Source organism: Sciurus vulgaris (assembly GCF_902686455.1).
Source record: "Sciurus vulgaris genome assembly, chromosome: 3".
NCBI classification, from domain to species: domain Eukaryota; kingdom Metazoa; phylum Chordata; class Mammalia; order Rodentia; family Sciuridae; genus Sciurus; species Sciurus vulgaris.
Window position 1 is genome coordinate 13,485,943 of NC_136463.1, and position 59,281 is coordinate 13,545,223.

The window sequence follows — 59,281 nt, forward strand, 5'->3', positions numbered from 1 at the left end:
GCTGCCAATAAAGGGGAGATGAAGGAAAGCCAGTTAAGCTCGAGTAGAGCAAAAGATAGAAATAAAGGTATTAAGAAAGAGCTGTGGAGGAAGTGGGCAACGGCTGGGGGCTGGAATAATTGAATCTCATATAGTTGGATATTGGCTTTAGCCAATAATAAGCCATCAGAAATGTGACCATAGAGAAGGACCCATCCTCACTCCACCCAGAGTCCAGGTCCTCTCAGCCCCTTCCAGGGGATCTGGAGGAACTGGCAAGAGTAGAAGCCACCTGGGTTGGGAAGCGGGGTGACCAGAGCCTGGTCATGAATGTGTCTCCCAGCTCTGAGCACATCTGGGGCTTCTGGAAATCTGACATGAACACTCTCACTCCCACACTCATTCCTCTACCTTCATCGAGAGGTAGAAGCACAAACATGCACATGGAGGAAGTAGTGACAGCAGAAAGAGAAGAGAAGAGGAGAGGAAAGGAGAGGAGAGGAGAGACTCTCACGTATTACAGAGTCCCTAAGGCGAGGCAGGGTGTCCTGGGTTGGGTAAACGCGGTGGCTGGAGACGCGGCTTTCCTTCCGTCCTCCTGGGGAACCCTTGCCTCGGCTTCCTGAGCTCTAATAATGTGAATGAACCCTGGGAGAGGAAGAGAGTGCGCGAGGGAGGGGAAGGGAAGGGGCACAGGGACTGGAGCTGAGGGGAGGGAAAAGACGGGCTGGGGGAGACCGAGCGCAGAGGAGCGCCAAGCCGGGCGGGGCCCGGGCGCGAGGGGCGGTGCCGAGGGGCGTGGGGCGCGGGGCGCGGGCCGGGAGCGCGGCGGCAGGCGGAGGCGCGGAGGCGCGGAGGGCGCGGGGCGGAGGCGCGGGCCGAGCGGGGAGGGCGGGCCGAGAGGGAGGAGCCCCCGGCCACCGCCGCCGCCGCCAGCCCGCCCGGCGGCCCGCGCAGTCCGCACTCGCCGCGGCGCCTCGGAGTTTGAGCCCCGCGCGGCCGGAGCGCAGGCACGCCCGGGGCGCGGGGTCGGAGCGCGCAGCGCGGCGCCGCCCCCCGGCCCTCGGCCCCCTAGCCCGGGCGCCCCCGGAGCGGCGCGCGGAGGGAGGAGGGCGGGCGGGCGCGGCGGGCCGGGCCGGCGGGCGGCGGACTATGAGGCGCCCACCATGGTGCGATGCGACCGCGGGCTGCAGATGCTGCTGACCACGGCCGGAGCCTTCGCCGCCTTCTCACTCATGGCCATCGCCATCGGCACCGACTACTGGCTCTACTCCAGCGCGCACATCTGCAACGGCACCAACCTGACCATGGACGACGGGCCCCCGCCCCGCCGCGCTCGCGGCGACCTCACCCACTCGGGACTGTGGCGGGTGTGTTGCATCGAAGGTAAGGACCCCTCCCCCCAGTGCGCACACACACAGCGGACACACACACGCTGCCTGGGGCACCGGCCGAGGGAGGGGGTGGGCGCGGCGCCCGCTCCGCGCGAGACACAAAGGAACCAGAGCGGGTGGGTGGGTCCCCTCGCGGCCAGCTGTGCACCAGCCCAGGTCCTTCCCGGTTGGGGACCTCCCCAATACACCGATCCCACAAACTCTCCACTCGCACGCGCACACCCCCTCGCACACAGACACAATGAAACACACCGAAACTCGCGCGCGCGCGCAACCCAAGACCCGAGTGATCCCCAGGGGCCGCGCCGGCGCCCCCGGGGGAGGTGAAGGCTGGCGTGGGGGCGGGAGGAGACTAGGGTTGGGGGGAGCGGACGCAGGAGGAGGGGGATAGGTTGCTTGGCAACCGGTGTCTGTGCGATTGCTATGGGAACTGGCCATCCTGGGGCGGGGCCGGCTGGGGGCGGGGAGCGCTGGGGCCGCCAGGCTTTCGCTCCTGGCCCCCGCGGGTCGTGGGGGGAGGTGGAGTGGGGGCTGGGCCCCGAGCGGGTCTTGGGGAACCAGGTTGACCCTGGCTGACGGCCACTTCCTTTTACACCTGCCCATCCCTCCATGCGCGGTGGGGAGGTGGGGGGAGCCGACATCGAGTGTCTCTCAACTGAGGCAGCGAGCCCTGGTGGCAGCCCCTAGGCAGAGTGACTGCGGGAGACCTCCGTGGGAGGGACATTGGCGTGCGCAGGGCCATCCACGGACTTGAGAGGGGCGTGGCCGCCCGGTTGGGGCGGGACGCTGTGACCCCCAAATGCTCCACGCAGTGGAATAGTAGGTGTGGTGAGATTGGAATGCATCTGGGGGCCGGGATTGGGTCCTCCCGGGACTGTGGGGACAGCTGCCCCCACGGGAGGGACCGACTGGATGCCTTGGATGACAAAGGGCGCCTACCGGGCATCCTTAAGCCCAATTGCGGAACTTGAACTAACAGGTGGCAGTGGAGGGGCTGTCTGGTCCGGGCCAGGTTGGTCTTGGCTGCTTGGTCTTGGCTCTCAGATTGGAGATGGGAGGGGGGGAGTTGGTAGAGCGTAGCTTTGCTATTTCAAAGAACAATTGGACAGAGTTTCTTTTTGTCACCCTTCCCCGTGTGTTCAGGCCGCCCCTCCGGTTTTTTGGAAGTTCTTCCATCCTCACCACCCTTCCCGCAGCTTCATCCCCTGCCACTAGTTCAGCATGTGGGGATGTGGCAGAGGCTGGCAGAGAGCATTTTCCCAGCCGCATTTAGAGTCATCTGAAAGGAGGCTCTGTAAAGCTGTGGCTGCTTGGAGAAGTGGAACTTGCTCCTTTTGTCCCCTCCAGATCATGCCTGTTCTCCTCTGAATCCTGCCCACCTCTGCCCCTCCACACACATCTAAAAAATGGGGCTGCTCTGCCCTTTGCAGTTTGACACTTAATGCCAGGGCTACGAGGAGGCTTCAATTAGCAGAATGTGCCGTTAACAGTTCGGAAACAGCCACACAAAGGAGCCACTGGGCCCACGATCACACCCTCCTCTTTTCTTTTGAAAAACATCATTTTGGGTGTGCAGTTGCTCAGATCAGAACACCTACTCCTCTCATCTGGAGAATGTACCCACGTCACTACCTGCCACAGCACCTGAGTTGGATACAGAGCAGGGGCTGCAGTGCCCCCGTGTTCTATCTCATAGGCTCCACTCTGCGTGGTACAGTAAGTCATGTGGCCCGTCACCCCCCTTCCAAGAAATGGGTGGACTTGGGGCCTTCTAGTTTCCCAGTGGAAACTGGAACTAACTCTTCCACCCCAGCACGCCAGGCCTGCACAGGGACTCCAATGCCTTCTTTATTAATTCCTCATCCTAATTAGGATTGATGCTGCACTTAGCATCTTGCCAGCTGCCTCGAGCCGTTTGCACTCGCTGTTCATCAAGACAGCCCAGAGCTGATCTGGGCAGCTGGCTCCGCTGGCAGAGGGAGCCATCTGGGGGACTTCATGGAAAGAACTGGGATGCCTCTGTCATTTCCCCAAAGCTCGGGGCTCTGAGGGCCAATCGGGCTATACAGCCCAGGGACAGAACATCCTCTTGGGACCCAGGGCTAGGAGAGCTGGTTCAGGATTCCTTGATGTGGCTCGAATCATCATGACAATCCCATAAGTGGGTGGGAACTGCCAGCTTATCTCATAAAAACACATCCTGGAAGCCGAGAGCTCCCAGAGCTGCTGACACCACCTACGATGCCTGCCAGCAAGTGGCCAGGGCCGAAACCTAGACAGCACATTAACCCCAGGTCACTTGCTGAGGGCCTGGAGAGAGGTACCTCCATGCTGGCTTTAGTGTGTGAAACGCATTATTTCCACCTGTTCTCTTGCAAAATTCCCCCAAAGCATTACATCCAAACCAAAAAGGGGCTTGGAGGAGGAAAGATCAAACATCTGAGCTGAAACTGAGGAAATACTGCAGCGAGCCACTCATGAAGCTCTGGGTGCAGCCGCAGAACTCTGATGGGTCTGCTGGCAACTCGCGGAACAGCTGGTTCAGTTTCCCGGTTGTTTCTCATAAATGATCTGGCTGGATTAGGAAAGCCCAGCCCTCTGTGTGCTCAAGGTGTCCATGCAATCTGGCAAGGATAATTGCTGCGCCTAGCATCACCAGGGCTGCCCTTGTCTCAGCCTCGCTGTGCCCCCAAAGCAGCTAACTTCCCCTCCTCATGTGCCTCTCTGGTGGACCCGTGTCAGAATACTCAGTGTGCAGAGCTTGTGCATTGTCCCACCAGACAGGCTCACAACAGCCCAGAGAAGAAAGGGTGCTGTCTTTACTCCCACCTGCAAACCAAGGAACAAGCCCAGGGAGGTTCAGGACTTGGCCAGCGGCAGCCAGACCAGATTTGAGGCTCTGTCTCACTACAAAGCTCTTCCCACCATGTCATCCTGCCCTTTCACAAACAGCTTCTGGGTTGCCATTAAAAATAGAACTAAGTATTTGACTACCCAGTGGAGCCCTGCTCTGAGGTTGGGCTGCCAGCAGCAAGAAGCATTTGGAAGCAAGAAGGAACAACTGATACACAAATTGCAAAATTCAGACTTCCCTTCCTTCTCCTTCCTTCACTCTCTATGGTTGTCTCTCTTTCTCTCAGTCTCTTGGTGCCTGTCTCTGTCTCTCTGTCTCTGACCTTCTCTCTCTCTTCCCACCCCGCCACCTCCACTGTGTTCTGGACTAGCCTGTCCCCACCGTAGTCAGTCATCTGCTCACACCCTCCCTGAGATCCTTACCTCACTCTTTGTATCTTTGGTGACCCCCAGCCCAGGCCAGGGACGTAGGGAAGGGGGACTAAATTTTCTTCCAATCATAGGTGTCACCAGCCAACATTAACTCCCTCTCAAATACATTTTGGCATGGGGTGGGGTATAGAATGTGAACAGACATGACGGAGTGTGTGCAGGACAGGAGACCTGGTATAACCATGGAGGGAGCAGGACACTCTGCCCAGGAGCAGCAGCTCCTGCCAAGGCCCCCAGTGGCACCTTGAACTCCCAGGCATTCAGCAGAGCTGCAAGGCCAGGGCCTGTGTGGAGCCCAGTGTCTGTGCTCCCAGGAGAGCCCTGAGCCCAGAACACACGGTCCTGGCAAAGCTGAGCCTCGGGAGCACCCATCCCCTCCACGTCCTCCAGGTCCCCCTGAGGCTGCATCCAGCATGCTGTTAGAGCCTTTGCAAGACAGCCTAGACTTCAGGGGTGGCCCCTGTGCCTACTTTGTGCCAGCCCTGGGCTGAGCACTAGTGGGAGCAAGTCCTGTAACCTGATGATGTTCTTCCTCGCCTGGGCAGCATCCCTCACACCATTGTCCCCAACCTGTGTTCACACCACGGCCATCACTTACTGAAGACCTTCATATGACTCACATGGTGGCATGCGATGGCCAGCAGCACTTCTGGGTCAGTATTTGTCATCGGGCTTTCAGAGGTGGAAAAGACGAGACTCAAGATGGTGCAGCTCCTGAGTACCAGGCACGCCTTCCGCCCCCGGATCCCGGCTGAGGGTGGAGCACAGCTCAGGATGGAGGGATGAGCTGGCTGTCCATGGCCAGGGGCTATCCTCCTGTAGACCACCCAGGTCAGGGAAGGAGCAGGGAAGGGGGTTGTTTTAATCAGCTCTGGCTGACCACAGAATATGATGGACTGGGCCCTTTAAAGGACAGGCAGTCCCTTCTCACAGTTTCGGAGGCTGAGAAACCAAGATGGAGAGGCCAGCTGTTGGGGTTCTGGTGAGGTGGCCTGCAGGTGGCCAGCTGCTCACAAAATAGGGAGCAGGCTGCTGAGTCTATATTTCTCAGAGCACTCAGTCCAGTGTGAGGACCCTTTCCTCATGTTCTCAGCTAACCCTCATCACCTCCCAAAGTTCCCATCTCCACTTATCCTTGTTCACATTGAGAATTAGGGCTTCAGTATATGAATTCAGAAAGCACATAACAACTAGACCATAATAGGCCTTCCGTTCTGTCCCTGCTACATAGCTGCACCCTGGAGGTCCCTTGTTACATCTGTCTTTCATTAATTCCTTGCTCTGTCTCTCTTTTTTTTTTTTTTTTTTTTTTTTGGGGGGGGGGGCAGTGCTGGGGAGTGAACCCAGGACCTCGGGCTTGCGAGGCAAGTACTTTACCAACTGAGCTATATCCCCAGCCCTTGCTCTGTCTCTTTAACCTCCTCTGTTCTTTACGCCTTTCTTCTTGGGAGGGAACACCAACTCCTTTTCACTGGAATTAGCTGATTTAGTGAAGACGATCTGGGGATCTTGGTGGAGCCCAGCCTGAGGACTAGCTTAATGGTCCTATCACAGCTGGCTTTGGAGAAGAGGGTTTCAGAAAGGCTCAGTAGGAAATCCAGCAGGGCTGGAAAATAAATCTTCTGTGTCAGTCTCCCCAGACTGAAAACTTCTAGGACATAGTCACATAGGTACCAAGTAGAAGGAGCCTCAGGTGGCTGGACCCAGAATGTCAGAGGTGAGGGAGGCAAGGGACCAACCTCAGTGGTGAAGTGTTGGGGAGAAAGCCTGGTGGACTCTGTCTCCTTATCTGAAAATGGAGTTTGGTGTATCTGGAACATTCATCCTACCTCAGACTTCCTGCCACACAAGGCCCAGAGGGCTGCACCCCTAGCTTCCAGGTTTAGCCTAGTTTCATGTGGGGTCTCTCCAAGGGCTGGTGCAAGGGGAGGCTTCTCCAGCTGAGAAGCCTGGGGGAGTTCAGTGCTTCTCACACTCTCCTGCAACACCTCCGTGGGGTACGAGGCACCTGGCTGCCAGGCATACTTCTGTTCCTTCATTCATTCTGCACATGCTCACTGAACACCTGGGTCATGGCTGAGGGCAGGGCTAAGTCCTGATGGTGACAGCATGGCTGATTTGTGTTCTGGTTAGAGCAGAGCAGGGGTGTTCTCAGGAGGCTGGGGAGGACTGAGGTCTGTGGAAGCCACAACCTGAACCACAAAAGGGACGCAGAAGATGACCTTCCAGGGGAAGGAAAAGACCAGCAGGCTCCCTGAGGCAGGACAGCCCACTCAGGGTGGCCAATAGGCATGAGGTGGGAGGGGCGGGCCAGGGAGGCTCAGGCCAAGGTCAGGCACTGCCTTATTTCCCAAGGGGCCACTGCTACTGGAGGGCTGGGCCAGGGGTGTAGAGGGATCTGCTCTCTGTTTTCAGAAAGCCCTCCAGCTGCCTGTGGAGAAGGGAGACTCCAGAAGGCAGGAGGCCTTCAAAAGACCGGTCTGTACCTTGTGGCGGTGGACCAGAATAGAGACCTGGGGCCAAGAGGCAGCAGCAGAGATGGGAGAGATAGAGGGCGGGTGGAGAGAAGAGGTGACTACCCAGACCTGGGGCACCTGCAGCTGGCCGGCTGGGGGCACCACATCCAAATGGGGAAGATGGAAGGGTAATTGTAGGGAAGAGAGTCGAGGACGTGCCCCGGGGGCTCCCAGGAGTTTGACAGTACCACCCTGCACCTGCACAGCGAACGGCAGTGCCGGAAAGTTCCATGGAGCACAACTCAGGAGCCCCTGAAAACTCAACAGGCCCAAGGCAGAGTCGTGGTCAGCTGCCCCTCTCAGCAGGGCGGGCTTTCTCAAGCTGGGCACTGCTCTTTCTGGGCCCTCATTCTTTGCTGGGGTAGAGCAGGGGCTGTCCTGTGGCTTTCTCCAACTTTGACCGCCAAACAGCTTTTCCAGTGTTGCTGCATATCCCCCAAGAGGCAAAACCGTCCCTGTGGAGACCACCGGTCTAGGGAAAGCATCCTTTCGGTGGGCAGGGGCAGGGGCGGCGGGGGCAGCCTGACTGCTGGTAGCTGTGGGCACACGGCTCCTTTCTTCCCTTCAAGGAAGCGCCTGCTAGTGGATGACCTGGTGCCTGAGCTAAGTACCCGGCTCCATTCCTTTATTCATAGCAACACTTACCTGCCGGTCACTCCCCACTGAGGGTCCACCTGGGCTGAGACTGCTGGTGGGCCCAGTCCTCACACTGCACATTCAGGAACTCAAGACTGATGAGGCAGAGTGACTTACCCAAGGTCACATGGCAGTCGTGAAGGTCATTAACAAGGGAACTGAAGTGGGGGGATGGGTGCTGCTGGGGCTCTGTCCCCAGCACAACCTCGCTGTGGCAGGTACTGGGCAAAAGGTTGGCCGTGCAGCAGCCACAATGGCATGGAGTAGCCACAGTAGGTGCAGAAGGACCCAGGCAACCTCTTCGGCCGGGTCCCTGCTGCAGGTCCTCAGTCACCTCCATCACAGGTGACCTTTGTGCCCTCCACACAGCAGGGGGCTCCTCCAACAAGGACCATCTCCTAGGCAGGGCTGGCTCTCCTGGGGATAGCTTCAAAAAGGGAACAGTTTCTATCTCCAGGGCAAAGCAGGTAGGGCCTGCCTAGATTTGTCCCCAAATCCCCACGATTCTTGCTTTTCACCACCCAAGCCCCATGGCATAGGAGGCTCTTTCTTTTGGTATAGAGATTGAGCCCAGAGGCACCTTATCACTGAGCCACATCCCCAGCCCTTTTTGTTTTCAGTTTTTATTTTGAGACAAGTTCTCACTGAGTTGCTGAGGCTGGCTTTGAACTTACCATCCTCTTGCCTCAGCCTCCTGAGTCGCTGGGATTACAGGTGTGCACCACCGTGCCCAGCTGGAGACCCTCTCTTCTGAACAGAACATGGTATCAGGCAGAGGACATTTTTTTTTTCCTAGTGTGTCGATATCTTCCTATGAAAAACTTTTCGAAGCTGTGAAAATTACTTCACACGATTTTACTCTGTTGAGTTCTTCCTCCTCCAACCAATAAAGAAAGGACGAGATAAATAATAAGAGGCGAGGGACTGGGATGGATGTAAATTGAAAGGAGGAAAATCACATAATGGCTAAGTTCAGTTAGCGCTTGCCTTGCCTGCCCCTGGTGGTGGGGGCTGCTGGAGATAGACCAGTGTGCCTCTGAGCTTCCTGGGGGCCAGGACAAAGAGAAGAACAAAGTTTCCCAGGTTGCATGTAATAAGGGGAGATATTTTGTAAAAGAAGCCCAGTTCTTTCTGATCCAGAGTCTTAGAAGAAATCTACTCCATGTCTCTTTATACAGGGGGCTTTCTGTCACATTACTGTGGACTCTGGTGGAGGCCAGAGGTCAGATTTGGAGGTCAGATGCCTTAAGTTCAAGTCCCAGTTGTGCCAGGTCGCCGTGTGGCTTTGGGCGGTCAGCTCACCTCTGTTGAGTTGTTCACACATCTGGAAAATGGGATAATGAGTAGAGACTGGGAAAGCAGCCAGTGCACACCTACAGAGAGGTGCTCCCCGCACAGAGTGCTTGTTAGGACGCGTCTGGGTGGAAACGAAACTGTCCCTGGCCCCTGCATTCCGTGAGGCTTTTGGGTGTGAGCCATATGCGTCTGACGGAATGGAGCCAGGTGAGGGACTTGGCTGCCACCCTCTAGCACCCCCAGGGGACCCCCACAATGCCAAGCTGACAGTACTGCCCGTTAAGACACCAGGCTCTTGGCTGGCTCTTGGACAGCACAAGATGACCTTATGCCTAACTTTGCTGGCCACTGGTGTCTCCACTTCCCTGGAGCCAGACTAGGGTCAGGGGAGCTGCCACATTGGGATCTGGGAGGTGGAGATGTGCTTGGACCAAAAGAGTCCTCCCCTAAAACATCGGGACCATTCTGTCCTGATGTCTACCCCCTGTCTGGACGTCTCCATCCTTCAAGCTGGCATCCTCTGTAAAGCCAACACTACCCGAAATTTCCTTGGGCTTCTCCAGCATGTTCCTGTGTGTCGCCAAGCCACAGATGGCTTTACTGTGCATGGGCTCCTAAGGGCTTGGGGTCTTACCTGCCGCTGCTGGTGCCCCTCCCCCACGCATCTCACACACGTGCACACCTCTCCACGGGCTGCAGACTCACAGCAAGCTCTCTACGGTTGCCACATCCAGTCCCTCGGTGGACACGCTTAGCTAATGCTATTTATTGGTCCCTGCTCCAACCCCCACCAATGCCTCATCTCTGAAATAGCGTGGAAAGGCCGAGGGGGATTTCTTGACTCAGCTCAGCCTCAGAGTCCAAATATGGTCAGTCTCAGGATGGGGTTGTGGCTCCGTGGTAGAGCGCCTGAATAGCACACGTGAGGCATTGGATTCAAGCTTCAGCACCACGTAAAAATAAATACATAAAATAATGGTAGGGCATCCATCTACACTTAAATTTTTTTAAAAATGATCAGTCTCCCTGGCTCACTGCCACCAACCCTGTCACCTCCTGGCCTTGGGGACAGGGGCAGGGTCTCACCCTTTCCTGCCCCCATGAGTTCATATGGAACCAGCAGCAGCACACAGCTAACACTAAGTCACAGGGACCTGGGTTTGAGTCCCAACTGTCCTTTGTCAGTGATGTGTCTCTAGACAAATTGCCTAACCTCTCTGAACTCCAGTTCCTTTATTTATAATAGGGGCCACATAGAATCAAGCCCCGAGGTCGCAATGAAGGTAGGTGAGCAAACACGCGTCAGTACCCCTCCTCTTGCCTGGCACCTCGTAGATATTGGAAACATCATTGCTTCTCCCCATTTCCATGCTTCCTTGGAAGTTTTCCCTGAAGAAATAAGGTATGCAGACTTCCCTGCCACCCGAGCTGGGCCCCTCCCCCGTCAGCTTCCTGGCCTCCGGGGTCTGCAGATGGAAGAACGGAGCCCCCCACCCCTGCCCCAGGGGAGACCGCGGCACTATTTCATGACCTTGCAGAGGCAGAGCCACCCTGAATGGCTCCCTTGAACCATAAAATCAGCGACTGACGCCTTTGATTAGGAGCTGAAAGGGTCTGGTACCAAAGTAGTGCCCAGGCAGAGGTGGCGGGCACCCGGGCACATTCTCCAGGTCACGTTTGTTGTTGAGGTGAGTTTGCCAAGCGCCCCGGCCTGACCTGAGGAGGAAGAGCTGGGAGCCTCCAGGAACCTCAGGGGCAGGAGCTGAGTGGGGCTCTGATGCCCAGAAACAGAAAGCACCTATGAGGGTATTGGCCCAACCCGCTCGCCCACCAGCACCCGCCCAGCCGCTGCCACCTGCCAGGAGGGGAGCCACGCTCTGCTCAGGCTCAGCTCAGCCACAGGGCTCTGACTGTGAACTCCCCAGTGCCAGGGATGGGTGAAGATAAAGGGTGACAGGGTTTGAGGGAGGCAGGGAGGTCTGTGGCCCTGTCCCAAGGCTGCCTCTAGCCATCTGGACAATCTTTGTCTTGTCCCTCCATCTCCTAGAGCCTTCTAGCCTTTCTCAGCTGGCTCCCTAATTGGGAAACATCCTTTCCTGGATCCTTCCTCCACCCACCCCTTTTCCTTCCCTCCTTCCTACCTCTGACCCTCCCTCTAACCTCCCTTCCCTCCTCCCTCCTTCCTCCCTCCCTCCCTCCCTCTGCCCTTCCTCTGTCTCTAGCCCCACCCCCTGTCCATTGCCCGCCCCCTGAGGCCGCAGTTGTGTGAATATTCAAGGAGTAGGCACTTGGGAAAGCTCTGTGAAAAGCAAAGTGGCTTTGCTCCGGCAGAAGCACAGCGGAGGGGACAGTGAATAAGATGGTTTTCTTGGCACACTGCTGGCCTGGTGTTTCTCTCTGACACCTTGGCAAGGAGCAGGCTTGCAAGTGGGAGCATCACACGTGGGACAAGCTGCGGCTGGGGCACCCCCTTCCTCTCCCAGCTGCTCTGTCTTCAGTCCTCCATCCAGCAAGCTCTAGGTGTCTGTCTGCCTTGTGCCCAGCACAGTGCTGGCCGCTGCAGAGACAAAGTCCCTTCCCTGCCGTCGCCCCAGTCCTGGGGGCTCCCTGGCAGAACACACCCGCAGCTTCTCTGTGCCAGTCTCCACTTGCTCCCGCTCTGGCCCCTCTGCCTGGATGCGCAGTGCCCTGACCCGTCTCCCTGCTCACAGCCACAGGATCTCAGGGAAACATCAGCCAGACCATGTCATTCCCCAGCTCAACACCCTTCAAGAAGACCCCACCCCAAGGGTGAAAAATTCAGACCCGGTACACTGCCTGATCTCCCAAGCCCCCTTGACTCCATGAGTCCCGCTCAGACCCCCAACCTCTCCTACCAGGAGCTTCACTGTGCGGAGGGGCAATAAACGCAGTGCCATCTGAATTCTGTCTGTGGGACGTTTAGTGGTACCAGAGCCAGCAGGGCAGTCAGAGAGACCTGGGTTGAATCCCACTCTATCCTGTGTTAGCTCTGTGACCTCGGACGGATTCCTCGGCTTCTCTGGACATTAGTTTTCCTATTGGCAAAATGGGGATGTGATGACAGACACCCCCCACCTCAGAGAGTTGTCACGAAGCTGGAATGAGATTGTGCCTGGAAAGCCCTGCAGATGGTCCCTGACACATGGCAGAGCTGTCACTTGGAGAGCCTGCTGTGCTGAAGGGGCAGTTATTAGTTTGGCAAGGCCAGGGAACCAGGGATCAGCAGAAGATGATGCTGGGGAAAGAGCTGGCCTGGGCCCCAAAAGACCTGCCCTGCCAAGCTTGGAGGTGGCTTGATCCTAACCGCAGCGGGCAGCCATCGAGAGTTTAGCAGAGATTCCTCCCATGGAGCAGATGGGTTGGGTCCAAGAGATCCTCCCGGAGGATGCTGAGGTTATCCCCGGATAGAAGTAGTGATGATCTGAGCCAAGATGGCCTGCGGGAGGCCAGTACTGTTGGATGTCCAAGAAGAACTGATGGATTGCAAAGACATCAGGAGATTCGGCTGACTGGTAGAACATGGGAGGGGGAGCGTTGGGATCCAGGAAGGAGTCCGGAGCTCGGCCTGGGAAATGGGCCATGCAGCCATTTTCCAAGACAGGAAGCCAGCGGGGACTGGTCCAGCGCTTGGGCAGACTTGAATGTGCCAGGCTGGGGGACCTCCCTTCTGTACGCAGCTGAGGCAGCACTGACCCCGGAATGTGGATGTGGGAGTCACCTGCTGGGTAGATGGAAGCAACTCCCTCTTCTGATGAGATGCCAGGTTGGAAATGCGAACCCCAGTGCTTCAGGTTCCCTGAGGGGACACATGGCACAGTAGCAGCCTTATTTTCTGAACTAAAACTTTGGATAGAAACTAGATGATGTTGTAGGTATAAAGTGGCAATACAGGAAATGCTATTGGGACTCTGGAATGTTGGCGTTCAGACTTGAGGGCAAGGGGAGGGATGGGGGGCAGATCCAGGAAATTAGAAATCAAGACCACCCTAAAAAATATCCAGACTCCAGTCATAGATCATGCACAAAAGGTATAAGATGACTGATCCCGCCAGGGTGGGAGCCACAGGCTGAGACTTGTGCAGTCACTCAGGGCCCTGCACTCAGAAGGGCCTCTGTTCTGTTTTGTATTCTGCAGTTGCCATCTTGAAATTCTTAATCATTTTTTAACAAGACAGCCTGCTTTGTTTTCATTTTTTGGGACCTGGCAGATCACGTCACTGGTCCTGGTTGTCCTGTTCCACCCTGAGAAGACATGGGTCAGAAGGGTGGGTGGGGAGCTGGCCCTGGAGGGGCTGCACAGAAATGGCAGCTGGGCGTGGGGAAGCAAAGATGGGGTGGGAGCCAGACCCCACTTCTCTCCTGCATTTTCCAAGAGCCAAAGCATGTTACTGAAAACTCTGTCATCATCAAACCTTTATGTGGCACCTGCTGAGTGCCTGGCTTTGAGCTGGGCATTGTGGGTACAGAAAGCCTGCAGGCACTTCCTCTCGGGTTCTGGAGAGCCTGGGGCACCAGCAGCAGGAAAGACATCACCGAGTGGGTGGCCAGAGCATTGAACACACCTGGAAATTAGGGCTCCTCCTGGTGACCCATCCCACCCGTCCATGGCATTGTAAGGAGGATCCAGTGAAAAATACTGGCAGGACCCCGTGTACATGCCTAGAACTGAACCTGAAATAAACCCCAGTGCGCGTGCTTGGCGACTTCGTGGCAGTCAGGGTACCACTGTGCAGCTCAGACCCAGAGGGGGTCGGGGTTGGAACCCAGGCTCTGCCGCCTCCTGACTTCTGAGCCCTAAGCCAGTCCTTGCACCTTCTCTGAGCCTTGGTCGCTTTGTCTGCAGAAGGGGTCGTTAGCAACTTAATACGCAGATATGCTGCTGGGTGTCAAGATGGGCCAGAGCTTGGCTTGGCTGAAATAAAGTGTCCAGCACCATCGTTTTTGAGTTTGCCAACTAAAAGGTGGCACTGCACAGGGCAACAGGGAGAAGGACCCAGGAAGGAGGTCTTGGGCTCTTAGTTCCCAAGCCCCTGCCCACCTCACCCCTAGCCCACACACAAACCACACGTAAGGAAAGAACTCAGACCCTCAGGACTCCCTGAGGACATCTCAGGACACTGAGGCTCCCTTCCAGGGGCTGGATAGCCCGGCCAAGGCCATGTCACCAGCTCATCATTAGCATGTGGTGGGGGGAGGCTGCCCCGCACTTGCTTCCGGCCCTAGCTCTGAAAAGCCCCGATAACAAGTGCACATTGACGGCCCAGGTTCCCCAGGGCGAGCACGCTGTCCCCAGCTCGCATCTGAGCCCTCGCCCGAGACATTTTCTCGCTTCAGCAGTTTGGCATGTCATACAAAGGGGCTCTGATTTTTCCTGATGTCCAACTCCTCTTGCATGAAAAATGGCTTTTGTTGTCTTTCTGCCCACAGATTCCTGCACTGAGTCAAGGCCAGATGCCTGGTGGGCTGAGAGACCCCATTGGCTTAACTGTTTGGAGGGTCCCCCTTTTTCCACCTCAGCGGCCACCTGTGGCCCATAGCCCGTGGCCCTGAGGGTCTGACTCAGGGGGTTGCCTCCCGGCCTCTGGCCTGACCTCCACCCTCATACCAGGTCAGCACCTCTTCGCATGCAGTGGTTTTCATGTGTCCTAGGGGCTCCTCTGGGTGGCTGCTATTTCTGTAGCCCCATCATACACCTATCTGGCCAGTCCTTGGGTTCCCCTTTTATAATTTGTTTTCCATTCCCCAGCGCCTCCTTCCCTTCTTCTCTCTCCTTTCCTTCTTACTTGTATTTCTAATTATTTCCTCCCCTTTTCCTTTTTGGTCTGCCATATTTAAGTCACGCAAGCCCTCTCCTGCTTCCTGTGCAAGGCAATCTTTTGAAAGTTCTTGAAGCATTTCCTAGATAAAAATGTATCATTTTAACTCTGCGATGATTAGGAGGGTTATTAAACATGGAGAGAATTCTATTAAATAGCAAATTGAGTGAGTCAAAAACCCACAGATGTGGAGCCTTTAAAGATCATCGGGTACGAAATAGATGTGACTGTGGCGATGGCTGTTTTATTAGGCTGGAAAAAAATATTGAAAGGAAATTCACCAAAATGTTAACACGGTGGCCGTGTGAACTAGGAGTGATTTATCTTATCTCCTTCCATCTTTCTCAAATGTCCTGTTATGTTGAGTGGCCAAAAATATAAACCTGATGCTTAAATGGAAAGAACACCAGACCCCCCAATCTCCAGGCAGATGGATGGATGTCTGTGTTCCTTTGTCGCTGATGGTGTTTGATCTCTTTATTCTTAAATGCATCCGGGCACCATGCCCAGGACCTCCTGCCAGGGTTTTATTATTGGCCACCCCTGACTTATAACCAAATTGATCCCTGGATCAAAGCTGTGGAGAGCCAGTGGTAGTTGAGTCTGTCTGTCTTGTAAGTTACCGTTTACACATTGGGCTTCCTTCCCTAGAAATCCATCTCTAACAATAAAAGTGTCAAAACTGACCACAAAAGTAAGTGAAGAAAAAATAAAACCTGGTTATATGCCCTTACAAACTTTTATCACGTATGTAAAACTGAGTACTTACTAGAAAGTACTGTGTTTGTGAGATGTTCCCAAGGGAGGATTTTTCTGCCTGAGCCAGACTGGTCAAGGTTTCTTAAAATATGAATCTGATGAAATTTAAACAGAAGCTGCTTTTTTTCTATTTTTTTTCCATGGAAAATCTCCCCATGGCAAGTTTAAGCATGCTTCGTTGCACCAAAAATCCTAACTCTTTCAAATAAAAGGTTATTCTGTCTCAAAACATCTCTGTTGCCGATTCCATTTGTGTAAATTCTTTCAGAAATCTTTGCATGGTAAGTTCTGTAAGACAGGCTGTTTCCACTGTGATTTATGATAACTGCTGATAGGACACCTTGCTCTCGGTATCAGTCAGTGACCCTTCAGTGCCACTGAAGGGTTCTGGTGGCCAGGTCACAGTGCTATCTCCAGTTGTTAGTCAGAGTCTTGGTTAAGATTACAGTGGGAGTGAACACAAATGGATGGGGACAGTGAGGTTCCACATCCAGCCGTCTGCTGAGGTCTCTAGGACTTGAATTAGAAAGCTATTCCTTGATTCTGATCAGGACTGCTGCTGTGGTTTGGATATGAGATGTCCCCCAAAAGCTCATGTGTGAGACAGTGCAAGAATGTTCAGAGGTGAAATGATTAGATTATGAGAGTTGTGACCTAATCGGTGGATTAATCCACTTGAATGGATTAACTGGGTGGTAATTGGAGGCAGATGGGGTATGGCTGGAGGAAGTAGGTCACTGGGGCTGCCTTTGGGGTTATATATTGTCCTGGCACCTCCTTCTCTCTCAGCTTCCTGGCTGTCATGAGCTGGGCAGCTTTCTTCCACAGTACCCTTCTGCCATGATGTTTGGCCTCACCTCAGGCCCAGAGCTACCGAGTGGGCTGGCCAAAGACCGAACTTCTGAAACCATGACCCAAAATCAACTTCTTCTCCACCAAGTTGTTCTTGTCAGGTCTCTTGGTCACAACGACGCAAAAGCTGACTAAAAGAGTCACAGTGCCTCCAACAGGGACGTCAGGCCTTTACTTCTTTCTCTTTCCTGGAGCTGCAAACAAAGCAATCATCTTCAGCCCTTGCAAGCCCTTGGTGTTTCTTGGAAGCAGCTCTTATTTGTCCTTCAGGCCTCCCATCTCTGGAGGAAAGGAAAGGAAATTTACCTGGATTTTTGTTTTCTGAGTTTTGTTTTCGCTTTTTCCTAAACCTGGTTGCTTTTCCAGATTGTTCCTGGCTTGAAATCAATAAGCTCTTGCAGAGTGTACAAGACACCTGCAGGAAGGGAGGCCTTCCCCTGAGCAGAGATGGGGTGCAGAGTGGCCCAGGTTGTCCCTGCACAGCCCTGAGGGCACCCGTGTCCCCTCTACCGTCCACTGCTTCTCCACCCCACACTCGGCTCACCTTTCTGTTTAGGATCCATAATTATGAGGAGCTTAAAAAATAAGTAGTTATCTATTGAGTGCTCACTGTGTACATTGTGTACACAATGTGTCTTATCTCATATTCCAAGCACCTTTCTTACGTTACTTTATTTTATCCTCCTAACAGTGAGGATTTCATGTGGTTTGATTAATTATTGAATTAGCTATGATTCGGTCAGGAGGAGAGCTAGTGCTTACTGCGACACTTGCTAGGTACCAAGAACTGCTCTGAGCATTTTTCATATAGTAACTTGATTAATCCTCCGCTGAGAGGCAGGTATTGTTACTACTTCCATTGTCTGGCTAGGGAAACCAAGGTCCAGAGAATTTAAGTAACTTGCCCAAGGCCCCAAAGCCAGCAAGTGGTGACGTCCTGGTTAGCTCCAAATTTCCTCCATGGGGGTCAGCTCTAGGGCCTCCCAGTGAACCACTTGGTAGCCTTGACTGGCAGAAAGTCTCATCTAGACAGGTGTTTTGCAGAGTTGGTTTCCTCGCAAGGCAGCATGGGGGGACACCTCCCCACTGGAGACTAACCGACTGGTGACACAAGCCAGCATTCGCATCCATTCAGAGGTCTTTCTCAGCCCCCTGCTAAAAACTGATGTGCCTGCTGCACATCAGAGAAGAGGAGAGGATGTGGGGTGTCTCCATGTGCTATAAATACCCCCAAACAGCCCATGGCAACCCCAGGAACCCAGGGGCCACAGCGCAGGCCACTGGTGCTGGAAGAGGGAAGCAGGGATGTGAAGAGGGCCACCACAGTGGTTGCACATGCTGGCTGGGGGCCAGGCGGGCTCCTCGGAGGAGTGGGCACAGCGTCGTGACCGGCACGGAACATGATGCGGGTCCTGGCTCTGACTCATGCAGCCTGCAGAGGAAGGATTCTGCTGTCAGACCGAGGGCGGCTCCAAGGATGGGGTGCTCTCAGCAGGGAAGGGGAAGCCACTCTGCTCAGACAGCTCTTTTAGCAATCGTTCACGCTGTGCACCTCACACCCCCAGGGCCCAGGTTTTGCAGGGATGCCGCCTGCCTGCGTTCCACACCCACAGTCCCAGGGCTGGCGTTCACGTGCGCGGCCTGGCTGGCACAGAGCCGGTGGGAAAACGTCTGCGCTTACCTTGCACTGCTGTTGATGTCGTCCAAACTCGGGCGACACTGATCCAGGGTGGCGGAAGTCAACAGAGTGTCTCCTTTGTGGAAAACTGTCGGAGAGGCAGAGAGAGCCTCCAGGGCTGCAAGCACGTCCTGAGTCTCAACCCAGGTGGTAGTTACGAGGGTGTAGACAACGCGCTTATTGAGCTGCACACCTATGATTGCTCTCTGTTATCCTGAATTAAAATCACCAGCAAACAAATATAGGTCCTGGGTGACAAAAGACCTCCAGGTGGTCTGCCATCAGCCCTCACATGCTCCCATCAGTCCCCAATTGCTGACCTGCGTTTTCTTGGGTCCCAGTCCATCCAGCAAACACTTGATACCAATGCGTGCACCTGGCCTTGAGTTCTCGGGACTCAAGGACTCGTGCTTGTATGCATTCACTCATTCAGGGACTGTTTTTATACCCAGCCCCTTGGGAACGCTGTGACTGGAAGAAAAAGATATCCCTGCACTGGGGAGTTCGGTGACTGGGAGCTGTTCGGAATGGCGTGGCCTTGCCCTGTCATGACTCAGGATCTGTGGCCTCTCATGGAATTCTCACAACTCCATGGGAAGGTGGGTTCTGTCGGCCTCAGAAGGCAAAACAGCAGAGGTGGAGTTCGACTTGAACTCACCTGGGCTGAGCACTCCCCAGGGTTGCCCCTGGTCACAGGCCTGGGTATTTGTGCTGGCAACAAGCTGAGTGACCAGCTCCCCTCACAGCTACCCCATCCTCAGGGAAATGCCTCCCTAGGCCAGCACGCTGCTGAGCAGAGGCCTGGCCAAAGCGGCAGAGGCCTGACATGTGGGTGAAGAGGGTCTGACTCAAGAGCCTGGAGACTATGCTCTCAGCTTGGGCCACTGTGCCTGGGAGAGACCGCATGGTCCCCCAGCCTAGGGGCCTCCCAGCACCAACCCTCATTCAGCCCCATCTGTCCCCAACTCCTCTCAAGTATTCTTTCAATCCGTTCACATCCAGCAAATACTGAGAATTAAAAAAACCAGACGCCAAACTGAGTCCTGGGCACCCGGAGACTCATTCATTCACGCAGCAACTGTGGACTGAATGCCACTCACCAGGACACACTGCGGTGCTGGGGAAAGCTCTCTTCACAGTGAATGAGACAGCAGTTCATTTAATGGTGTCATTATGCAGGGAGACGAGCCATAGGCAAGGAAGGTAAAGGGCGTCAGGGTGGGGCTCGGATGCCAGGCGGCTGGGCAAGGCCTCACCCGCAGAGTGGTTGGAGTCGACCCGGAGGAGGTGAAGAGCGAGCACTGGTGAAGTCTCAGGGACCATCATCCCAGCATCATGACTCTGTTCAAGCCTGTCTGTCAGTGGTCAAGGACCAAACAGGAGACCAAAGCCGCTGGAGCAGGGAATATGATGTGGGTCAGAGGCGACCACTGCCGCTGGCAAGGACTCAGCCTTTCACTCTGAGGAAGAAGCTGCTGGAGGGCTTGGAGCAGAGACCTAACATGCTCACATGAGTTCCAGCATGATCCCTCTGCCACCGTTAATGGGGGGCCCTGCCCTCGGGTGGCTCCTAAATTGGACGGGGCTGCTAGGATGCTTGGATAGGAGAAATTCATCATGGTACTCTCCATTCCATAAAGGTGTGGCATGCAGGGTGTGCTCTGGGTCACCTAAGAAATTCAGTGCCATCGTAGCAGGGAGGCTGATAGGAGAGGAGTCAGGAGGAGGCAGAACCACCACAGCTGGAGGGCCTCCCTCCCTGTCACACCTGGGGGCCTGCGGCTGGCCCTCCAGGCCGAGGCTGCAGCATGAGCCTACTTGTGTCTCCAGCACTGCCTGGCTCCACCATGCAGGATGAGGTAGAGACCAGAGGCAGGGAGACCTGTCGGAAGACGCTGGACGAGTCCACAGCAGGGGCGATGAACCTGACTGAGGACAGTGGGGTGGAGCAGGGGGTGCGTTTGAGACCTCTCTTGGGGATACACTATGTTAGGGTTTGGATGTGAGGTGTCCCCCCAAAACTCCTATGAATGCAGGATTACTCAGAGGTAAAATGATTAGATTGTGAGAGTTGTGACCTAAGTAGTTCATACTAGTTTGAATGGACTGACTGGGTGGTAACTGTAGGCAGGTGGGGTGTGGCTGGAGGAGGTGGGTCACTGGGGGTGTGTACCTGCAGCCCTGACCCCACCATGAGCTGATCAGCTTTCCTTCTCTGTGTCCTTCTCCATGACATGCTGCCTCACCTTGGACCCAAAGCAATGAAATTTGCCGTCTATGAACTGAGACCTCTGAAACCATGAGCCCCAAACACTTTGCTTCCTCTAAGTTGTTCATGTTGAGAATTCTGGTCACAGAAGCAAAAAGCTAACTAAAATAGACTGGATGCAAGGATGTGGGAAGAGACCACCATAGGTGGCTGGTGTCACTGAGCAAGGCAGGACAGGTGGGAGGAGAGAGGCCAAGGAGTCTGGTTGCAGTTGCTGGTGAGGGGAGCAGGGAGCAGCAGGCCTACCTGTCCTGGTCTGGTTAGTCCAGACTGTACAAGGCTCCCGTGACTTACAGGGTGTCTTCATTATTTAACTATCCCTGTTTTACAGATGAGGGAACTGAAGCAAAGCAAGCAACAGGAGCCCTCCCAAGTGGTAGAGCATTTAAGTGTCAGAACCAGGACTGGTATTCGAAGTCAGGCAGCCTGACTCCAAAGGCCACATCGCTAAGCAGCACACTGTACTGCCTCTTGTGTCAGGCAGCCCCAGGGAGACCCCCACCTTCTGGATGCAGGCTGATGGTTGTCCCTCAGGAAGGCACAGGATAGTTAGCTCTGCACCCCAGGATCCCACAGCCATGACCTTGAGAGAAGAAATGGATCTCCTCACTGAAGCCTGCTTAGCCGTTTCCTTCAAGGACTATGTGCTAGTGCCTCTGGACCTGGTTACATCTCCTTCCTGTAGCGCTGCCTAGAGAGAACCTTGCCCCTATACTGTCTCCAGACAGCTGGCCGTCACACCAACTAGGGCTGTGGAACACAGCGCCACAAACTGGCAGCTTCAACAACAGAAACTTATTGTCTGGGTTCTGGGGCTGGAAGTTCAAGGTCAAAATGTTGGCAGAATCAGTTCCTCCTGAGAACTGAGAGAGATCCCAGCTTCTAGTGGTTGCTGGTAGTCCTTGATGTTACTTGATTTGTAGAAGCATCACCTTGACCTCTGCCACCGTCTTCCCATGTCTCTGTCCTTGTGATGTGTGTCCATACCACAATTTCCCCTTTTTGTAAGGATACCAGTCATATTGGAGGTTGGTCTCATCTCATCTACATCTACTGTACTGGGGGTCAGAACCTCAAGCCTATAAATTTGGTGGATGAAGGGGAGGCAATTCAACTCTTAACAGCACATATGGTGTGTTTCCATCTATATGAAATATCCAACATATTCATAGAAACAGAAAGCAGATTAGTGATTGTTGGCAGGGAGGAGACACGGTTATTCTTTGGAGTAGTGAAAACATTCTGGAACTGGGAAGTGGACATAGAAAGATGGGGTTAACTGAGGCTACATAGCTGCTAAGTGGTTAAGCAGGGACTTGTTGCAAAGTCTGTGTTATATCCCTTACTACTGGATTAAAGTGGAGGTTGCTGTTGGGACACGTTCTTTGGGTTCTTCCTGAGCCCCACTTTCCTCACCTACAGAATGGAGTCAGTGTCTCTTCCATCCATGAGGACTCAAGGAGATGAAGCATGTAAGAGTTGTTGGTCCGTTTTAAGTGCTTAATAAATAGTCATTATTAATATGTCAGACAGAGACCTTCCAGGAAAACAAACTGCTTTGTGTCTTTTAGTCAGAGGGAATTGAATAGAGGGAGTTGATAACAGGAGACGGAAGCTGAGAAACCACATGGGGGAGCCACTGGGCACCCAGATGTGAGCAGCTACAGGATCCCCTCTCCCCCTGTATTGGAGAGAAACCAGGAGGAGCCGGCCAGAGGCCAGGCCATCCAGGATCATGGAGGAAACAGGGACCACAGAGACAGGGCTTTCTAGAAGTGACTGAAGCCACAGAGGATACAGCAGGGACCAGAAGCACTGTCCTGGGGATAGGAGAGAGTATCCTGACTTTCCCCTTCCTGCCCCCTCTTTTCCTTCACAGCCTCCCATTGCCAAACCCGCCCAGTGGTCAACAGCAAGGAATCCCAGGAAGTGCGGTTCTCTGGGACACAAGGAGTGGCTCATGCTGTGCTTGGTGGTTGAGCAGTGTTGCCTGTTGGCCTCTGTGCACGACACCAGCGTGTCCCAGATTGGACCTGCCCCTGGTGTGTGTACACTGGGGTTGGCACTGTGAAGGGGCAGCCAAGTGGCAGCACCTGTATGTGTGTATGTGGGTTCAGAGCCGCCACCCTGATAGTACCTGGCAGGGTCACATGACTCCCCTGTACACACCTGGGAGCGCATGAGGCCGTCACCTGGCGTCTGAAGCTGCATCTGCCTCTAGTCCTGTTGCTGTGGTGGAAACATCCAGCTAGAGACAGGTCAGGACTCAGAGCTCTCTCCTCTGCGATGCCCAGTGACCCACCAGTCTAGTCACCCCATCGTGCAGATGCATCGTCCTCCTCCAAACTGCTCCCCGTGGGAGAGAGGACAGAAGAGCCCAGAGAGAGCAGAAGGCCCTGGAACCTGCAGTGCCAACTTTTCTTTGAAGCAAGGAAGCAGCTTTTCTGTTTTTCTTAGAAATGAGGCTCCAGCACCAGGGATGTTGAGCATCTCTCTGCCTCTTGGCTTTGCAGGAGGCATCCTGTGGAACCAGCCCTCTCTCTCATCACCTGCCTGTCACCTGCCCCTTGCCTGAGTTGTTCACTTGGTCTTTTTACCCCTTACCCTCCAACAGTACCCAGCAGCCCAGGGTCTCCACTGTTCTTCAGAGACTCTTGGAGGACATGGGACATCCCAGAGCACTCCTCTCTCAAATCAGAACATTCCAGAAATTTCTTGGCAGAGGCTCCTCATTTCTGGTTCTATCACATGAAAGGCATTGAAGGGACAGGAGCACCAGGTGAGCAGAGAAGAGGAGGCTGCCAAGAGCTATTCAGTCTCATTGTCGTTAATGTTGGGCAGTGCTGTGGATGAGTTGTGTCCCCCAAAACATATATTGGAGTCCTGACCTGGGTACTTGCAAATGTGACCTTATTTGGAAATAGGGTTTTTCAGAATGATCAAATTAAGATGAGGTCATTCTCAATAAAGGTAGGCCCTAATCCAATATCCCGGGTCCAAATAAGAAGAGAAGAGAAGCCACGGAGGGGAAGCCATATGGAGGTGGAGGCAGAGGCTGAAAGCAGCTGCAGGCCATGGGCCACCAAGGACAGCCCCAGCCACCAGAAGCTGCGGGAGAGGCACAGAACGGATTCTTCCCTCGATCCTTCAGAGAGAGAGAGAGAGGCTCTGTTGATCCCTCTATGTTCTCCAGAACCATGAGAGAATAAAGTTCTTGCATGTGAAGCCACCCAGTTTGTGGAACTTTGTGATGTCCATCTCCAGAAATGGATACGTGGAGATCCAGCCGGCCTCCTGAAAGCTTTCCCAGGTCAGGCTCCAAGAGTGGGGGACCTCAAACTCCACACAGTCTTGTTAGCTGTCGGGTGTGGACAACTCACTACGGAGGCTGAGGACGGTTCCACACCATCTCGTTGACCCCTCCCGCCAACCCCATGCCACGAGAACTGTTGGTATCCCTCTTTGTGGTCCAGGAAACTGAGTCTCAGAGAGGTGAAATGATTTTCCCAAGGCGACCTTTGCCTATCTTTGCAAAGAGCCAGTGACTCTTTGCAAGGTCACACTGTGCTCCTGAAGATAGGAAGAACTTGTTCGCAGGAGACACACGTCCCCTCTCTAGGCTTCTTACCGCAGGACCCAAAGCTTAGTGACTTAAAACAGCACAGACTTACCTCAAGTTTCTGGGTTTCGGGGCAAACTCAGCTGGCCCCTCTTCAGGCGCCCTGGGGTTGTAATCAGGGCGTCGGTCAGCCCTCACGCCTGCCCTTGGGGTCCTCTTGCAAGTTTGCTGGTTGTTGGCAGGATACAGCGAGTTACAGTTGAACGGCTGAAGCCTGGTTCCCTTGCTTGCCATCAGCCAGGGACCTCGAAGCTCCTGGGGGCTGCCAGGGTTCCCCGCCATGGGACCCCACTGGGCAGTTCATCTTAAGACTGTTTGCTGGCTTCCAGGCCAGTTGGGAACGTATTTCTGGCTCCCCGCCCCCAAGGGAGTCAAATTACATAATCTCATCAGCATACTCCCAGGCTCCACCCACACTCCAGGGGCGGGCATTACACAGGGGTGCACGGCAGGGCGTGGGTGTCTCAGGCCACCTTGGGATTCTGCCTGCCACAGCGGGAAGGGGCTTTGGTGCAAAGAGTGTTTTCGTGCCAGATGAACTTAACTTTAAGTTCTGGCTCTGTCCCTGATTAGGAGAGTAATCATGAGGAATTTTCTTCTGCACTCTTTAAATCTGAGCCTCCTTATTTATAAAAGAGGAACGATAATACCGGACTCACGGGGCTGTTGTAAGGATTAGGTGAGCTCAGCCATAAAGCACTGTCAGTCGCTGGATGCTCGGTAAATGGCAGCCCCTCCCCGGCCGCCTTTGCAAGCAGATCTTCTCACAGAGAAGTACGTGGGTGGGTGGTCTGCCTGGCAGGCACGAGGTCCTGGAGCCTGGGCCTCCCAGCTACAGCCTGATCTCAGTGGTTTCTGCTGCCCCTTCTCCTCTCAGTGGTGGGAATCACAGCCGCTTTGCCTGGTGGGAGACAAAGATGAGTTGAGATCGGGAGGAGGCCCAGCGCTCTTCTTCCCAGGAGCCAAGAAGCCAGACCCAAAGGAGAAGCCCCTCCCTTCCGGGAGACCTTCACTCCCATGTGGCCACTGGGTTGGCCCATTCTGCAGCCCTGGTGGGTTTTCTTGGCTGTGCCCATTGGTAGTGTCTTCTGCAGGCTGGTGATGCCCCTGCTCACATGGACAAAGATGCCAACCTCTGAGGGTGTGTTTGGGTTGTTCTGCACCCCCTGATGGAGGACCTCCACGTGGGGCCAGCCCGCCCACTCAGCACCCGGGTATTAGCCCCAGATGTGACTCGATGATGCCCACCTGCACGCTTAGGATTCTTGAGAACAACTGAGGCCTCTCTCCAGCGGATGACAGAAACCTGGTGCGTAACCAGCCCGGCGGTTGAACATGCAGAACGCCGCGGGAGGAAGCATGGGTCTGCAGGCGAGTTTACTTCCCCACTTCAGAGGAGAGTGGCGGCTTGGCTTCTGCTGTCTGGTCTGCATGTCCAGCCTCACGACCACCGCGCCTGCTGGAACAGATGCTCCCCGGCAGAGCTGCCCACCCAGCCGAAGCTGGTCCATCCGCTCACCTCGGAGTGACCTTCCCCACAGAGCCTTGGCCATTTCCAGTTTCCTCCCTCCTGTACACTCCTGGAGCCCTGGATTTGTGCCCAGCACGATGTGTCACAGGGTACCTGGTTGCTCCATCTCACCCATATCAAGCTCCCAGAGGGCAGAGACAGTTGCCTCCGCTGGGGCCCTTGGAACACCCTTGTGGGTGGGCTTAGTAAATGTCTGCAGGCTGGATGGATATGTCCAATCTGTAGGGGAGGAGATGGGGACAAGGACCTCTCCCACTCACACTTCCTCACTGCAAAGTTGTCCCTCAGCACCACAGAGGATGGGTTCCAGGACCCCCCTCAGATACCCAAATCCAAGTATGCTCGAGTTCCTTAGATAAAGTGGATAGCATTTGCATATAAAGTATACCCTCCTGTGTACTTTAAATCATCTCTAGATGACTTACAATAATTAATGCAATGCAAATGCTGTTTACATAGCGGTTATACTGTATTGTTTAGGGAATCATGATAAGGAAAAAAGTCTGTATTCATACAGATAAAATTCTTTATATATCTCTATCAGTACTGGGAATTGAACCCGGGGACACTCTTATCACTGAGCTGTATTCCCTGTTGTTTTGTTTTGTTTTGTTTTGTTTTGTTTTGTTTTGAGACAGCGTCTTGCTAAGTTGTGGAGGCTGGCCTCGAACTTGGGATCCTCAGCCTCAGCCTCCAGAGTCACTAAAATTACAGGCAGGAGCCACCACCGTGCCTGGCTATGTGTATATATTTTTTTCAATCAAGAGTTGGTTTAACCCACAGATGTGACACCCTCTAATATGGAAAGCTGTCTATACTTCTCTCTTGGGAACCCCACATTAGGTCAATCCAAGAATCCATATGGAAATTTGTGAAGTTTGAGACAAAAAAGCCTGTTGGGGAGGGGCTCCCACTTACTCTCCATCCATCCGTGTACTCTTTCAACCCAACACTGGTTCTCCCAAGCATACAACAAATGTTTCCCGCAGCACCAAAAGGGCCCTGCCCTGCCCGCCACACATCCCCTTTCTCGGGAGATTGTGTTTAGACATCTTGGAGCATTACAGTTGGATTGGGGGGAGGAGTCAGTGGGAACCCTCTATGCAGACCCCAGGAGGCATCTGAGCACCTCAGAGCCCTGACTCAGAGGTCGCCTGGCCGTTGGGGGCTTCCAGAGCAGGTGACAGAGTGGGAGGGGCTATTGTGTGGTGCTCCTTCTCAGACAAGATCAGGCCTGGCCCTGGGGGCCTAGCTGGGCTGGTCTACAGGGAGACTCCCCAGACCCTGCCTAGGCCCTGAGTCTAGTCTTGTATCTGCCACTGTGTGTTTTTTAGGCCTGTCTAATGACAAACTTCAGGCCCAGCACAATCTGACCGAACAGGACTTCTCAGGAAGGTGGGGCCCCTCTCTGTGGAAGCACTTTAGGAAAGGAGGTGTGGGGGTCCAGAGTGGGTATGGCCACCTTCCTTCATCAGGTCTCCCTTGAGCAAGGGAGGTGGGCATAGGGGTAGTGGATTTTGGACATAAGCAGGGCAGGTCCCCAGGGTTGGAGTTGGGGACCTTCCTGGTTGGAGTGCCTGCTGGCCCTGCCGCCCCACCACCCCGAGTCCGGGTCAGACTCCCACACTAAGGGCCAGGAGTGCGTTTCCTTTTCTTTCTCCATTCTCCTCTCCCCAGACTGTCAAAACCTGACCTTTAAGACCCTAGCGACTGTAATCCCTGCCAGCAAGGACAGAGCCCTCCTAACCCAGCTGCTTCTGCGCTTCTGGAGGGAACTCCACAGGGAGCACCGGCCTGTCCCCAGCTGTCCTCCATGTCAACAGCCAGCCTGCTCCGCCTGCCCAGGTGGGAGCTGACTCTAGAGGACCTCGCCCTGGCCCCCAGCAGGCTGCCCCAGGGTGAGTCTGCTCAACGACCCCACACCCTGGGACTCAAGGACCACCTTGGCTGCAGCCTGTGGGGCCTGCGGGTCACAGTGGGGGCCACGTGGCAGAGCCTGGCGTTCCGCGAGAGGCTTTTCATCAATTATGAATGAGCGCTGGCAGCAGCCCCGCGGATGAGGGCTCAGTGGGGGACCAGGGCTGAGAGCTTGGGCAGGCAGCGCCCGGCTCCCAGGCAGTGTCACTTTGGTGCTGGAAGATGCCGTGTGCCGCTCCTGCTGCCTGTGGGCCGCACCCCGCGAGCTCTTTCCAAGGCACAGCGCTTGCGTTTGGAGGCAGAGGCAGCTCCCTACCCCCACTGGGGCCAGGATTGGGGGGCCCCACACTCGCCCACCCACCTCTTCACCGTCGCTGTGCTAGCCAGAGCTCCCTGGTCACCAGCTCACCCACACAGACACAAGTTGGCCCACCTGTCACTCAAGGGCAGAAGCATTTCCACAGTGGGGCTGAAGTGGACGAAGTACCCTCAGGGGCCCTGTAGTTATCCTGCCTATCATGAGCAGGAAAGTGAGTTACAGAGGTTTTGTGCACCTGCCGTGGACAGCGCGGAATGGTCTCAGACAGACCCAGGTGGACCTCTGAGTGGTCCTGTCCTGCCCACATGTGCAGGGTGCCATGGAAGAAGTGTGCGCTTTGGGGCCAGGTCTAATCGCATGCCGAACCTGGCTGTCTCCCCGTGCTCTTTCTGTTACTTCCTGGAGCCTTGGTTTCCTCTTCTGTGAAATGAGAATAGCGGTCCCCACCTCCTGAACCTTCAGAAGCTTCCTCGGCATAGCACTTCCTATCACTGTGCAGGTGCAGAGTTGGCACTCAGCTCCTCCTCTGCCCCTTCTTGGAGGCTGGTGGGAGACAGAGGGTGAGGGAGGGCTATTTCTCGGACGAGAGCAGGGTAGTCCTGGGATGAACATGGGGCTGGAGCTCCTGGATCCACCTGCCCCCTGGCAGGGGATTATCCGGAATGCCCAGCCTCGGAATGCCAGTGGAGAGAGCCACTTTGCAAAGGACATTAGACTCCATCAAACATCCTTTTTTTCTTTAACAGATTCCCCCCAGGGCCAATTCCAAATCAAGTTTAATCTGGTGTCTAAAGGTATAAAGCCCGTAACTCGAGAGTCATCAGGTGTAACGCATTGGGGCCTCCCTGGACGTGACTCTGGCTCCCAGCCATGGTGCTTGCACCGCTGACCTGGGTCATGGCACCTTGACAAGCTGCATTTTCCAGATGACACCTGAAGCTGGAAATGAGTGACTCTGGCTTCCGTCTGACAGGGAGAGGTTCTGCCAGAGAACTGAGATGTGCTGTTCACACGTCTGGATCCGAATTTCAACAAGAGGAAAAATGGCTTAATGAATAATGAAAGCTTTGTCGTCACAAGGCGCCTTCTCACGGGGCCTGAGAACCTGCCCCTCCCCCACAGCCCAGGAAAGGGGAAACATCAGCAGGGCAGAGTGGAACCTGGCAGGGTGGGGGGTCTCGGGGACCCCTGAGGTTTGCCAGCATCTTACAGAGCAAGGCAGTCTTTTTCTTTCTTTCTATTTTTGTGCCAGGGACTGAACCCAGCATGCTTAACCACTGACCCACATCCCCAGCCCTTTTTGTGCTTATTTTGAGACAGGGTCTCCCCAAATTGCCTAGGGCCTTGCTAAGTTGCTGAGGCCAGCTTTGAACTTGTGATCCTCCTGCCGCAGCCCCAAGTCTCTGGGATTATAGGCCTGCGCCATCATGCCTAGCACGAGCCAGCCTTTCTTCAGAAACCTCACAACATTAGGGACTGAGTTCAGTGTGTGTGGTGTTGAACGAGGGATGTATGCAGACCTCTGGGTTTTCTTGTGTTTTGTGCTTGTGGCTATCTGTCCAGCCTATTCACAGAATGGTGATTTCACTTTAGTTTTCGAATTGGTTAAAAGGGACCTTGTCTGACACCTGGTCACTCTGGATCCCACACTGGTCCTCAGGTATTCAACTCTAGAACAATCATATTTATCGTATTACAATCACCTCTGGCTTCCAGGAGTGATTTGTTGACCTCAGAGGACTGATGACAAGCCACTCATTCCACCAGCATTCGGTGGACAGGGGTGTTGATGTCCTGCCTGGGGCCTTGGCTTCCCAGCCAGCTTTCCTGGGGCATTTCACCCACTGGAGGGGAAGAGGGGGGGAGTTCAGAAGGGATATTGTTCCACCTTTTCCAAGGAGATGAGAGGAGAGCAGTGCCTTCTGTGTTGGCCGGCCCACAGAGGTTCTCTTTAGAGAAAGAACAAAAGTGAAGTTCAACCACGTGAACTGGGCAGAGATTCCAAGATGAATAAGTGTCAGAGATGCCCTCTGAATCGGGGAGGGAGACATAATTTCAATACAGCGCATGAGGCCACAGTGATGGGTATTCAAAGAGCACTGTGAATACAGTGGTCCCTTGGTATCCATGGGGACCGATTTAAAGACCTGTGGACACCAAAGTCAGGATGCCCAATTCCCTTGTATAAAATGGTGTATAGTATTTGCATATAAGCTACACTTATTCCCCTTGTATGCTTTAAGTCATCTCCAGATTACTTACAACACCTAATACAATCTGTGAAAATAACTGTTATGCTGTATTGTCTAAGGAATAAGAAGAAAAAGACTGTAGGCATTCAGTACAGATGCATTTTTTCCTGAATATTTTTGATCCACAGTTGATTGACTCCATGGGTGCAGATCCTGTGGATGCAGAGGACTGGCTATATGCAGGAGAGAGGCTGGGTCAGATCCAGGAGGCTTCTCGGAAGGGGTGGCACCTGATCAGATGAACTTTGAAAGTTCATAGGAGGACAGGAAGGAGGAAAGCTCCTGGCAAAGGGAATAGCCCAAGTCAGAGCACAGTTTAGAAGAGGTTGGTGAGGAGGAACCCAGCAGAGCTCATTGTGGTTGGAGGACAGGGACACTCACGCAGGCCAAGAGCGAGCAGTTCACAAAGGCTGTAGGAGGTTTGGACACACAGTGGCCAGGGTCCCATGTCACCAGATCACCCTGGAAGGTTTTGAGGGAGGCGGCAACAAGGGTGCCAGTTGAAAGTTATGCAAATGAAGACCAAGTACTGAGGATGAAGAAGAGGCGAGGATAAGAGGCATCGTGAGGACATAAGGCTGCAAGATTGGCTGATACATGAACTCTCCAAGAGGGTGAGGAAGAGGGACAGTCAGGGAACCCTCCAGGGAGGACCCCTTGAAGGGTCAGCAAGACAATTAGAGAGGGTTGTCAGGGGGGCAGGATGGTGGCTTAGTCTGGCATCCCTGTTGAATATCCAGGTGGAGATGTCCCCTGGGCAACTGGGAGGAATCCATGGACCAGGGAGTCAGTTCAAAGAGAGTGGTCACAACCAGGAGGATGCAGAGGTCACCAGCAGGAGCACAAGGCTGGGAAGGGAGGGCAGAGGAGGTGTGTTGGCTGCCCCTGAGGGGGAGACCGTGAAAGACTGAGGACCAGTGAGGAAGAGCTTAGGAGCCTGTAGCGACCAAGGCCTCGGGAGCCGGGGAAGTAGGTACATGTGAGAAGAACTGAAAAGCTCTAGGGTATTGGGTGGTTTCCCTTGAAATGGCAGGAAACATCAGAGCTGTTCTGCTTTTTTATTGACATCTAATCAGTGTGTGTATGTGGGCTCCAATGTGATGTTTTCATACATGAACATAATGTGCAGTGATCAGATCAGAGTAACTGGAGAATCCATCCCTTCAACATGCACCAGGCACGGGGGAGAATCCAGCCATGACACAGATTTGAACCCGAAGGAGCTGAGGCAGAGGTCTTCATGGTGAGGGCTCAGATGTCTTGCAGAACCTCCTGAACCTCAGATCAAACCTGCTGGTGGAAAGTGCTGACCCGAAGGCAGTTCCACTTTCTTCAGGGGTCATCCAGCGGCATGTGGGTACCCCAAACTGGGCAAGCAGCTCCTTTTCAGTAGGTGTGTGCAGATAAGCCTCCCTTGGTCTAGGGCTGTGGGTATGCCCCTGGGCTGCCCATCCAATGCCACATTCTGCCCCTTGCTGGGTCCCCAGACATCCTTCCCCCTCACCCTACCTCTGCCTTCCCCCCAGAGTCCTTCCGGGCACATTTCCCAGGAGACATGTGGATGGCCTGATGAAGGGGAAGCACTCCTGAGATGGTCCAGGGACCTTCTAGAACCTTCCATGACCCTAAGCAACTTAACAAGACCCTGTCTCAAAGTAAAAAATAAAAAGGGCTAGGGATGTGGCTCAGTGGTTATGTGCTTCTGGGTTCAATTCCCAGTAGCAAAAAAAAAAAAAAAAAAAAAAGATTCATAAGGCTCCAAGTTCATGCTGGGCGTCCTCCCAGGAGTAGGGCTTTATTTAAACAAATTAGCAAGAGAGCCAATGCCTCCCTCCCCAAATGCCTCTGGGAAGGGGACAGTGGGTAATAGATTAAGAAGGCACCTGGAGAAATCAGTGATGCTTAGACCTCCATCACCTCCTTAGTCAGCTGACCAGTGTGGCTGCCCAGCGTCCCGCTCACCTGCCGGACACAGCCCTGCTTCCTGGCTGGCCCCACCTCCGCCACCAGAACCTCGTCTTTTTCTCTCTTTGTGTCGTTTGTTTGCCAGCATTTCTCTCGCCTAATGGTGGGGAGCTGGAGTACAGCTTCTCATTAACTTTTATCCGCCCCATAAACGGACCGTTTAACTCACAATGACAGTCGTTCCGCTCTGTTCCCAGGGGTTGCTCCGCCGTCTGGCTCCCAGCCAGCGAGCCCCCCTGCCTCCCGGCCCACCAGAGCATGCCTGCTCACTGGGCTCGCCAGTGGAGGGAAGGAACTGGCTTTTACATTTCATTTACTTTTTTCTTTTTCAAGCAGCCAAAGCCCCAGACCTTAGCTCTGGACCTCCTGGAGGAAACCCAGACCGAGGGCACCGGGCCTAGGGACTAGAGTCCCCTAGAAGGACCCAGGGTACAGGGCACCTGTTCTGGAATCCATCAGCAGGTATCCTGGGGTGGGAGGGACATGGGAGGACTACTGGCTGAGGCTCCCAGGTCTTGACCATGGACACAGCCAGGAGGAAGTGATGAGCGGTCCAGGGAAGGCCACTCTGGGAAGTCACTAGTGTCCCCAAGCCAGGACTGCTTTCCACGGGGCAATGGGTGGTTAGTCTGAAGATGGACAGTGTTGGAGGGACACATTAGCCTTGGGGAATCCTCTCTCTGCACCAAGTCAGCAGGTGACCTTGAGTGAATCCCTTGTCCTAGAACTTAGATCCTGACTGGTCTTCCTATTTCTACTCTGTCCCCCACCCTGGAGGACAGAAGGTAAATCTGCTCCTGTCACATTACTGATCTAGTACCGTCCACAGCTTCGTGTGGCTCCCAGGCCTCCACACCCTGCCAGCCCGTCTCCTCCTCCTCGGACCTTCTCAGAGGTGCCAGCCTCTTGCCTCTCAGCCTCCAGGGTGCTGTGTGCTGTGTCTGGATCATCCGTCCATCTTCCCCTCAATGAGCCCCCTCCTTCAGGCTCAGCTCGAACATTGACCCTTGATCCCCCCGGGTGGTCTCCCTGACCTGCTGACAGGCTGCCCAGTCCCTGGTGCCCAGCCACTGGCCCAGTGCCCAGCCTGGCGCCTGGCACGTGGGAGGCTCTGGATGTACAGGTGCTGACTAAATCAGGGTTGGACTGGGCGACTGACAGGCTGCTGCTCTTCTGTACTCCAAGGGCCCTCGTGGGCGAGGTGAAATGGATGTTTCTCTCTGGCTCCGCAGAGAATGAATGAGGTCCAAAAATAGTGCCACTTCCTGGAAAGCCTTCAGGGGACTGGGCACAGGCCGGACATCAGGTGCATGGTGTCTGGGACAAAGGATGTAGACATCAGGTGTGACTGAGCAGCCCAGGCGCACCGAGTCTTTGTCCAAGCCTAGGGTCTGGTGGCTCCTCACCACAGGACCCAGAAGCACCAGGGTTCTGGCAGGTGATAGGGAATCATCACCTGGCACTCTGGTCCTCAGGTGCAGCGATCTTGATAACTGGGTCTGGCTTTGGTATCTGGATGCACCAGAAGGGCTGCCCCCAGCCCCTGGGGAACTCAGGGAGCAAATGTGTGCTCTCTCAGCCCTGCCCAGCTGCCAGAAAGTGCCCGTGACCTGGCAGGCATGTGCTCTCCCAGACACTGACCCTCTCTGCCTCCCCTCTGTCCTCTCTCTTATCATGTGGCTCTGAGATGTTCATCAAAAGCTCATTTGTTGCAGACTTGGTCCCCACTGCAGTGGTATTCAGAGATGGAGCCTTTTGGACGTGACTGGTCTCTGGCCTCATCAATGGATTGAGTCATTATAACTTCATGGGCTCTTGGAAGGTGGTGGGAGCATCAGGAGGTGGGGTCTAGTTAAAGGAAGTAGGTTAAAGGAAGGAGGATGGACCCTTGATGGGTGTATTTTTTCCCTGGCCTTTCCCTGCGGGCTCACTCCCATGTGTTCTCTCTCTCTCTCTCTCTCTCTCTCTCTCTCTCTCTCTCTCTCTCTGTCTGTCTCTCTCTCTCTCTCTCTCCCTCCCTCCCCTGCCTCTAGGAGGTGAGCAGTCTTCTGTACCATATGCTCTCCCTGACATGATCTGCCTCACCGTAGGCCCAAAAGTAAGTGAGCCACTCATGGACTGAAAGCTCTGAAACCATGAGCCAAAATAAACCTTTCCTCCTTTTAGGTTGTTTGTCTCAGGTATTTTGTCACAGTAACAGAAAGCTGACTATCACACTCTCTTTTCCAACTCTCCAATGGAACAGGGTGGCAAGGCAGCACAGGGGCGAGAGCTCAGTTCTAGAGAATCATGGCTTATCTTCTTGGGGCTCTGCTACCTTGGGCAAGTTATTTGTCTTCTTTGAGCCTTGGCTTCCTCATCTGTTTGAGGGGTTTATAGGAGCTTCTGCTTCATAAGTAATTTTTGAGGCTTAAGTGAGAAAATGGAAAGAGCTTAGCACAGGGCTTTGCAGGGAGTTTAGTGCTCAACTGAAGCCAGCTTTTATTATCCATTAGTAATGGGACTGAGGGGAAAACAGGGTCACTTTGCTGGTCCTTCTAAGAGTCAGGGAAACTTTGCTCATTTTGAAAGTCACAATATCATGGGCACATGAGGACAAGGAGAAGTCATGTGAGTCCCCGTGGGAGGATAATCCTGGCCTCCTGCTTTCTGATAGGGGTACCAACTGCTTCTTTGGCAGAGCAGGCTGATTGTTATAGCAGCCAACAAGTGTGATGTACTGACCACCAGGCACAGTGACCTCTGAAGGCTTCCTTGTTTTCCCCCAAACAGCCCTCTGATTACCCCATTTTTGAACTCCATTTCACAGATGGGGGTGGTAAATGAGGCACAGCGTGGTTAAGTAGGACCCCAAATCTCACAGCTAGTAGGCAACAACAGAGCCAAGACTCCAACCCTGACAGAATAATCTCTGAGCCTTCCACCTTTATGCCCAGCCATGGGAGGAGCAGGAGGTATCCTCTGGACTAGTCCCTGGGTGGAGTGCTGTGTTGAGAAGGCTTTGGGCTGATCGGGGAGAAGAGCGCTGTGATGGATTAGTAATGTCTGCCCTGGACTTGGAAAGAAGGACTCAGCTCTCTGCAGGCTGTTCTTTGCTGGGGAGTGTGGTGGGGCAGTCCTGCTGGGCATTATAGGCTGTTGAGCAGCATCTCTGGCCTCTGCCCACTAGTTGCCAGAAGCAGCTGGAGGTGACATCCCCCCTGGTTGAGAACCCCTGCACTAGATCAGGGAGCACTAAACTGAGAGCCCAGAGACCAGCATTCCAGGCTTGGCTCTGCGGCCAGTGGCCCGTCACCATGGAAATAGCTCCTCACCTCTCCAGGCCTCAGGTTCTCAGTGTGTGGAGTGAACAGGATGAAGAGGATGGTCCCTGGGGTCCCTTCCAGAAGTTTATGATTCTCCCTCCCCCACCCAGCCCTTCAATTAAAACTCTCAGGTTATTGGAGCGTAACTTTCCAGAGATCTGCAGAGGCAAACCGACGGAAAAGCCTGGAATCTGTGGAGAGCCGTTTGGCCCCTTAGAGCTCCGTTTTTGTTCCTCATTAAAAAAAAAAAAAAAAAAAAAAGGTAGGGGAAAAAAACACACAAAACCTCGGTAGTGAGGTTTCATCCAAGCAGCAGCTATCCAGCAGACGAGTAGAGAAATCAGAGACGACGGGAACACCCACTGCCCTGCGCTGGGGGAGGACACAGAAATTGGTTGGGGAAATCTCCCCGGCTCGGTGCAATTAGGAATCTCGGCAGGAAGCCTGGGAAATCCTGGCTGCTCTGGACAAAGCATTGGAGGAGGTGTGAGGCCAGCGCCCTGGGGTCTTGAGCAACATGAGGGGCCAGGGTGCGTGAGCTGGGGTTTGGGCCTGGGAGCCATCTCCAGGGTCCCCATGACAGGTGGGCAGTTCCTGAAAAGGCAGCTTGAGGCAGGAGGGAACTGCCAAGGGCTTGCGTCGCTGACCGGCAGAAAGGCTTTTTTAAATCAGGATAGAAGAGAAACCATTTCTGCTTCCTATGGCAACCGTCTGAGGTTCATAGGTATCCCCACTTTAGAGATGAAGACGCAGAGGTGCAGCTGGCTGGCCCAGAGACTGTTCTCCAAGTCCCTCAGGTGACTGGAAGACAGGTCACATTCCTGTCCCCTGGTGTTGCGTCCTTCCTGTCCCCTGAGTTCTGGGGTCCCTTGGGAACATGCTGTCATCCCCCTGCCCTGGGGAGCAGGCAGGGCCTGGGCTTCTGACACACAGCTGGGTTGGAATCTCCTTCCTCCGGCCATGAAGGTGCTGCTGGTTGAAGGTTAGAGGTCTCTGGGTTACAAGCTCAGAAACTAAATTCTGGATCTGTCTCCAAAGAGGACTTCATTGAAAGGATGTGGCAGGGTTCCAAAGGATGGGAAAAGTTTAAGATCCAAGACTGGGGAAGGGAAGAGCCACATCTCCAGAGCTGACCTCCTGGGCTACTTGAGAATATCCCTTTTGTGACCTACCTAATATCCCTTGACCCCTGGGTCTACTCTGTCTCTGATCCAAAGTCCAAATTCCTAAGGGAGCAATCTAATTGGTGCAGTCTAGGCCAGAGGTGAGCCCCTCTGTGGCTAGGGGGCAAGGCCGTGGAATACTGCTGGGGGGTGGGTAGTTCTGGGTGAGGGACTCATTTTCAGGCAAAGGGGGTCCCCGCGGGGCACACTCCAGAGGAATTGCAGAGCCTCGGAATGGACTTAGTGTCTGCAGAAGGCCCGCCTTTCCCCTGCCCGCTTCTCCTCTGAATCACTGCCTAGCTGTCTACAGCATAAGAGCTTTGGAGTCTAGGACCTAGAGAGATACCTCAATTTACCAAACTAAATCTGGTCCCCAGCTTCCAAGTTTGTAGAGACAGAATTTGGAGGCAGAAATTAATTCTTTCCAAGAACCCCACTTCCTGAGGGAAGGGGCTGAAACCACAATGGCTTCCAGAAAGACCTTGACTCCTAGCTGACTTCACTACAGTCTAGCCCCATTGAAACAGGTGCTTTATTAATCAGTTTCCACTATTATAACAAGGTATCTGAGGCTGGGTTACTTTATAAAGAAGAGAGGCTTACTTAGCTCACAGTTTTGGAGGGTCAAAATTTGAAGAGCATAGTGCCAAATCTAGGACCCCGTTGACCACATCACATGGTCATGGTTGGCATCATGACAGAAGCAGATGCATGAGGGAGAAAGAACATGGTAGGACAGGAAGCCAAAGGGTTGCAAGGGTTCCAGGAAAACTGTTCATCTCAATGGAGGGCACGCCCCCAGTCGCCCAAGGACCGCCCACTAGGCCTGGCCTCTTAAAGGGCCCCCCACCTCTTAACATCACCCACCATCCTGGAGACCAGCACGTGATCCTGTGGGGGACAAACCACATCCAAGCCGTGGGAAGTGCCTTCTTCCTGGGCCCAAGTTGCTGTAGGGCCTCTTTTCTGTTGCATCTGAAATGGTGCCATTTAAGATCTAAAGCGCCTCAAGACGGCTCTCTGTGGCTGACAGTCCAAGGAACCCGAACCGTCCCCTCCCCACCCCTCTCTCCTGGCAGCAGTGGGCGCTGAGGCTGCCCTGGGCCCTCTGGCAGCTGCAGGAAGCTGCCAACTGGGAGCCAGGGTTGAATGTGTCCCTCCTTACAAGGGGCTCCAATGTGAGGAGAGCCATGAAGAGAGGGCTTGTTAGTCGTGGGCGGGCAGAGCCGCCGTCTCCCGAGCAGCTGGGCTCCTCCCGGCCTAAGGAAGACACCCAAGGGGACTGGGGTAGGACTCTCAAACCCTAAAGGGCCAAATGACACCCAGACAGGCTGGGAAGAGCATCAGGGACATCCAGCACCTCCAAGAACTACAGCCCCCTGCACAGTCACGGTGGAGGTGACCAGTCACCTGACTGGTCTCACCTGACTGGTGGCTGGTCTCTGCTGGGACCAGTCAGTCCCTGGCCACCAGTCTCACCAGGTCACCTCTTGCTCACAGTAGCACCTGGGAGCAGATGGCTTTCATCCAATCCTCTCAGGGAAACCCAGGCCGCCCCCCCTGACTGCAGCCACCTCCTTTCCCCGAACTTTTCCTGCCTGCTCTCTCCCAGGAGCCTCCAGGCCTCTCTGCCTAGCGGCCACCTGTCCAATACTGCTCACTCTGTGGCCCTCGCAGCTCTCCCAGGCACCAGCACTTACTGCTTCTGCTTTGGAACCCCACAAACCTGCTCCCTCCCTCATGGCTCCTTTGGTCTCAGGTCAGATGTCCACTTGCCTCCCCATCTGGGGTTCACGTCCCCCCAGGCAGGACCCCCACAGGGCCTGGTGTCAGTGCATGAGCATAGGTGAATGGATGAACCACACCTATGAAGAAAGGAACCCCCAAGATCACAGCAGGACAGCAAGGCGGGCCCCCCAAGGACACTAAGCTGAGGCTGTCGAAGAAGAAAGAGCATGTGTGAGAATTTCCACAGGACCAGAGCCACCATTTGTCCAGAGATTTCCGGGCTCTGGATCCAAAGCATTTGGCTGCGGCAAGGACATGCTGGTGCTGTGACAGAAACATGGAAGAATGTGGAATGCCTTAGCATAATGGCCAATTTCCTGTCACAGTAATAGTCAAAAGCAGGTGGTCCTCTTAGTGGACAGCTTTGCTCCACAGTGGGACTCAGGGACCCAGGCCCCTTCCATCTTGTGGCTCCACCATCCTTCCCTGGAGCTGGTGGGGGAGGGAGTGGAGACAGAGGGCTACACTCCCTGCTCCAGAGCCTGTCCCAGAAATGGCACATGCCACTTCAGCTCATATCTCATTGCACAATTGGGTCACACAGCACAGGGCCACATCTAACTATGGGGACATGGACATACCTCGTAGCCCTGTGCCCAATGAAAAGAGGAGAGGAGTCTTGTGAGTATTTACTCCGCTACACCTCTGAGGCCCCTGCACCCAAACTAGGGGCTCAATAAACATAAGTTGGATGAAGGAACCAAAGGCCATGGTGGCACCACAGGGTCTCGCAGAGTCGCTAATCAGCCCCCAGGCCAGGGCTCTCCCGAAGGGTGTGGCCAGCCCATGCTGCCTCTCCAAGCCTGGAGTTCCTTTGGAGCCCGTGGAGAGGTCTCCCTACAGCCCGCCTCGCTGCAGCTGGAGAGAGGCCAGCCCACAGGAGACCCGGGTGTGCCAATTGGGAAATCACAGTCATTAGGAGGGTTCTTTGGAAATGGGTGTGCAGTGGAGGGGTTCCCAGGAGGACCTCCACGGGGGGCTTATGGGGAGCAGGAGGCAGGCAGGGCAGAGCCCAGGGGGTGGGAGATGCGTGGAGCCCTGGGTTCTCCTGCATGCCTGACTCAGCTCCTGACCCTGCACTAGGGGTTAAAGGGTGCTCCTCACACCCCCAAAAATCTTATGCTCAAGTCCTCATTCCACTACTCCAGAATGTGGCCTTATTTGGAAACAGGGTCTTTACAGAGGTTATCGAGTTAAAATAAGGCAGCAACGTGGCCCCCGTCTAGCGTGAGCAACAGGTGACCTTAGAAATGGGGAGTTGGGGTAGAGATACACACAGAGAAAGCCTAAGCACGGGGAAAGCAGAGATCGTGGGGGCGCATCTGTAATCCAAGGAAGGCTGAAGGCGACAGCAGCCACCGGGAGCTGGGAGAGGCTGCTAGGAATCTAGAGGCGGGGGAATATAGGCAGATTCTCCTGCAGGAGGAACTGGACACTTTGAACTCCTGGATGGAGAGGCAGTGTGTTTCTGACGTTTAAACACCCAGTCTCCGTCTCCTCTGCTGTGAAGGCCTAGGAGCAGGTGAGGCCTGCCTGTGCCTCCTGTGGTCTTGCTGGGGCACCTTCTCACTGTGTCCTCACACAGTGAGGGAGCCAAGGAAGTCTCGGGGATCTCTACTAGGAAGACACTAATTCCACTCCCAAGGGTCCTGTCCTTGCAATTTATCATTCTCCAAAGACCAGCGTCTCCCGATGTCATCTCCGTGGGGGTTAGGATTTCAGCAGAGGGGTTTGGGGAAGACAGCCTCTCAGACCATAGCACAGCCTGCAGTGGAGACCATAGGCCCGAGTCCGGTCCCCCAAGCCTGTCGTGCCCACCCCACCCCATCCTAGCACCTTCTGCTCTATTCCCCTGTTGCTTCTCTCCAGCCATGCCAGACCACCTGTGGCTTATGACGTGTGCCCTGCACCCCGTCTCCTTCATTAGCACCCTCCACCTCCTCTGGACACATGCTGACTGGAGGGGGTCCCACATCGCAGCCCCTCCTGCTTGAACACCACCTTCTGGCACGGGATTCCTCCATCCTGAAGCATCAGTCCAAAAGTCTCATGGTATGGTGTTGGACACCCATGCTTGCCCATCACACTCCAGCCAGGCCTCCTGCAACTCTGAGAACACACTGCATCCTTTCACCTCCTGTGTGTGTGTGTGTGTGTGTGTGTGTTACAAGGACACAGACTCCGAGGCCATGTGGGCTGGGGTGGAATCCTGGCTAGTGCACTCGGCACTAAGCGCATTAGTACTCCTGTCCACCAGGGGTTAGTATGAAGATCCAGTTCATAGATGCCAAGGGCTTATAATCATGCCTGGCACACAGTGGGTGCTTAGTAAGTGCTTGCTGCTGCTCTCACATAGGGGGCACTTCCGCTCCAGCTCCCCACCCATCTGCCACCTTCGCAGGCCTCCACATTTTCAGTGAAGTCCCAGGTCATTGCCAGCATGATTTTGGCCAACTCACTTCTGCCCTGGCCTAGGTCACTTTGGGGTCGGTCTGTATCTTTCTGGAAGTACGTGGCCTCGGGTCTTGCTGGCTGTGCCCTGGGGAATGGGAACAGGGTGGGATGAGGTAGAGGCCAGGCTGGTGGGTGGATGAGCAGCTGAGCACAGGGAGGAGCAGCATCCCCCTGTGGAGAAGGACTTGCTCCATGTGGCCCTCAAGTCACTGGACTTGACCCCATTGCACAGTATCCAGCCATAAAAACTGTGTGGACAGTTAGAAGACAGACACTTTAAATTATCATAAAATCCAAACCAAAAGCTATTCAGAAATATATTTTACAGGGCGTCAGGGGGTTCCAGGAAGCCAGCGGGATGCTCACCCAGTATGATTCTTGCCCTCACCTTGTTCTCAGATCTGGACAGTCTCAGTCTGTGCCCTGCCCCTTCCTGGCCACCAGGCCACATTGGGGTTCTGTTTTGTTTTTTATATTAATTTTTTTTAACTCTTTTTTTGTGTGTGTGTGACGCTGGGTGTTGAACTCAGGGCCTCACACATGCTAGGCAAGCACTTTACCACTGAGCCACAATTTTTTCTTCATTTTTAATTGACATGCAATAGCATATATTTCTGGGACATGGTGTGATGTTTTGAAACACATGCACTGTGTGCTGATTAAATTTGAGCAATTAGAATCTCCATTGGCTCACTTCTTTGTGGTAATGTCTGGGGCTCTTTGTCATTCTTCTCAGGTTGGCTGGGATGATGGAGATGGTAGTCTGAGCAGCCCCTGGAGGGGTTCTGTCCCCAGACGGGGCCCCACAGCGCACCTCCACCTCAGTTCCAATCGGCCTCAGTTTTAGGACAAGAGTCCACAATGGAAAACCCTCAGACCCCTCCCCTGCCACCCAGTTCATGTCACACCTGAAATGATGCAGATTAGCTGTTTATTTTATCTTCTCGAGTCTCAGCTGGCCAGTTCCGGGAAGCTTACCCGGCACCCTGGTCTGCTGTCTGGTTTCAGTCCCTGGTCTGTCCTGGGGAACGAGACGGCCAGCCCACGCTGCCTGCGGAGCCCCTTCTGCTTGGAGAGGCAGCAGAGGGCAGGAGTCAAGAGCTGCATGCAGGGGCTGCCACTGTGCCAGGCTCACAGCAGGCAGGCCCTGGGCCTCCCTCTGCTCCTCAGCGAGTGGGACTAAGAAGACTGTCGTCCACACAGGGTAGATGCTGATGGCTCTGAGCTGGGCCTCTGCGGTGAGGCCTGGGGAAGCAGGTCTGCTCCCATCTCTAAGCCTCCTTCCTCCATCTTCAAAGGAAAATTACCATGGAGATGAAGGGGGCTGGCGTGTCAGATCTGCCTCAGCACGTCGGCTTTCATCTTAGCCGGAGCCCTGGGTGTGCACGCAGGTGGTGTATCTCAGGTAGCTGTCCCAGGGACCAGGCGTGGGGGGCATGCTGGCAGGAGTGTCCTGAGCTGACTGTCACCTGTTCCTGCTGGGACACACCAACCCCTCCCCGAAGCAACGCAGGGTGGACCTCAGAACTGTCCACCCAAGGGACGGAGTTTGAGAACATGGATCCACTGGCTCCCGTCACGTGCCCTCCACTCGCTGCTCAAGGTCGTGGGGTGGGTCTTAATCCCTCCACCTTCCAAGTGCAGGAACCTGCAGCGGCTCCGCCTGGGGCAGCCTACCCAGTGCCAGGAGCAAAAAGCAAAAAATAATTGGTGCAGCTGAATCGCGGTCGGCACAGGTGACGTCGCCTGCACGGAGCTGGCTGCTGCGGCGGTGAGCAGCTGGATAGGCGGCCAAGGACACAGGTGACGTGTCCCCTGCTGTGGGTGCTTGTGGCCGTCAGGTGAGGGAATGCTTCTGGAAACGCCTTGCAGGTGACAAAGGTCACACAAATGATCGCCATTCCTGTCATCTGCAGCTGGCGCTCTTTCTCCAGGATCCCCTTAGTCATGACAGGCTTTGGAGGTTCTTGTTATGGAGGTTACAGCAGATTCCAGGATCCGGAAATGGTTCTTGGGGTGATAACACCCTGGTCTTAGTAATGAAAGTGTCTCGAGTCCCTGGGGTTGGTCACCTGGACTGGATATGGGGACATAATCCCATGACCTTCGCAGAAGTCATGGAGGAAGAGGGGACAAGGAGTCTCACCCAGAGGCTGATGGCAGCCCACACACCATCCTGCCACCACTGCCCACCAGCTGCCGCGGCTCAGGGCAGCTGTGGCCATCTCAGACCCACCCACGCATTTTCACTTAGAACTAAAGATTCCAGCTTCTTTTGACTTTCTCTGAATGAGCCCTACTGGTTCCTTTGCAAGAGACTGTGGAGAATTCAAAAAGCACAGAAGAATGTAAAGAGGAGTGGAGTTCACTTCTCAAGCATCACCCAGAAAGAAAACACTGGACACAGTCGGGGAAATCTCCTTCCAGACCTCCCCAGGCCCTTCATGGAAGTGGCTCACTGTGGACGCAGGAGGAAGGACACGTGCACCTGGCATACCCTCTGTACCTCTTCTGCACGCGACGCTCACTTGGGCTTTGTAGCTGAGGACGTAACAACCTGTCTGGGGCCACCAGACTAACAAAGTCTTCTCCCACAGGGCCACTATCTCTGGGAACACAAGCCAGCCACCTCCGGGCATCTCCATTTGCTCGCGGTGGGGCTAGTCTGGGGTCTCAAAATGAACCACCCTAAGTACGAATAGGTAACTCAGCCAGCAGCCCGTTCCTAAGAGAGAACTTTGGGGAATGCAACTGGAAATGGCTCTCTCCTGCTTGCATCAGTCATTAATTTTCTCCCTATCAATGTCCCAGGCCAGTGCTAACAAAACTAAATTCTGCAGGGATAAATGTGAAGTTAGGGCGAAACACCATACTCTGAAAAAATAGGTTTGGGGAGGTATGACTTGTGAAAAGCTCAGAGGAAACTGAGACAGTGGTAATGCTAGGTCCCATTAACAGAAGCATGAGGTTCAGAGAAGAGGAGGGGGCTGCCAGCTGCACTCTGGGCTGTTCAGATCCAGCCTGAGTATTGGGATTGGTGATAGGTGCTGTGTGCTTCAGGGCACTGAGATTCCCAAGAGACACGGAGGGTGAAGAAGGCTTTGGGGATCATCAGAAAAAGAAATAGCTGAAGACATTTGATCTAAGAGGACATTCAGGGAAAATATCTCAAATCCTTGGCTGCAGGGGCAGGGAGGAATCTCTCTGTGTCCTTGAGGCCAAAGACAACTCCCGTTTCACAGCCTTGCCCTTCTTCAGACTAGGATGGGTAAGGTTGATGGTGCTGGGGTCTGGCTTCCTGCCTATTCATTGGGGAGGGCCTCCCTAATCCAGTGTGAATTTCACCTTACCCTGGATACATCTGTAAGAACTTTTTCCAAATAGTTTAGATCTGGAACGTCCCTCAAAGGCACATGTATTAAAGGATGGGTCCCTAGCAACAGGACTGATGGACCATAGACTGAAGCCTCTGAAACTGTGAGCCAAAATAAACCTTTCCTCCTTACAATTGGTTTGTGTCAGGTATTATGTCACAGTTACGGAAAACTGACTAACACAGGCCCTTCCCAGATATTGCATATCTTCTGGGAGGACACTGTTCAACCCCCAAAGATGATTTCTTTCATCTGTGCTGAAGAGAGATCTGTGTAAGGAAGAAGGGAGAAGTAAAGGAAGGAAGGAAGTAGGTTAGCGGATGAGCAGAGTACATGCTTTCAGTCTCCCTCTGAGTACAATTCCACACCGAAGGATGCATGGTGTGTGGACAGAGCCCCCCAAAAATGGAAATGACCATTTTTATGGCATAGTTGAATTGATGCTTTCATAACTATGGATAGTTATGCAGCCACTAAAAAGTATGTATTTAGAAATGAGTTAATAGCGCTGAGGTGTAGCTGAGAGCTAAGGAGCTACCCAGTATGCTCAAGGTTCTGTGTTCCATCCCAGCCCTGAAAAAAAAGAAAGAAAAGAAAAAGGTAATATGTTGGGTTGAACTGTGTGATTTCTATTTACAATTTCTATCAAACATAAAATAACACCCTAAATGTGGAGTGAAAACAGCAAAATATATTGAAGGAATGTAGGGAGCAAGTGTTTCTGCCTGCGAGCCAAGCTTCCCTGAACTGAGTTTGGTTTTCCAGTTGAATACATAAATATCTGCTATCCTGATTTCTGCCCTGGCGCATTTTTCTTTAGCATTCTGTGTTGGAGAAAGGTGTATGCTCCGATTCCTGTGCTGTTTCCTTTTAGGATTTTTAGCCACTTTGGAGTCAATATTATTTGTTTAATCAGAAAATAAAAAGTTTTCTAGAAACTCAAATTTTAAACTGGAGCAATATTCGTAATTATCATAAAATGAAAAAAAAAAAAAAAAAAAGCAGATTCAAGTGTATGGCATGATTGCATTTTAAAAATAGAGGACTGCGGCCATTCTAGAAACCCGTTCGGCCGTCTCTCATAAAACTGAACACGTCTTTGTCATATGATCCAGCAATTGTCCCCTTGGGCATTTATCCCAGAGATGAAGATTTCCATTCCCGCAGAAACCTGTCCCTGGGTGTTCACAGCCCATTGTTATTAATAGCTGGAATTAGCAGGTTTCCTTCAGCGGGTGCAGGATTCAGCCACGGTGCATCCACTCATAGGCTGTGCGTGGCAGTCAGAGGGACACACTGCTGACACAACAGCCCAGACAAATCCCGAGAGAGTCCAAGTGAAAACCACCCGTCCCCGAAGGTGATGCGCTGTATGATTCCCTTGGTAGAACGTTCTCAAAATGACAAAATGTCCAAATGGAGAAGATAGTGACGCTGCCTTGGGTGGAGGAGGGGCTGTGGCAGGAGGAGGTGGGCGTGGCCAGGAATGGGCAGCAGGAGGGGCTTTTGTGGGAATGGACCCCTCCAGCATCTTGACAGTGCCACTGTCCGGGATGTGACATTGTATTACAGTTTTGTAACACATTATCATTGGGGGAAACTGAGTCAAGGGTACTGGATATTTCCAAATTATTTCTTTAGAAACTGCATGTCAATCTACCATGATTGAAAAATAGGATTTAATATTTTGTTAATATAGGGCCTGCGGCCTGGCTCAGGGACCTATGCCTGTAATCCCAGTGACTTGGGAGGCTGAGACAGGAGGACTACACGTTTGAGGTCAGCCTTAGCAACTTAGTGAGGCCCTAAGCAACTTAGCAAGACCCTGTCTCAGAATAAACAATAAAAAGGGGTGGGGATGTGGCTCAGTGGTTAAACACGCCTGGGTCAATCCTAAGTGTAGCTCCGTGGCGGATTGTGCGCTTAGCGTGGGCAAGGCTTTGGGTTCAACCCCCAGCACCCTCCCCAAAAGGGGGAGGAACCACATGTGTGTACGTATGTGGGTGTGCACACAAAGCAAGCCGTGGGAAGATACTCAGCAAACCCAACAGGTTTGCTGCTGGAGAACAAACCTGCACGGAGAGATCATCTACTTCTTTTTCAGCCTCTTATTTACTTGTTCCAACAAGAAGGGGTGACTTGGTGATTTTGTTTAGACTCATGAAGTGAAAAAAAAAAAAAAAAAAAAGTGTGGGGAGGAGGGAGGCAGAGAGCCCCACCCTGCACCAATGCACCACCCATTTCTGTGGAAAGTGCCCGTTCTGGGTCTCCATGGACATTTTCCTGTCTGCAGTTTGAGAGGCAGGAGGAGTAAGCGTGACTGGGACTGGCCCACTCGGGCCTCCGTGACCCCACCTTCCCCTGGCCATCCTGAGACCCAGGGGCTCTGCCCTTGTACACTACAGCAGAGGATAGAACCTCCTCTGCTCCTGCAGCAATGACTTCCCCTGAGCCATCCATCACCAGGGACTCTGAAGTATCATCCTAAGTGCCTCTGAAATATAATCTCCTGTAATTTTCTAAGGTCCCGAGGACAGAGGAGTGTGGTTATCCCTATGTCCAGATGAGGAGACCGAGGTGGGAACTGTGTTCATGCCAGATCCTGCAGAGTAGGCTGTCAGAGTGTCCGTCACTCAGAGCGTCACCGTGGAGACCCTCACTCTGTCTCCGCCAACCCTGGCCCATGAGGCCCAGGAGCCTTCTGGAAGCAGGCTTGCTCCTGAAACTTTCAGCTCTTCAGAGGCCACAGTGGAAAGAGCCTGGTGGGGGAAAGGCTTGAGGGGGACAGCTAGTGACCCGCTCATTGGTGTCAGGTGGGAGAACAGCGTGCACCCAGCTTGTTAGGGACAGAGAGACAGATGTGTGTCTGCCACAGACCCTGCTTCCAAGACCGTACTCCCAACTGGCCGTGAGGTCAGCAGGACACTTGGCAGCAGCTGTGGAAAAAGAGTGGCCCCAGTTGGAAACAGCCCCAGCTCAGGCCCGCAGGCGTCAGGAGGCGCCGCTTGCTCGGCACTCACAGGCATGGCAGGCTGACCGGGGAACAAGGCCTTGGCTGGCACAGGCAGGGGCCGGTGGAACCCTGTGTGTCCCCCTCTCGTCTGGTGTCCAGTTCTGTGGTGGGCACTCCAGGCTGCGGGGCAGCAGGGGACTAGGTCAGTTGGACAGAAGACTCAGGAAGGTAGGACTTGCCTGTCCTCTGGCAGTTACTAAACCCAGGAGTCCTGCCTTCAACCCTGTGAAGGCCACTTCTCAGAGTGGGGAAGGAGAAGGCCAGGCAGGAGATGGTCTCAGCCCTTCCACAAGTTTCTCAGGCAGCGTGTTCTCTGTCTCCAGCCTCACTGAGCAAGGGGATTGGCTCTGAACCCTGAACAGATGCAGCTGCATGCTGTGTGACTGGAAGGGAGAGGAGGAGCAGACAGACAGGCCCGCCCCCCACCTGGGCCTCCTCTGCCTGGAAGGCCCTCACCACCCCATTCCCCAGGAACAGGTTTTCTGCCGATTTTCACGCTGTGGTTCTAGAGTGCCCTTGGGTACCGGGATCCCACCCGCTGTCTGCCCAGGACAGTCCCTCTCTGCACCTCTGGTCCCAGCAGTTATAGATGGTGAGTCCGTTCACTCTCATGGGGGTCCAGACTTGGACCATAGAGGTTATGGTCACCTTTGGGGTTTAGATGTGAGGTCTCACCCAAAAGCTCACATGTGAGACGATTCAAAAAATCAGGTGAAACAACTGGGTTCTGAGAACCGTAACCTAATCAGCGCATTAATCCACTTGGATGGATTAACTGGGTGCTCCCTGAGGGCAGGTGGAGAAGGTGGGTCACTGGGGCACGCCTTCGGGGTTTATATTTTGTCCCTGATGAGCAGAACTCCCCCTGCTTCCTGATTATCCTGTCCTGAGCTGCTTTCCTCCTCCCCACGCGCTTCTGCAACCATGTTCTGCCTCATCTTGGGCCCAGAGCAAGAGTCTGCTGTTTATGGCCTGAGAACTCTAAAACCATGGGCACCAAATAGACTTTTCCTCCTCTAACTGTTCCTGTTGGGTCTTTTGGTCACAGCAATGAAAAAGCTGGCTGAAACAGGGCCCCATCTCAGGACGGGGTGGTTCTCTGCGCAATCGCCGAGGCAGCCCTTTTCTCTCTCTCTCCGTCCACAGGGCCTGTGCGGACCGGGTGCGCACGCAGGGACCCCGTGTGAAGGAAGGGCACGCGAAGCCACAGAACACTCACGGTGTTGTTCTCTCGTTCCCTGCAGGGATCTACAAAGGGCACTGCTTCCGGATCAATCACTTCCCTGAGGACAATGACTATGACCACGACAGCTCGGAGTACCTCCTTCGTGAGTGTCAAGGATCCTTGGCTTCCCCTGTGGCGGGTGGACGCGCGGCCGCGGTGTGGGGGTAGGTGGTTGGAGGCGAGGTGGACGCCAGGCAAGGCACCTGGAAACTGGACGCCCCCTTCCATTCCATGGGGACTTCAGAGGACGGAGTTTTGTGCAGCGCGGCCGTGGCGGTCTGGGTTTCTCGGTGGAGTGCTTGGCTCCTGGGCCCAGGTCCTGGGGAGACTGAGGCCTGAGCAGAGGGAGGCAGCAACCTGGAGCTGCTGGGCGTGGCCAGCTACAGGGAAGCTGATTGGCTAGAGCCGGGAGGCGGGGACAGAGAAGGTTAAAGAAGCAGGCACCGCCCAGGGGCTGCGTCCCAGTCCCCGAGGGGTGTGGTGACCTGCCCACCCGTCCCCTGCACACTCCCTAATCTGTTCTTGAAAAATCCACCTAAGCAGCACACCCGAGAGCTTCAGGGGCGCCAGGCAGCCTGAGGGAGGTGAGGAAGAGGGGGCAGCTCTGGAGGAGGTGGGTTCTAAGTCCTTTCTGTGATCCCCACCTCAGCCCTTGGGCTGCCTGCCTCCCAGCCCCCTGCCCCTGCCCCCACTTGGGTCGTGTGGCTGCACAAGGCCCACACTGGAGCCCGGTGCCACAATACATGCTCAACCCCTGGGACAAACCTAGCCCAGCACTCTAAATCCAGAGCTCATCCCTGGACCTGTGAATTCGTCCTGGAAGAAAGAGGAGCTGCAGCCAGGGAAGGAGCCTGGGAGTGCAAGAGCAGCCCCTTTCACGTTGTCGAAGACTGGAAGAGCTGTTCACCGCAGCACCCCTGGGGCTCGGGCCACTTCGTTTATGGAGAATCAATTCCAGTGTCCTCAGAGGGGACATAGTTCACTCTGCACCTGCTTATGGATTTTTTTTTTTTTTTCCCCTAAAAGAAGGGATTTGGATTCTGAGTCATCCAGTGAAATAGAACAGCAAGCGGTTCCCATGGAGCTGAGGCCATGTCAGGTTGCTCCAGCCAGGCCCAGGACCTGAAAAAATTTGGCCAAAGCTCTGCCCACATTCCTCCTCTCTCATTTTCTCCTCCTCCTCCTCCTGCCTGTCCTCTGATTCTGCTTACTGGAGGCCCATATCAAAGTGGAAAGATGAATTCCCATAGGGCTGCCAAGGATAATTGTAGAGGTTGCACACTGCACAACTCAAGGATTGTCATTTGCCTATATATGGTATGAATGACATCCTTCAGACTCTACAGTGTAGGATGGAGAAAAATGAAGCCAGAGCCTGGGGGGCCTGACAGCTACTAGAGTCCCCAAATTCCCCCAGCAGTGTCCTGCAGAGGGCCCAAGGACTGGGAGTGCCCCAGAGAGACTGGCCCACAGCAACTGAAGCTCACTTGGAAAGAATTGTGCACGATGGAGAGACGAGCCAGGTTCTGTAAAAAGCCAGTGATGGCCATGGAGGGTGGACTTGCATCTGGTGTTCTCCAACTGCTGGCAGAGCCAGGGTCGGAGGGCAGGGCTGGCTTCCTGACAAGGAGGTGTGTGTTTCCATTCAGTGGCCTCAGAGACAGGGACTTTGGCCCTGAAAGCTGGGCTCTGATTGTGCTTTTGATCATCCTCTGACTCCCCAGTGCAGATGAGCTTGGGGCCAGAGCAAAGCAACCTCCTGAGATAAGCCCCCTGGTTCCCAGTATTCCACCTCTGGCCTCTCTCCAGACCGTGGGTCTCCTGTACAGGCGAGCGGTCTCTGGGGGCTGATGTTGGCAGCAGATGAGGGGGTTTCATGAGAATTCATTTATTCACTCATTAAACAAAAGTCATGTGGGTCTGCTGTGTGTCCAGCACTGTGTTAACCTCCAGGGATACAGCAGTCAGGAAGCAGAGCCCTGGCCCCTGCTACCAGCATGCAGGGGTCTGGGAGAAGGTGATGAAGATTCCATGGTGGGCTGCCTGCTTAGCTTTCTGGGTGCAGACCTGGGGGGCCCAGGGCCATGCTGCCCACATCCAGCCTTGGACCATTCAGAGGGACGTTGACCCTGAGCTGCCTGTTCTGAAGCCAGGCTTGCATTCGGGGTTATGCCGATGTCACGGGGCTCCTGACAGTCTCTGAGCTCAGGCAGTGTCCCTGCTGGTGTGCACATCCACCGCCCAGGATCTGAGGGAGACGACACCCCGCAGTCTTCCACGGGCCCTCCTAGCCTAGCCGAGGGTTCCTCCATCTGGGCCTGGGTCTGGCACCCCTGTCTAGATCTGGCATTTCCTGTTGGGTGGGCTCCCTGCTCCCCAGCCGCTCTGACCTGTCTGCAGGACAAGGACATGGGGAAAGGATGGTGGCTCTGATTCTCTGGCCAGCACAGCTCAGAGGCACATTTCAGAAGCACACAGGAAACCTCCCCAGCCTGCAGCGGCTTCAAAAAAGCAAAGAGCAACAGGGAGGAGGGGGCTGGAGAGAAGAGCTTCATTGAGTGCCCCCAGACAATCTCTCGCCTGTGCAGCAGGGGCACACACTGGTGACTATACAAAAAGGAGACAAACAGGGCCTTCAGAGGCTGAAAGACCCCAAGCCTGTCAGCTGGCTCAGGAGGGGCATCTGCCCACATACCCTGCCTCGCTGTCCCCTGCTGGGGCTGCCAAGCCCACACCACCAAATTCTACTGGGCTGGGAGACCAGTGGGCTCACGGGGAAGGCTGAGCCCTGGGATCCTCCTCATGTCCCTCCTCCCTTCTTCTGACCCCCTCCCACCCCAGACACTAGCGAGGGTCCTTCGTGTTTTCCCGAATAATCCCCTGGAGTGATATCCACAAGGAAAGATCACAAGCTATGTGGCTTAAAACAGTAAAAAATGGCTCTTACCACGTGGTGTTCAGAAATCCACACTCGAGGGGCTGGTCAGATCCTGCCCCCTCTGCAGGCTCTGGAGGGCTGTCTCCTGGCCTCTGCCAGCTTCACGGCCTTCCTTGGCCATGACACTCCACTCTCTGCCTGCTTTCTCTGTGTCCCCTCTATGGATAAGAGCCCCATGTCCCCGCTTCTTAGAAGGACACTTGTCTTTGGACCTGGGACCACCAGATCCACACAGGATGATGTTATCTTGAGACCCGTAATCACATCTGCAAAGGACTTTCTTCCAAATAAGATCACATGTGCAGTCTGAGGTGGTTAGTTAGGGTGTGGATGTGTTTGGGGGGCCACGCCTCAACCCCTGCGGGTTGGTCTCCCTTCTATCCCTGGGTTATACAAAAGAGCATGCTCTCAGGTGGTCACCGAGGTTAGCTGTCCCGGGTGCCCCACTGGTCAGTGGCAGAACCAGTGGAGCCGTTCTGCCACAGGGTCCACAGGCATCTCTCTGCACCCGGGGCCTCTTCTGTGGCCTCAGACAAGTCATGAACTTCCACAGGGGGAGAGGGTGACAACGGTGACGAAGACAAAGAGTCACCCGGGAAGCACATGAAGTGGCGCTCCCGTGCTAAGCACTGACACGTGCAAAACCCACCACTGCAGCTGGGTGCCAGGAGGGCCCTGCTGTGCCCTTGGTTTCACCCTCTCAGGTTTTAGCCACTGCAGTTCAAAAATATGAAAGGGGACATCCCAGAAAATATACAATGCATACGTCGCTTTTATGACAGACAGATTGCGAGAGTTGTTTTATTGTTAATTGTCAATCTCTTCCTGCGCCTAATTTGTACATCAAATTTCATCTCAGGCTTGTATGTCTAGGAAGACCGAGAACGATAAGGTCGGTACTATCCAGGGGCTTCAAAATGTACCACCTGCGGATCAGGGGTGGCTGTTTACTGAAACATGTTTCACAGGTGAGGTGATGTGGCCAAAGACACACAGCCACTGTGTCACAGAGACCCAGCTAATGTGCCAAAGCCTGTGATCTCCAGTCACCAACCAGGGCTGCTTCTTGTGGACACAGCACCCCAGGCTCCCAGAGGCCCCATGGAGACCATCCAGGAAAGGGCTCAGTGGAGACTTGTGTCCGCTGGAGGCTTGGTAGCCAAGAGGTGTCACACAAATGCGATGCAGTTCAAGGTTTCAGTGGCTGTTCTGTGGCCTCCCCCTTGTCACTGTGGGACCCTGCTCCCTCCTGGCTGACGGGGGTGTGACCCGCACCCAGGGGAGGCCAAGCGGGACATGGGGAGAGGGGACTCTGGGTATCACAGGGTCTGGGAGAGCAAAGTGCAGGCCTAGGGCCCTCTCTTGCCTGGGGTCCAGGCCTCCTGACCCACTGAGTCCGGGTCCTGATGGGATCTGCAGATCCTGCAGGATGACCCACCGCTGGGCTCCCGGAGGTGTCCGTGCCCAGGGCCAGCGGGGCGGCTGGTCTCACTTCCCTCTCTGCCTTGACCCCGCTGTTGCAGGCATCGTGCGCGCCTCCAGCGTGTTCCCCATCCTCAGCACCATCCTGCTCCTGCTGGGGGGGCTCTGCATCGGCGCCGGGAGGATCTACAGCCGCAGGAACAATATCGTGCTCAGCGCTGGCATCCTCTTTGTGGCCGCAGGTGAGCCCGGCCCAGGCCGCCCCCGCCCCTGCCAGCACTGCGGGGGATGTGGGGGAGCTGGGGACAGGCAGGCAGACCCTAAGTGAGCTTTTAAAGCCCAGGTGTGCAGGGGCCCGGGGAGCAACGGCTCATCCAGGTCCTGTGAGGGTGACAAAATTGTCTTGGAGCTAGTAAAGGTGGCAGTGGCCTCCAGGATACCCAATGCCACAGCACTCTGCCCTTCTGAAGGGTAATTTTACGGGGGTGTGACTTTCACGTCATCTACAAAGAAAGTCAGGTGTGCGACATGCCACCAAGACAGCGCCAGGTGCTTTACAAGCCTCTAAGGAGTCAGGGGGTCAGGGAGGCACCGGGAAGTCTTGGGAAGCCAAAACCTGAAGGCGTTGGCCAGGTAAAGACAGGGCGAGTGCCCAGAATGGACATGAGTGGAACAGCAGCTTACGCAGCGTTGCCCCTGTGTTAGTTAGTGTGGCCAGTGATCTAGAGCTGACTGGGCCCAGCGGAGGTGTACTCGGGCGACGTGCAAGTTCTAAGCTGTATACGAAATGAACTTGAACATGTGCAGATTTCCTTGTCTTCCGAGGGTCCTGAAACGAACCTCCCATGGAGACCAAGGGCTGGCTGTACTTAGAAGAAAAGTTAGTCACCAGAATAAAGGAGCGCTCCCCCCCCCGGGAAAATGACCAGCTGCCCCTCCGCCGCCAGCTGCAGCCACCCGAGGGTCTGATCTCTGCCTCTCTCCCTCCCTGGTCCCGGCTCCCGCTTCTCTTCCAGGCCTCAGTAACATCATAGGCATCATCGTCTACATTTCCAGCAACACAGGCGACCCCGGTGACAAACGAGACGAGGACAAGAAGAACCATTACAATTACGGCTGGTCCTTCTACTTCGGAGCACTGTCCTTCATTGTGGCAGAAACCGTGGGCGTCCTGGCTGTGAACATTTACATTGAGAAAAACAAAGAGTTGAGGTTTAAGACCAGACGGGAATTCCTGAAGGCTTCTTCCTCTTCTCCTTACGCCAGGATGCCGAGCTACAGGTACCGGCGACGGCGCTCCAGGTCCAGCTCCAGGTCCACGGAGGCCTCGCCCTCCAGGGACGCATCCCCCGTGGGCCTGAAGATCGCCGGGGCCATCCCCATGGGCGAGCTGTCCATGTACACACTGTCCAGGGAGCCCCTCAAGGTGACCACAGCTGCCAGCTACAGCCCCGACCAGGAGGCTGGCTTTCTGCAGGTGCACGACTTCTTCCAGCAGGACCTGAAGGAGGGCTTCCACGTCAGCATGCTGAGCCGGCGGACCACCCCCGTGTGAGCTGTCCACCCCTCCTCTCCTCTCAGCACCGGCCTCTCCCCGGATCAGCTGCTTGTGTCACACAGGAGGGCACGGGATGCTTCAGATGGATGGACGGACAATGAGCTGAAGCCACACGCAACCCTCCCTGGTCTCCAGAAGGTGTCGGGGGCTGGCGTCGAGCAGGGGAAGCCAAGAGACCAGCATCAGGGCTGGGTCAGAAGCTGAAGGTGGACTTTGTCCCAGAACGGGTGTTTAGCTGCCCCCAGGGTTCCTGAAATCTCCCAGGAGGCCCAAGAGCCTTTCTGAGCTGCACGGGAAAATAAAATTGAGCCATTATCTCCTCTTGGAAACAAATCTTGCCAGAAGAATGGAATTTTAGGTCCTTCCTCCCTGCCTGGGCCCTGGGTCCTGGGCTGCCACAGCCTTCTCAGGCACCATGGGGCCTCTGGACTCTCTTGTCAGTGGCTTTTGAACCAGAAGTCCTTGTGTCTTTGAACCAGAAACCAGGATGACGAAGCTCCCTCCCTCTCTATCTGTCTCTCCCTCTCTCTGTCTCTCTCTGGCACCCTGTTGTTGAAAAACAGTCATTCTGAAGAGCAAGCTCTACAGCCAACTGGTGCTTCAGCCTCATGCTGTCCTGGGGCCGATTTCCCTCCTCCTGAGGAGACCAAGGCTTGGGGAGGAGGCCTGAGGCAAAGGCCAGGCCTCTTGATGACCTCCCTGCCTGCTTCTGGAAGTTTCTGCCTTGCTCAGAATGGGCGGGACACACTGACTGAACTTGAGGGTCTGGAGGAATCCACGGGTCATAGTGGCCTCCTGCTGGACCCTCCCCACTAGCATTAGGAGCAGCTCTGTCCTCTGAGCAGCAGAGGGTCCCTGGGGGAAGGTTCGGCACAGACCCTCACTCCCCCACCCCTGCAACTGGCATTTGGCAACAGAAACCTGAACATCTGTGTAAGAAAGGGAGCCCAGAGGGTGAATAGCAACCAAAAAATAAAAATAAATACGTAAACCAGAGAACAAGCATCCATTTCCTAACTGGTTGCCAATCACGATCTGCTGAATCAGAACCAGGAGAGCAAGTTACATTCATTTCCTCATCTTTAAAAGTAGCAGTGACACAACCCCCAACTCTTGGTATTGTAATTTATTCTGCCACCACTGGGAAGGACCTGGTGCAGGAAGTTTGACTGAAGGCAGACCGAGCTGGGCCTGTCCTCCTCCCTAGGAGAGAGAGAGCTCAGCCCTATGTCTGAGGAAGAGGGTTCTGTGACTCGCAGTGTTTCCAGCCATCGCTCCCCATCCTGAAGCAAGCCAAGAAGGTGGGAGGGCGTCCAGGTTCGAAGAACACTCTGGAACGTGGAACTTACCCCCTTTTCTATAAAACACGTGCTTTCTAAGGGTAAATCGTTTCTTACTTTTTGAAACTTCTTTTTGAACAGTCACCTGTGATCCCGGTAGCTGTTGCTCTCAGAAGTGACGAGCAAATTCTTACCTCAGCCACCTGCTCACGGAACCCCTGGGCAACCCCCAGCCCTTGACCCGGGTCCATCAGGCCTGGTGACGACCTGCGTCCTTCCCTGCCGCCCTCGGCCCCCAAGAGAGGACATCACATGCCGCAGCTCTTGCGTGCCGGTGAGCTGAGGCCTGCCAGGCCCCCCTGTGCTTGCTCCAAACCCTTTCCTCCCGGCCAGGTTGGCTCTGTACGGTGACGGTGACGTGTCCAAGCATGCACAGCAGTGAGCACCAGTGTCAGGGGCCACCCCGGCCCTGCCTCCCTCCCCCCACCCAGCCCGCACCTTCCTCCACCTCTCCACCACCATGCCGTCTCGCCAGGCTGAAGGAAGCCCTGTCTCCCAGCAAGACCCCAGGACCTGTCTTCTGTCTCCTCCAAAAGCAAGGTCGCCTTGCTGTTGCTTCCACACGAGCCACCGCCCCAACCGCTGCCCCAGAAGTGTCCGTGATGCCACAGAGCTCTGTGCCCCGCTGAATCCTACCTCTTGCCCAGCCCCAGGCAGAGAACACAGGGCCCACGCTGGGGACCATGGAAGAGCAGAAAGAAGGGGAGGGAGCAACTAGGAGGGATGCAGGGCAGGGAGCAGAGCGCCCCTAGATGTTCCGGCCGTCACACCTCTCCACCCACGGCCTCCCTCCACCCAGGACCCCGGTCTCTGGCTGTCCTCCTGCTGCTGCAGCTTGGCCAGGGCAGCTTTGGACCTGTGCGGTCCCTGGGGGACATGTGGCCCGAGCCCACCTCACCACCTCCTCCCGCCCCAGCCCTCCTTCCCATGTGTGTTTCGCCACTTAAGCACCTGCGGCCCCATACCCACCACTGGTTTGGGGTTGTTAGTTCTGTCTTTTTTTTAATTAAATAAAAACATTTTTAAAATGTTCTCTTCTTGATGTGGGGAGGTGTGGGAAGAACTCCCCTGAGTCTTTGTGGGCACTTAGCATCCCAGGCCCTGAAGACACTGGACCCTCCAAGAGAAGCGGGAAGCTGGGGGGCAGCTGGATGCTGGCTGGCCACGGTGCTTTCTCTGGCTGGAATCTGGCCCACTGGCCACCTCCCCCACGACGTTGACGACCTTAGACTTCTGGGTGGCGTCTTTGTGGTAACTTTCCATGGATGAGCCAGGAGATGGACAGGCTGACCTGCAGTGTGTGGGGGTATCCAGGTGGCTGAGCAAGCCAGGCCTGTCCTTGGAACCTGCAGGTGGGGACCAGCCAGACCAAGCCAGGCCACCAAGGCCCCATGTTACCTGGTGGGGTTTGAGAAAGTCCACTAACCAGACTCCATTCCCCTCCAAATTGCAAAGTGATGATAAAAGAGAGAGATGAGCCCAAGAACCGAAATGTAAGCTGCGAAGCCAGCAAAGCTGGATCAGAGAAAGTAGCTCTGAGGTGAGGCCAAATGGGCTTCCTGCTGCTGTTGCCAGACCAAGCTACCCTGATCCCAGGCCAGGCAGGCAGCTGCCACTGTCCCCGGCCACAGGGAGGGATGAGCTGAGGGATGGAGAAAGGGGCCACAGTGACCCCCCTGGATCCAGGTGCTACCAGACATACTGCACCGGCCCCGCAACTCCTACTGTAAACCACCAGGTTCACCACGGGGTGTGCCATGGGTGGATGCCAGGCTTCCTCTCCTCAGGGGCATGAGAAAGGGTGGCCTTCCCCAGTTCTGCCCACTGCAGCCCGTGACCTTTACATCCCATTCCGCCTCCCCTCTTGCCAGTCTGTGACCTTGGGTCTTCTCCCTGAGAGCCACAGCTTGGCTGTTCCTCCTGGAACCAAGAGGACTCAACTCTTGAGCCTCTCTCAAGAGAACTTTGTTCCCATGAAGACCTTTCACACCCTGGTCCCAGGGAAGGGAACCAAGGAGGGAGGCTGAGACCCAGTGCCCACACACCCCTGCCCTTGGGCCTGCAGAGACCGCTCCCTGCGTTTCCCAGCCTTCTGGACTGGCTTTTTCATCCTCTGCTTTTGCCTGAGGGGCACTTGGGAAAACAGCTGTGCTGAGCCACCAGACCCCCAGGGCCAGGGGAGCTGAGGTCTCTGCCAGGTCCCACCAACTGACCCCGAAGCTGTAGGCTGATTGTGCCACCAGCCTGGAGCCAGTACTGTCTGGAGCTGGCACCTCGTGCCAGAACCTCTGTGTGCCCTGTTTATTCTTAGAACTGAGGAAACTCTGGCTCAGCATAAGCCTCACAGCCATCCTGGGTGAACTCCCAAGCCAGTCTGCATTTGGTGACTTGCTCCCACCTCCTGAGGTCACGTGGTCACACGGTCACGCGTTGAGTGCAGCAGAAATCTCCACCTCCTTAACTTGCAGTTAAGCCCCCAAGAACTGAGACATGATAGTTAGTTCCCTAATGAAAATGTCACTCAGAGGCCCCCGCCCGCTCAGAAGCCCCCCCTCCACCCCATTTGTACTGCTTAGACTGGCCGCATCATCGACAGTCCCCAAATGGACACTGGACAATCAAAGTTCATTTCTCACTTTTAGAAAGTCCACTCAGTGGAGCCGGAGAGGTGGTCCACTCCACCCCTGCATGCAGAGACTTAGAGGCCATACTGTGGGGGTCGCCCTGGGTGTGGACATCCAGTGGGCAGACGGAGGGCAGCTGGAGTGGGTGACCTCGGGGATGGAGGTATTGTGGAAGGTTCTAATGGACCAGAAGTTGTGGCCCCATCCTCTGTCTATGCAGTCCTGGTCAGAGCTCAATCACACGTCCATGTCTAAGAGCAAAGGGAAGTGGGAAAGGTAGCCCAGCCAGCAGGGACAGGAAAACAGTCTGGCGAACAGCCGGCCAGTCTCAGGTCCCCGTGGATATCTTTTGGAACCGCCTTCCTTCCCTCCTCACCCTCAAACTGTTGGGGAGTACCCACTTCAAAGCAATATCTTCACCAGGCACCGTGCACATGCTTGGAATCCTAGCAACTCTGGAGACTGAGGTAGGATCACAAGTGTGAGGCCAGCCTCCACAATTGAGACCCTGTCTCAAAATAAAAAATAAAAAAGACGGGATGTGGCTCAGTGGCTGAATGCCCCTGGATTTCAATCCTTAGTACCGTGGAGAAAAAAAAAAAAATGATACCTTAATCTAGGACCACGTCACTATCTGTGTCCTGAGCCCCTCCTTCAGCTCCAACATGACCTTTGGTGCAACCGACATCTACTGGGTGGAACCTCCAGGTCACCCCCTCAGAATGATGTGTTTCCAAATGTCCATAATGCTGAAGCTGAGTGCCCCACACCAGCCTGATTCTATAGTGAGGAAAACCAAGGCACAGAGAGGGAGGTCACTTGTACTCAGTCACACAGCAGGTTGCTGGTGATTGCATCTAAACTGTGAGCCTGTGGGGGAAACTCATCCATTTTTCCCAGCATCCTTTTTCCCAGCAATGTGTTTAGATTTTTGCCTTTTTCTTCTTCACTTTTGAGCCTCCAGTTTCAGAAA

The 59,281-nt window shown here is 54.5% G+C and overlaps 1 protein-coding gene across 1 annotated transcript; it reads left to right on the forward strand.

Annotated features, from left to right (window-relative positions):
* Nucleotides 1-833: 833 nt before the first annotated feature.
* CACNG4 (calcium voltage-gated channel auxiliary subunit gamma 4) lies at nucleotides 834-56,716 on the forward strand. Its single transcript, XM_079131609.1, has 4 exons — nucleotides 834-1,365; nucleotides 48,446-48,529; nucleotides 52,888-53,028; nucleotides 53,803-56,716. Exons 1-4 carry the CDS (start codon nucleotides 1,146-1,148, stop codon nucleotides 54,339-54,341), a joined length of 984 nt encoding a protein of 327 aa, XP_078987735.1. The 5' UTR covers nucleotides 834-1,145; the 3' UTR covers nucleotides 54,342-56,716.
* Nucleotides 56,717-59,281: the final 2,565 nt, after the last annotated feature.

Coding starts and splice junctions, on each gene's coding strand:
- CACNG4 (XM_079131609.1), top strand. CDS start 1,146: ATGGTGCGATGCGACCGCGGGCTGCAGATGCTGCTGACCACGGCCGGA. Junction 1,366..48,445: donor GCGGGTGTGTTGCATCGAAG/GTAAGGACCCCT, acceptor CGTTCCCTGCAG/GGATCTACAAAGGGCACTGC. Junction 48,530..52,887: donor CAGCTCGGAGTACCTCCTTC/GTGAGTGTCAAG, acceptor CCGCTGTTGCAG/GCATCGTGCGCGCCTCCAGC.